The sequence below is a fragment of the Rhizophagus irregularis genome, chromosome 12, assembly GCF_026210795.1.
Source record: "Rhizophagus irregularis chromosome 12, complete sequence".
NCBI lineage: Eukaryota > Fungi > Glomeromycota > Glomeromycetes > Glomerales > Glomeraceae > Rhizophagus > Rhizophagus irregularis.
Genome location: NC_089440.1, coordinates 3,449,990 through 3,504,811, shown reverse-complemented (window position 1 = coordinate 3,504,811; position 54,822 = coordinate 3,449,990). Strand labels below are relative to the sequence as shown.

The following is a 54,822-nucleotide window of genomic DNA, read 5'->3' as shown; positions in this document are numbered from 1 at the left end:
TTATTATGGAATTACTGATCACTGATGAGACATCGTGCCTATTATGCGAGTTAGGTTATGATGATGATGAAAGTATAGAAGGTAGATATAAAGCTAGATCCTATTTTATTAAGTGTGAATAGCGCGAAATTGAGATAGTTGCATAGTCAGGTCACTTTATGACTACATTTGCTAACTTGATACTTTATTATTTATTATGTGATATTTTTTTAACACGTCAACTATTACCTAATTAAATTGATTTGCAATTATAAAAAAAAGGCAACATGACCAAGTCTGATAAAATATTAACTTTTGAATATCTGGATTGGCATGCCAAATTAAGTGGGTTACCAAGTATTTTGACAGATAAGATTCATTCTAAATTATACAAAAAATATAAAAAAGAAACTTGACATAAGCCATGGCAATTATCAGAAGGTCACCTTCTCATAAATTCAAAGCCAGAAAACAAAATATCCTATTTATTTTCTGAGCAATGTGAAAAAAAAGTGCCTATCATTTTTGAAGCCAGATCCAATTCAGAATTAATTATTAAATCCGTCTTAGAGCATTTCACATACTTGAAATTCTGAAATAGTTTCAAAAGGATTGATAATTATGATTTTACATTGTCTCAACCATAGAGCTCACCATGTCCCATTTGTGATGGAAAACATGGGAATTATGGATTACATGACTCATGGTACTGCAAAAATGGGAATCAGTTTTCTTATGATCCTGAGTTAGCAAAGTTGCTATCCCAAGATAAGTTGGAATATTGTCTTACCTGCAACACTTCAAACAATAAACTTAAGTTTGCAATTGTAGCATAGAAACTTGAATTTATTTTTGCATGTATTAATAAAGTACCATTCTTGCTTATCACCTGATATGTAAAAACTATGAAATCCTGAGACTGTGACACACATCATGATTTCAAAGATTAGTACTTTTTTTATATGAAGTATTATAAAGTATAATTTTTGTAATCTGGTGTGACAGATATCTGTATTTAGTCATTGCGTAACTGATCAACTGATAAGTCAGATCAATCTGTGCAACAATCAATTTTTTATATATATATCAATCACCCAAAATCTTTCTTTTTCAAACCACTTGTAAAACTCGCAAAAATCATAGATAAAAATAATGTCACTTATTAATATTCTTAATATTGTTCAAAGTCTCGATTAGAGCTTTTCACCAAATTACCCTATAGATAATATAGGATAACCCGTTTGGAAATTTTGAAATTCGGATATCCCATTAAATAGGATAATGGATAATCCAAATAAATAATCCTAGAATAATTCGAATTATCTTAGGATAATGGATATTCATATGATTATTGTGTAATGTTAAATAATAAAAGTTTTTTTAGGAGGTTCATGCGTGTGAAAGAATTTGTAGTAAAAGTAATGTAGAAGTAGGAAATTGTATTTGAAGAATTCTACTGAGTTTTCATAGTTTCGTAATGAAGTACATTAAAGATTTCATATTTTAATGGGCAAAAAAGGTCAGTTGAACGAGAATATTTTTTTTTTTTCATAATTTAATCATTTATAAAATTTTCTTTTTTCACACTTTGTTTAATTTCAAGGGTTAAGGAATAAATATATAACGTTGGATAAAATTCGAGTGTAATATTTCGAAATACAAGTTGAATATATTCATGAATTAATATTTAATAATATTAACGTTAAAGATTTACGATTCTGATCAATAACCAAGGTATAAATCAATAATAAAAATTTTTTACGATATTATTATTTGATTTATTTATTTATTTTTTTTTTATTTTTTTTAATTTAGCAATAGAAATTCAGAAAGGAAAAACATTACTATAAATACATATCTTTAGTAATTATGTTGCGTGGTGAAATCAGATTTTATTAATTTTATTTCTAAATTAGATTTTAGTTATAAAATAGGACGAAAACACTTGTGTATAGGTTTATTTTTATAGTGAAGAAGGTAGAGATTCCTTTTCAAAATTTTCTATCAACTCATTATTTTTTATTAATTATTTTGGTTAATTATATTCCACTTTCGTTGTATCCACGTAAAAAAAAATAAAAAGCAGCATATAGTATATAGATGGAAATTTTTTATTGCCTTCGCGTAAAATTTTACCGTTATCTATTATATTACCATGTACTATGTATTATTATTAAATATCCCTCCTATTAAATCACCATTCCTTTTCAAAAAAATTAAAGCTTCAAACAAATCCTCCTTTATACTTGTCCTTTTAGCAGACATTATTAGCCCAGCATCACTAAAAACTCTTTCACTCGCTCCTGACGTTGCTTGAATAGATAAATATTTACGTCCTAGTTGAGCCAAAATAGGAAATTGGCCTTTATTGACATCCCACCACTTCAAAGGATCCTGATCATTTTGTGCTTGTACCATCACTAAATATCTTTCAACTTCATTATCTTCAACTTGATTATCATTAAACTCATCATCAGAAAATAAGGTTTTTTTATAAACATGTGCTTTAGATACTTTCCTTTTTTTTGGTTTTGGTCCATGTGATTCTTGTTGAAAATTAATATTATTTTTTGCCAATTCATATACTTCAATAAGGCTAGTCTTTGCTAACTCCTTTTGATCATTTGTTGCAAATTTCATCTTTTTCTTACGTGGGTTTAATAATGCTACGATTAATGCTTCCTTCTCAATCACTTCATAGTAATTTTCAAGTGCTTTATAAAGATTGGCTTTAATCTTATCCAAAAGGTTGAAGGTATTAACAGGAGTATTTATTTGAATTTTTCGCCTAGCTCCAGGTTCATCATCTTCATCAACTTCTTCAAATTGATGTTCTTCAAATGCATCATCATTTGTTTCTAAATTCATATCACTATTACAAAATTCTCTTGCTGGATGAAAGAGCTTTTTGAGTTTAGTAATACCTGGATATATATAGCTCATTGTTGCATACTTCGTACTCTCTAGCCTTTCCGTCAATTCAGCAAAAGGTCCTAAAATTTCAAGTAAATCTCTTATAGCATCCTATTCATTACTAGTAAGATTAATTTTCTTTAATCTTTTTGCATCGTCTTTAGCATTACGATCCTTGCTTGCATCTAATGAAGTAATAACGATATCAATATAAGGTTTTAGAATTATTAACCTTTCCCATGCTATAAATGTGCTTGACCAACGTGTTTCAATATCTGTAATTGCCCTATAAAAAACTGCATGCAAATCATTTTCCTCTTCTGGATTTTCTTCAGAATTTTTTATTTGTGCATCCAAAAGGCGTTTATTTTGTTTAGGCGAAGTGAAAAAATTAATTAATCTTTTTGCACAGGCAATCAAAACTTCAGCAATAAGCAATCCTTTCCCAACAACTAGTTGAATTGTATGGGCAGTACATGATAATCGCCGTAACAAAGTAATTTGGTTGAAACATTTTTTCATATTGGCAGCATTGCCCGTCATACAAAAAAAAACTTTGTCTTGTAATTCCCATTCATAGATAACTTTTTCTAATGTCTTTTGAATAGCATCTCCAGTATGTGGATATGGCATATATTGAATAGCCAAAGTTATCTCTCTCATCTCAAAATCTGGTGTAATAAAATGGCATGTAATACCTAGGAATCCTTGCTTACTGCGAGAAGTCCAAAGGTCACAGGTCAGAGAAACTGAATTTGAATTTTCATGGATATATTGCTTTAATTGTTTTTTTGAAAATTCAGATGCTTCAAAAATTCTTTTTCGAAATTCTTTATCAGTTGGAAGTTCAAAATTTTTATTTAATGCATTAATAAATCGACGAAAAGAAGGAGATTTTAAAAGATAAAGTGGTTAAAAATCTAAAACAAGCCATTCAAAAAGAAGTGTTTCCAAATATTTTTGTCGATCTTGTGTCATTTGTGGAGATGAATCTAATGAAATGGTATAACGATCAATTTTTTCTTGTTTTAGAGATGATGTAGCCGTTAAAGGTGTAGAATGTTCATAAATTTTATGCTTTCGTCCAAGATGACTAATAATATTACCAGTTGAACCTGTTGTTTCAATTTTTGTAGCACAGAGTTCACCGTTATCTAACATTTGATTACATTCAAATATAAATTTTTTTGGATCTGTTGGATGATTTTTTCTTTCACCCCAATTATATATCCAACTGCGAAGTTTTGAACCTCCTTTGTTTTTGACTTGAACCTTTAATGAATCAGATTTTTCTTCTAATTTTTCAAATATATTTGCCTTTTTTTCTAAAATATTATCGTTTGTATTATTCAAATTAGGAATAAACTTTTCTACATCAATATAATCAATATTATGATTATCTTCAGACCGTGAATGCTTCTTTGAAGTTCTATTAGTTAACATATTTGGAAATGATATACTTTGGCTTTGTTAACAAGTTCTTTGTTTCTTTAATCTAGTTTTTATTGAAATGAAAAAAAAATGTGTCGTTTATGCAAAAAAGATAAAGTTTTATGCAATATGCATGTTGATCAATATATTTAGTCTAGAATAATTCAGATAATCCTAGGATTTATCCATTTTTAAATTTGTAGATCTGGTTAACCGGATAACAATTATCCGAATATAATATGGATAATAGGATAATCCGAATTAATCCTAGGATATTATCCGTTCAAGGAAAGCTTTAGTCTCGATCAAGAACCTGATCAATTAAGTGAGGATGAAAAAGCTAATTTATTCATATATCTCACTGGCAATGATACTATATTAGTTGAGGTGAAAAACTTATGTAATCTCTGGCAAACAAATAGTGCTAAACTTAAATACTTAAAAGGTCTATCAAAGAAGTTCGCTCTGGGTATGTTCCTATGATTTGTCTGTATTGTTATATTCATCAACAATACCGAATACTTACTTATTCTTGTGCTTTTCTTTCTTGCTTCTTATCGTCAAACCTGTCTAAAAAACACATTCAGTTATTGTAGAGCAACCCGATACTGGTAAGTAAGTCGTAATAAATTTAATTAACACATGACCTAGCTTTATTTTTTTGAGAGTCTCATGTTCTGATATTGCACTTTCTATTTATAACCTTGTTTATTCCTTATAAATAGTTAAGCGGACTTATGACCAAGCAGATTTAGCTGATAATAGTGCTAAAATCTGCGGAGAGCTTATTCAAAGATTTGAAACAATCCCAACCAAGGCAGAAGAACTTCAATCTCTTATTAATCGACAGCTTCTACAAAAATGGCCTGTGACTTCTGATGAGGAGCAAATTTATCCTGAAATGAAAGATTATGTCTGTATGACAGAGAATGAACGTTGAAGTATAATAGCGAAAAATATCAGTAATGCTTTTACAATTGATATGAAATTCTCTGAAAACAAATCTGAGAGCATGTTATATTATCCAATAGATGCTATGATTAGAGTTCCACTCGAAACTTTTAATAAATATATTTGTGGAGCTTTGCCCATCGAAATTGATCAAGATAAAGCTGATTCAGAAACTACTATGATAGGTTCAAAACAGCCTGATTTTCTATGCTGGATAAAAAAACTACTTCTATTTAAGGGTGAGGAGAAGGCAAGTTCCAGTGAATTTAACACAGCTGTAGAAGAATTAAAAGAGAAATTTAATGTACTTGATCCCATATGCTTTAGTAAAATTCAGTTTATGATCGGCTATGCTGTCGCAGGGTCAACTGTGTAATTCTATGCAATTGATGATTCAATAAAAGCTAAGAAAAAACCAAGTATATTATCCCCACTTACCAGCGAACTTAATGCTAGCAACCTTGTGGATAGAATTACTATTCTCTGCACAGTTGTAAACATTGCTCGTATCATCTTAATTATAAGTGACAACATCCCTAATACTCTTATACCTCTTGGAAAATGACAGAAATTAGGTCATTCTTTTATTACGTTTTTAAGCGATGTAGTTGAAAAGATTATTTTAAAGGTAGATCTTCTATATGCAACTAATGTGAATAATCGGGTAAATTTTTTAAAAAAAATGTACAATTATGCTAAAGGTCACCAAGGGCTTGTTCAAGTCAAAAAAGGGTTTCTCTTTGACAAAAGTAAAGGGATATATAGGGTTGTAGTGAAAACTCGAGGTATTCCTTGCGTATCTAAACTGAAAAATAAAAATAATATACGGGAAATGATGAAATGTATTCTCACTGGGTTAGCCAGATTGCATCAAGGAAACTTCATTCATCGCAATATCCAGTTATCAAATGTTGTTTATGTTCCTAAATCTCCTGATAAATTTAACTATGTTCTCATCGATTTTGAGCATGGATTTTACAATAGACATGCTTGTGAAAAATTAAGTGGCTATGATGATAATACGCTTACAACTGCTGGCTATTATATAACCACATCAGAAATGTATCAGTTGGAAAAGATGCTAAAAGCGCTTAGTAGTCGGATATTATCAAATCAAGGGAAGGGTTTTGTGGAAGAATTAAAATCAAAAAAGTTAACAGTGGGTTTGACACTTAAACACAGTTGGATCAATCATTCATCATGATAATTTGCTAGTATTTTATTTTACAATATGCTTTTAGATATTTAGAGTCAAATGTAGAAATCTGCATTTTTTTCAATCGTAACAAATAATTAGATTATAATATAATAACAATATATGTAAAAATTAACTGTATTTGTTGTATAAATTTAATTGCATAGCAATAAAGCTTTATTACTGAATTTTATATAATTCTAAATCAGCCTGACCATTTGGAGTTACGCTTTAACAAAAGCATAGATGTTTAACTGATTTGTTAGATGAAACCGATCACCTAAAATGTGCAGAATATATCAGTAAAATTCTAGCTGAAGAATAGGAGCTGTGTGATATAAGATCCACATATATATTCACATTATTTTTTTCTCTGACTTAGATTTGCATTTATTTTTGTCATATTTTAGCACCTCTAGCTGTCTCTTCCTGATTCACACTAATATCATACTAACAAAATAATATTCAAATATAGGTATTTTCTGTTAATCATTATTTTTACGTACACATGAAATTAGAAATATTTATGCAGGTCTTACTGAGACCATTTGCAGGATTCCGCTTACTTATAATAAAGGTCACTGTAGAAAATTGGCCCTTTACTAATAGTTTTTACCTTACTTTTTTCTTAATTCTATTGGTTAATTAGCTAAAAAGGAAAAAAATTATAACAATGTAACATAAAATTTTCTTTTATAGTAGAATCTGCAAAGAATTTTATATATGATTTTTACCTTAGACCTGGGGCAGTGTTGTACATGGGACATGTCCCGCCAAAATTTTAATGTCCCGGACATTGTCCCGTCCATGTCCCGTCCACGTCCCGTCCAAAAATTGTCCAAGTTTACAATTTGTCTTATCAAGACAGCACCTAATGGGCTATAATTTATAATTAAGATCACGTGATTTTAATGTCCAAATGTCCCGGACATTGCTAAAATCTTTGGACGTGTCCTGGACTGTCCCATCCCGTCCCGTCCATGGACATGTCCCGTCCCTATGACAACACTGACCTTGACCTATCTTATAAGTAAGCGGAATCCTCCATCTGCTTATCCTTCGTAGAGCTTAGACTCGCACTCATGTAACTTGAGTTGATTCAAGTTGAACTCGCATTCGAGTTAGAAATTTCTTGACTCAAGTTAACCGGGATCACATAGTTGATAGTGCCAGCTGTACCCTATTTGTAATTCCTGCTGGCACTATGACTATAATGGTCTGTGTAGAATTATGGATAAGTTTTTTGGTCTGCACTTTAACTTATGACTCAAATTAATTCGAGTTAACTCAAGTCCACTAGTTGAAATAAGAAAAATCGGCAATCAACCATGACGGCTAAATTTCGGTAATGTAGGCTGAAGTTTCAGTAAAGTTTCGGCCTGCATTAAAAACTGGGTGAAAATCGACCAAAATTAGGTTTGCCGATTTATCACCTATTTCCAGTCTTAAGAACCGTTTAAAATTCACCAATCACCTAATTGTTAAAAAAAAATTGCTGAACACTGGTCATTATTAAAAATCGGCCATTATATCAGGAAATTTTTTTAAGGGATAAATATCGACATCATACCAAATATAAAATTATGTATTACACGTATCAGCCGTATCACGCGTCAGTCGCATCACGTATTCATGTATTTTAACTTTTTTAAACTTGTTTTTAATGAAACTTCCCTTTTCTCTTTCATTTTTCCCTTTTCCCATTTTTTCGTTCTTTCCCTTTCTCTCCCTCTCTTTCGTTTTCCTCTTTTCCTCTCTCTTTCGTTTCCTCCTCTTTTTAAATCTTCCCTTCACTTAAATTAAACGTTTTCTAGAAGTGAAAAAACTATAAATTTATCTTTTAGGTTACATTTTCATTTCAGCGGATCTCTTGTGAAAATGTAATTCATTTCGGCCGTCGGACGCTTGGAAATTCGGGTTTCTTTTTAGATGGCCAAAAACAATGTTGAAATTCAGTTTTCTCTGAATATTTCTTTGACGAAACGTATATTAACGTTTCATTTTCTATCTTTTTTTCAGACAATTTCTTCGAATATCTCAAGGGATTTATCCGCACACGCACTATCCTTTAACAAACCAACGATTATGCCCAAAACCTTCCTCACATCCTTATCATAATAATAAAAGATTCTTTAATTTATTCAGTTAAGTTCTTTTAATAATAATTATTTCCAAGAAAGCTTTAAAAATGTAGATTGATTTTTATTATTTATTAATTGATTATAGATCGTTTATCAGATCAAATAACTAGATCGGATCTTTTCATAAATAACGAATCATAGGAGCAGCCACAAAGTATGATACTCCTCCATCCCCTTTCAAAGCATTATCGGTTAAATCGATTGCGTGAGGCAACTTACTGCATCTTGATATGACTCTGAGAGTGTACAGTAAGAAGTGCCAGTCCTGGCCAGCCATAGATTTAATCAAAAGCATCCTCACTTCTCTTTCTTTCTCTTGTTCATCTTATGCGCGCGCTTTCGAGCTGGTTGATATTCTGTGCAAAACCTAAAAAAGAAATCACAGGTATTAATTCAATGTACAACACTATCGCTATTATTTCAGCAAGAATATCTTTCTGCACATTTCAGGTGATCGATACACCATACAATATGTCACTTCACAGGTAAAAAACGGGCGAAGGTTTAACTTGGGATAGTGTTTATGATAGAATATCGCCACAAGGCAGAATGTGGTTGAGATTTTTTAGCTTGAAAACATCATATGCAGACTTTCTTGAACTGCAGATGTCATCCGTGTGGTTATGCTGTAGCCAAGCTTGAGTGAGAGGCCAGTGGATCTGGTCGACCTTGAAATTATCGAATAGTGACCGTAAAGTATGATTATTTAAAAAATCACTGAAGGTACAACAATCAGTGATGTCTTAGAGAATTGGCATATGTCACGATCAATAGGACCTAACGAGGACCATAAAGGTGACATCAGACTATTAGGTAAATACGTCGGATTGAGCTCTATTGGAGCGAGAAAGAATTTATTACCTAAATTTCGAAAAAGAAATGTGAACTTCATTTCTTTGTTTTTTTTAATAATGAATTACTTTGTTATGCGTTTTCACTTTAGGCGCGTGGAATTCTGATGGTAATATTAGAAGGTTTGTTTTTTGTAATTTTATTTTTTATTAATTTAACGAACTTTACTAACAGTTCATTTTTTTTATTTTGTAAGCGAGTCAGTTCTTTGGATTTTGAAAGGTGAATATTGTTTTTTTAGAAGAAAAACATCTTTTTTAACGAAATGATTTTAACATTTCGTTAATTTTCTTTTTTTTCAGACGGTCAGCACTTTGGATCTTCGGAGATGGATTTCGGTAAGGATGGAGGAGTGTTGTTAATGAGCTATTGTTTCTATCGAAACGTTTTCTAACGTTTTATTTTTTTATTCCTTTTTGTAGGTTTGGATTTTTGTGAATGAGCGATACTACTGGAAATAAAGATGGTAAGTTTCGCAACGCTTAATTCTTACTTTTTTTTAAATAGAAACGTCTAACATTCTTTTGTTACTTTTTTAGGTTTCGGCTTCGAATTTAGGCGTTAGATATGGTAAGTTTCGAATTTGCAACTTCGAAACTTAATTTTTTTTAACAAAACGTAACTAACGTTTTGTGTTCTTTTTTTTGTAGGTTTTTCCAGTATCCAGTATTTTGGAAATTAAGTTTCGAAGTTGTAACTTCGAAACATTTTCTAATTTTTTTTCTTAGAAACGTTTTTTAACGTTTCTTTTTTTGTAGATTTCGGTTTCAGAATATCGAACATGCCGAAATGGTAAGTTTCGCAACAAAACGTTGCGAAACATAATTTAATTTAATTTATTTTATTTGTTAATAGAAACGTTTTCTAACGTTTCTTTTCTTTTCTTGTAGGGTTCTTGAGGACAGGGCCGATGATTTTTTGCGGCGCTAAAAGGTAAATTTTGTGTGTGATAAAAAATTTTTTTGTGATTTGCGGTGATACCAAATTTTTATAAATTATGTGTAATTTTGTGGCGCATTTTAATAAAATATGTGAATTTATGTGTGAAAAAAAATTTATTTCATTTATTTCTTTATCTATTTGTAATTGATCAATTAAAATACAACATATTAAGTTGTTTTAATGACTCTTCAGATAAACTTTGACGATTAGAATCTAAAAGTGTATTATATAAAGAAAAACTATGTTCCACTGCACAGCTTGAAATTGGTAACCAAATATAGTCTAATGCAATGCTAGAAAGAATTGGCAAACGAACTGATAAACTTTTCCAATAATCACCTAAATTAGTTTCATCCAAATTTTCATTAAATTCCAACCCACAATATACTGCCCATTCACATAATAGACTGTTAGAAGGATTATCAAGTTCCATAATTGCTGAATAATAACGAATATCCTTTCTTTGAATATTTCCTAAATGAATATATTGTGGGTTAAAAACCTGACATGCATTAAAAAGTGAACGTGCAGGATGATTAGGAATGTGAGCTGAAAATTTGTCATGTGCTACTTGAAAAGCTTGACGAAATATTGGGTAAAAATCATCAGGGTTAAATAAATGTTGTTGAATTATGTTTTCAATTTCAGAACCAAAATAAGGTGCAGTAATATTTGATTCAATAAATGCTGTAAGTTGCTGTAATCGGCCTTCAACAAAAGGAAAAACTGGTTTGTTTTGTTGTTGAAAAAAATCCAAATCCCGTACAAACTCTTTGGCAAAAATTGAAATAAAGTAAATATAAATTGTAATGATGCCAGTATCTCGTAAATTTTGTAATGTTGTGTAAATAGTTTTTACTGTTTCATTTCGTGATTCTTCTTCATATTCGCGTCTAAAAAAATCAGCCCAATACTGGATGTGATTTTTTGCATAAAAAACCATTCGAAACCAACTATTCCACCACGTTTGATTTGGAAGTGAAATTTTGCGAGGAGAATTAATGCCATTCATTTTAAGATGAGTTATATAACGGTTCCTTTGTGCAGGTGATTTGACAAATGATTCCTTGATTTTAGCTAAAAAAGTCTTTAATGGTAAAAATTGTGAGAAATCTCTCCAGGTTTCTCTAATTACATTAAAAATATTCATTATAAAGTTCGCTAATATGTAACTCACTTTTAATTAAAAAAATTATGCAATTCCTTACCCAATGAGATTTAAAATATGTGCTGGGCATGGCACATGAATTAATTGAGCATAACTGGCTTTAAAACTTCGCGATAACATTTTTTCATATACGCGGCTGAATCAGATAAAAATAAACGTGGAATATTAAGAGATATATTGTAAGAATGTAAAATGGGTAGAAGTGTTTGTCCAATAGTTGTGTTGTTAACCCGTTGTAAAAAATTAACAGAAACCAGTTTTGTATCTTATCGATAAGCAAAAAGTGTATTAACAACACTACGTGCACAAATTATCATCACTAAGCTCATCCATTATAATACAAACAGGTTTTGAATTAAAAATTGAAAGGAGAGTTTTTGTATGATTTTCAAAAACAGAAGGCAAATACAATTGACGTAATGTTGGAGCTTGAGGAATTGCTCCTCCTTCTTTAAGATATTTTTTAAAAAAAGGGAGGAAATAATTAATTTTTTCTAGTGGAATATTTGCATTTGCAAATGCTTGAATTAAACTTTCTACAACTTCTCTTTTGGATTCAGCTGCAAGTAAAGTTGTTTCTAAACTTTGCTGATTTTTTTTGTTTTTATTAGCTTCATAGATTTTTTTTTGCGCTAAGTGCTTTTTTCCTAAACAATGAGAATCTACTGTTGACTTATGTCTCCATTCCACAGAAAGGTCGCAATAATTACAAAACAAAAGACTATTTTCAACACGAAAAACATCTGGATGTTTTTAATTCTTGTATAAATTGTTACAGCATTAGCTTTATTAGTTTTAGCGCGTTTTCTAAATGACATTTTTAAAGTGAAAAAGAGATTTTGATTATTGAAAAATATTTTTTTGTGATTTTATATATAACCCCTGAGAATTTTGTGATATTATGCGGTGATCAGGAGTAATAAATGTGTTTATCACATAATTTTGTGAGTTATGTGAATTTCTGTGAAATGCCAAATATCATCGGCCCTGCTTGAGGATTTGCTGGATCGGGTACCATTGGAATGTGGAAATGGTAAGTTTCATTACGAAACTTATCGTTTTTTTTATGGTTTCAAAGGGGAACTAAGATTTGTTACGAATCTTTAACGAATTTTAGATTTTTTTTAATATTATAGAACGGTTTACTAACCGTTCTAATTCTTTTTTTTTATAGGTTTCGGATAGTTTCCAAAGAACGAAAAGAACTAAGATTCGTAAATATTATATTATGAATCTTAGATTTTTTTTTAATTTATGGAACGGGTTACTAACTGTTCTTGTTTTTTTTATAGTTTTGGGTGGGTTTCTGAAGAACAGGAAAGAACAAAAGGTTCATAAGTATTACGGATCTTAGTTTTTTGTTTTTTTTTAATCTTATGGGATGGTATACTAACCGTTCTTATTATTTTTATAGGTTTCAGGTAGTTTTCGAAGAATATCTTTGTTTACAATTTCGAAATATTACTTTCTTTTATTTCTTTTAAATATGTATATTTATATTTTTTAAATAAAATTAATAAGTCTAAATAAATTAAATAAATGATAAATTAATTAATTAAATATAAAATGCTAAATTAAATAGGAATCGATAAATAAAAAAATTGATAAATTTCGTCAAAAAATAAAAAATTGATTGTTTGCTGTTTTTTTTAGAAACTGTCAACGATTTTTTTGGTAATGATCAGAATTTAGACCAACTTTTATCTCTGTCCACGGTAAAAGTGCAGCCACCCTAAAAGTCGAATAATGCCAGGGTTTTTTAATAAAAAATTTTTCATTTATATTAAACTTTATAGTGAAAAACCCTAATTTGAAGTGTTTATTTGCTCAATTGTTAGTAAAATTTCGCAGAAATATTTAATTTTCATGGTGGTAAAAAATTTGACTTTTTAACCAGGACAGATACAACAAAACTGACGCCAGAACTTGATTCTTTGACATAAAAATAGCTTATGGGCCAAAAATCAGGACGATTGGATCAGCAGTTGTTAAGAAATCCACATCTGAAAATCATCAAAAATCGGTAAAAATGATGATTTACATATGAAATTCGTAAAAATTCATGGGTTTTAGAGGTGGATTTCTCAACAACTGCTGATCCAATCGTCCTGATTTTTGGCCCATAAGCTATTTTTATGTCAAAGAATCAAGTTCTGGCGTCAGTTTTGTTGTATCTGTCCTGGTTAAAAAGTCAAATTTTTTACCACCATGAAAATTAAATATTTCTGCGAAATTTTACTAACAATTGAGCAAATAAACACTTCAAATTAGGGTTTTTCACTATAAAGTTTAATATAAATGAAAAATTTTTTATTAAAAAACCCTGGCATTATTGATTTTAAGTGGTCGTACTTTTTACCAGGAGCGTACGTTCAATCAATTTGAAATTTGGATGAAATGGAATATTCTGACTAGTAAAAGTTTAACGAATAGTTCTATTTCTGATGTTTTAATGAATTTTTGCCAATTTGTGATTGCCAAGTGGCAGGCGAACTGTGCAAATCGCCTATTATCATTTTAACGATTTTTTTGGTAATGATCGGCCAAATTTAGACCAACTTTCGTCCAACATTCGTCAATTTAAAATTTGGACGAAATGGAATATTCTGACCAGTGGTCCTGACTCAAGTCCTGGACTCAAGTACTTTTTGAATCAAAAAAATTTTTGATTCATTTTACTCGAATTGACTTATCCTAACTTGATTTCAAGCTCTAATTCTTTATCATTTTTATCAATTTGCAGAGGGATTAACAGAATGATGAAATGCAATGCATAATTGCTGGTGAAAATTCGGAAGAATGTTTTCTCCTGCGAAATTTACAAGTGATATAAAAACCCATCTTTAGCCTTAGCCAGCAAGCTGACTACGAGAGTGATAAGTGGGCAGGTATGGAGAACCAAGAAAGCTTAGTTAATACAGAAGCGACCACTCTTGATGAAATCAATATTAGCTCAATTGGCAACACACAAAGTAGAAAGAAAAGAGCAGTATTTCAGAATCTGAGAGACCCTCTTTTGTTAATCTTAAAAACCTTGAATATAATATTCTTAAAAGTCTTGATGACGAAACTGTTGGAGATATTGATTTCCCAGAACTAGATTCATGCTCTGAATGTGACAATGATATTTTAATGTCTCCTCTTAAGGCTTTCTCATACCTCATATGCGGGCATATTTTTTACAGACTCTGTATTGAAAAAAAACTTTTTCTTGGCATTTCAAGTGCATGTCCAGCCTTCGGCTGTGGAAAGAATGTGGATATCTTAGATCAAGCTGATGTTCTTAGTATCATTTCCAATTTGCCAATACCTGATTCTAGAGTGACCTCTCAATCAAGTGGAATTTTACCTTTATCCAACTTAATGGAAACGTTTACCCTATCTTCACCACCTATACAAATGGAAGGGATCAAGAGTACAGCAACTCAACAAATCAAAAGTACTTTAAGATGCACTAAATGTTCTGAAGACCTTTCTTTGTTCCTTCCTCCTCTAGGTTTTCTAATCTCCCCCAACCTCAAGGTTCTCTGAAACCACTCGTATATTTAATCTGTAAGCATATTGTCTATTATAACTGTATTGACAATTCACGAAAGTTGTGTTCTATATGTCCATCAACTGATATGGAAATTAATGATTTGGAAACTCCAACAGAGCAGAGTTCAAGTACTGCACAGAAAAAATGTTCTAGCAAGTTTGCTATTTTGCCTTAATACTTATTAATAAAGATCTTTATGGTTTATTCAATCCTGAAATATTTATGTAAAGATCTTTTATTTAATTTGTAATATTTCAATTCATAATATTTTCAGTAAATAATATTTAAAAAAAAAGACATTTATTTGTATTTATTGAACAAAAAATTGAACAAAAAAAAAAATCTTAATACTATGTAAACACCAAATATAAATTATGTACATAATAAGAAATCGAAATAAGTAAATATATTAAACATAAAAATTAAGAAAAAATTCTCATCGATTGAATTCTCATCGATTGATTTTAGCCTCGTGTCCGATTTCAGTTAATAATTGGAGATTTTATTATAATGGTCGTGAGCATCATTGCGCATCATTGTCTGATTTTAGAAGCCGTTATCAATGATCGGTCCCATTATCATTGTTTGATTTACAAAACAATTGCTTTAATTGATCATTGAGCATTTTTTTCATTTGAACCGTATGTTCTTTAAAATGGCTTTTCACTTCCATTGATTGTTTACTCCAAATATAACTAGCAATCTTTGAGTGTTCCTGCATATTGAGGTTATATCCTAATGATCTTAAATGTTCATTAAGTTGTTTTCTAAAAATAATAAAGGCATTACCTCCATTCCTTGTAGTCATATCCTTAATTTTTTTACTGCTCATCTCTCCATAATCATCTTCTGATGAACGTTTACGATTTATATAGTTCTCTACTCGATTATTATGTAATTTTTTTATTTCTTCTGAAAGACTTTTGTAGTGATCTTTTACATTTTCTGGTTCACTATTCCTGCTAAGGGAGAAAGTTGCTGCATAGAAATACGTTCTCCTAATGTTTCCAGATGTTTATTGAGATTTTTTCGGTATACCATAAAACCATTCCCCTTGTTCATTTTACTCATATCTTTGATTTTTTTAAATTTTTCATTTTCATTGACATATTCCTCCACGTTTATGATTGGCGGAAAATTTGGTCTTAAGAACTCAAGAATTAAATGGTCAAAGTAATCATTATACAAGGCTTGCGAGTACGAGGGATCATTATAAAGTTTATTGTCATCATAAGGCACATTATTGTATGTCAAATAATATAAAAAAAAATTATTTTCTAAAGGGTTTTCAAATTGAGTCTCTTCCAAAATGTAGTTTTCGAATATATCAATTTTATTTTCCATCTTTACTATCTTTGCCAATAGGGCGAAGGGATCAAAGAAAAAAATGATAGCTATTGAAAAAGCAATCTCTTTAATCTCTTTTAAAGTGTACATTATATATTAATTCTGACACGTGATTTTACATTTTTACGCCATTTTCTTTTTGTAATTTACTTTTTCGTCAATGATTTTTGTTTCATTTTTCATTCTTTTTTTTCATGATTTTTATTTCCCTTATGTAGACTTTACAAAAAAAATTCGAATTTATATTCATTGGTTATCCATATTTATCATATTTATTCAAAAAAAAAAGAAACATATTAACCTTTTAAAAACATTTTACATGGATTTCGCGTTTTGTAAATAATCAATTTAGTTAATGATTCCCTATTTTTTTTTGTTATTTAGAGTAAACATAACATGAGAACTTATATAACGGTAAAAAATAAAAGCAGAGAAATCTCGTACAACATTAAAACTTTGGCTGAAAAGCCCTGAAACGCTTATTTTCATGTATGATCTTGTAGTTATTTATGTATATATGTGATTTTTAACTTTTTGTTATTTTTCTAAAAAAAAAAAAATTTTTTTTTTAAAAAAAACAGAAAACGTTTTTCGAAACTCTCAGACCATTGCTCAGAAGATTATATATAAATATTACGTATATTATGAATAGAAACACAAAACTCATTCGGATTTCGGACTAAAGTATCCGTCTTGCATGTAAACAATTGATATGTTTAGAAAAGTAGAGAAACTTAAGACTTTATCATATTCACATGTTTTTATTTACTTATTTACTTTTTTTTTGTGCGAATTATAAAGAAAAATATATTCACGTTGAAGTAACCGATCACTTTTTAATTCGGGTTTTTTGTATTGCAATGATCACTTAGATAACGTACAGTATGTTTAAAAATTTTGCTTCTTAGTTTATTGTTTGTTGAACGGCATAAGGTTTAGAAGCATTACATGCATTTAGATTCCAAGTTCTTTAATCAAAACGCTACGCAAATTCCAGAGAGGTCAGGTTGTCAACAAGAAATATAAAGCCAATACGATATTAATTAAGATCACGTGAAAGAAGACCCGGAAAATTCTGGTAAGGTCTATTAATAGCTCTAAGCAAGGGTTTTTATTTAATATTTTTTTTTTTCAAAATAAATATAATATTTCAAATTAAAGTATTAAAAAAAGAAATATAAAATATTCAATATTAAAAAAAAATGTAAGATTAGATTTCAAATATTTTTATATAACTTTTAATTGAAACTTTACTAATAAAAAGAAACAAATTAAGATAAATTTAAAAAATAGTTTCTTGTGATTATTTTACCAACCAGTAGTTCAATTTAGGCAATTTTTTTTTAAAAAAAATAAAAAAAATTGTAGATTTTAATGGATTTTACAAAATAAAAAAAAGTTTATTAAAATTGAATTACTAGATGGAAAAAATAATTTATATTAATTCAATTATAAATTCTATATTTAATATTTAGAATTCTATAAATATGTAAAATTAAGCAATTGAAAACTCTTAATATTTCAAAACCATTCAAATTAATTATCTTATATAGCATAAAAAATTTTCTTAAAATTAAATAACTGAAAACTTTTTAAAATATCTTAAAAAATATCAAAAATATTGGTTGCTGTAAGTAACGATTATTATATATTGAATTACAACCCTTAGCGGTTGTAATATTATAAACGTAAACTGTAAATTGGCTGTAAATACTACACTATTGTAGTTACTGTAGTTACTTAAAAGATGGTAATTCTGATTTACAACCATTATATTTACTTCTTACAACTATTTACGGTAAATTAATAATTTTATATAGTATAAATTTTCTTAAAATTAAGTATTTATTATAATATTATAAAATTGTTTATATTGGTTAAACATCTTAATATTTTATATATATAAGAATTTAATTGAAAATTATATATTTTATTATTTGATTATATACAGTAGATTTATATTAATTATTTAATACAAATATACAATTCATAATATTATAATATACTTCTCTTATTTCATTATATTATTTAATTGTAATATGTAACACAAAAAAATATTTTCTACATTTTCTATATTCACAATATTTAATATGAAGCTAATCAAATTAATTATTATAATTAAATGACACGATCTATGATATAGCTAAAAGTATTGGCGGAGTTGAATGTTACATATCTAGCGCTCATTCGTATATTTTCAAACTTTCGGTCGTGGAAGAAATGAACGACATTCACACTCTCAAATTTTCCATCATTGGGTGGCCAATGGGGGTTGCTTTGTTGCATTATCTTCGCACGTAAAGTTTACTATCCATATGTCATTTGCTGATAGCATTTCCGCATAATTTAATATCCTTTCAAAGTGTTCGTTAAGTTCATTTTTTGTCGCAGATGCTAAAAGCTCGAGAACAGCTGTTTGATCTTCAGACATAATGGTTATATCACTATAATAATGTTTTCCTTTTTCGTCATTATCAACGTGATCTATTAAATGGTGCTGTCCAGTGACTACGAAGTTACATTCATTGACGATCCAATTCACCAGGATTCTATATAGTTCTGTATCGTAAACACTCTCTCGAGGAACTTTTGTATGAAGATAACCATCCACTTCTACAAGCATGATCGTTTGAAAGCATTATGAATGATCGTTTTGTCAAAACAGCGGACGGCTTCTATTAAGGTATCAATAATTTTCAGAGAGCCTTCATGAGTTTGGGGAACTGGAGCAGTTGGGCGAGAATTGTACAATTCAGAAATAACATCTCGCCGAATCAATCTATCAATTAACATAGACGACATTTTGTAACTAAACTTGTTCTCGTTATCCCTCACGAACACCCCCATGGTAGTTAAGAAATCTGCTAATCTTCTTTCTTCAGTGGCTTCAATTTGTACAAAATCGAAAAATCCTAAAAATACAGATCGGAGAAGGTCCAAAGCTTCCTTAGCCTTAGGCTTAGAGAGATCGCTAACCATCTTGTTAAATGTGATATACCTAATCATAATATCTGTCACTCGTGAAGTGGCAAGAAAGTTTGACCAGAGTGTGAAGTCAAGACGTCTACTTTCGTCAAGTTTCTTTTCTAAGTTATTTTGGATAGCCCTGCCACAAAGGCAGACGAGGCCAGCATGCCTGTTCAAATAACAGAAAACAAATTTTAGTATTGATTTCATATTACTTCCGGCCAGCTTCACATACCCGTTCGTCTGTTCATAATATCCTTAATGAACAATGGTCAATTTGTTGTCGTCCTCATATTCTTTATATAATGACTCCACTTGTGCCAGAGTGAAATTTGGGTTCCTAAATGGCTTAATAACGTTGAATGGAGGAACATTTATTTTGTCTGATTTCAGAAATAAAATGCTTAGGGGACCGATGGCTACAAAAGACAATATTGCATAGTCTCTTTTTGAATTTTTAATGTTACGGATCGTTCCAAGGAATGAGGATTTAATGTCATCATTTGCTTCAAGTAATACATCATACTCGTCAATGAAGAAAACAACATCAGATTCCCAATTACTTTTCCGAAACTTAAACATGAAATCATCGGAAGATTTGACTTCATTATATTTAAAATAGTTTGGAGCATTAATGGCAAGTTTAGTGCCCAATGACGACCAGAATATATCCGTGGTACTAATATTTACTCCTTCCAAAGTTACACTGTTTCGAAAAAAAAATGTAAGCAACTGTTATACTAAATACAATTTACTAAACAGAACTTACTAAATGCAAACATAGCCTTCGCTTTTCAACTTAAAAATAGCTTGATCCACTCGTGTAGACTTCCCGGAAGCCCGTGTACCATATAAAGCTACGAATTCTCCTTTCTGAATCATGTCACGAAGTGGTCCACTCGTTTCCGTTGTATCAACAAAGTATACTGAATCACGCAATTCATTAGCAATGGTACTATTAATCGCCCAACTTCTTCTCTTTCTACTTGTTGCTGTAGAAAAACATTTGTAAGAATGATATAATGAAATATATAGCTACGTATAGAAACAAGAACATTTCTTACTTTCTACTTCCGTGTTCCTCCTTTTCCTCCCGAGATCTAATGGTTGTAATAACAGTCAGAAGCATATTCGATATTATTAATAAATGACGAAATATGTTCGACTGCAAATTTCTTGTTCGAGAGGTAAAACATTGGGAGACACTTACCAGTGGCTGTGGGGACTATGAAGACATGAAGGTACCCCTTTTTAGGATTTTTGTCTTCGTTATTGTTAAAATATTTATCGAGGTTCGACGTAGTAACCATCTTCTCGCTCCTTTCATGACTTTCAATATCTTCTGCAGAAAGGTTATCAGCTTCATAAGTCGTGAGTTCGACTTTCCAAAGATTCATTTTGGTTATTTTATCTTCTATAACTTCTTTTGTGCGAGAAATTTGATCTTTTAAGTTTGCAACGGTCATATCAGTAAATTTGATCTTGGTATTTTCTTCGCTGAGGAAAAAATCGCCAATAGGCACATTGATAATATAATCAGAAGTTTGTCCTGAAATCAAACAATTAAGTGAGAATACCATTTCGTTTCTGTAAAAGCGATAAGTTTTTTAGAAAGGTTTCAAGAAAATTTGAGAAAGTTTGTGAGAAGCCTAAATATATATACTTTATATACCTTACTGAATACATCGTGATATAGACTCTTGCATAAACTTTTTGTGGCTTGTAGTGACGTAATACAGCAAATAAATTACAATTATTCAATTATTAATTAAATTATTAAATTATTAAAAAAAAAGAATAAAATTCGTTGTCACGTTACCAAAAATTTTTTGGTAATGTTCTTGGAGTATTTCTTTCAGTTTGAATTTCATTAAAATTTCCTTATATTTTCATATTTAAGCACTTGAAAAAAAATGGTTAAAAGGTACTATCAAATTTTGAAAAAGACTTTTCTACATCACATAATATCAAAATTAAGCATAGCAAAAAAAGGTAATTTATCAGTACATGAAAAATGATTAATGAAGGTTTTATCATTACCCATTAGATTTGCGAGGCAATTCTCACGGTATTTATTAAAAAAGATGAATTAATATTACGTAATTTTTAGGTCGTACGATTGACCGTATTTGACTAATCTGGAATCTGCTTAAATTAATAAAGCGCAGTAACGCTGAGCCTAAAAGAAACCGTTTGAAAGAAGTGCTGGCGAAGCACTTCGAATCAAGATATGAACGAAATACATTTTTTAGGTTGTGGCTTTACAGAACAATACTTTTTTTTTTTATTAAGTAAAATTGAGTTGATTTAGATTAATGCAGTAATGCTATTTATTATATTATATTAATATATAGAAAATAAAATGGAATTATTTACTTTTGATTACTATAATTAGTATTGTACAGTAACATAACACCAGCGCATCAGCCTGCTAATGTGGTTTTTTTTTTCAGATATAAATAACCCCAACTGATAACAACCGGTATACATTAAAAGATTTGTTCGATCATAACCCACATTCCCACCGAAATTAAAACAATATTTTAACATTATCATTTTCTTCAAGAAAACCGATAATGAACAATAGAATTAAAAAAAAAGAAACTGTAGTTATTTAAGAATACTGTAAACAATACGGGATCCGCGCACAAGATTGACTAATTACATGCATCATATGTAAGAATAAAGCGCTGGTAATTGGGATGGTTTCATTTTTGGATTCATTCTTACTGTATTTGCACGTAATGATGATTCTCGAATTGGTTTATTTATTAACGTCAGTTTTTGAGTTAGCATTTTTCCAGTTGAATTGTTATTTGAAGTTTGATTTTGAATCAATCTGGTTGAGTTGGTATGCGATATTGTTGGAACTTGAATTTTTCTGATTGATCTAGTATGTGGTAATTCGTTTTGGTTATGAATTGTTATGATTGAATTGAACTCATCTGGCGGTTGATTTATTCGATTTATTGATTTGGTGGTGTTTGTAATTGGTAATTGAATTGCGACAGTTGATTGTTCATCTTCATGATCAAGTACATAATTTGTCGAAGTTGATGATCTAGCACTTTGAATATTTTGAGTAGTATCTTGAATATTTTCATTTAAATTATAAAAGACATAATCTACATCGATCCAATTTTTAGTTAACTTTGATGCTAGAGCACAAGAGAATAATACAAACATATCAAATGTTAATAAGCATATGACTAATATTGGACCGAATAGAGATTGAAGTGACTGGCCCGGAAGTTCTTCCTGATGGATAATTTCACGCTTTTCAAGTGTATATGTTAATCCTATTTAAAAATAAAAATATTTAATATTATAAAAGTGAAGAGAAGAGGAATAATTGAAAGGATAATAATGAATATTTATTTATGTTTTTACCATGTGTTGTAAAGAATGTTAAGATTAAAATTAATTGAATTCGCAATGACATTTTTTATTATTATTTTGTATTAAAAGAGAAAATCAAGATATATTTTGAACTTTGGAGATAAGTAAAAAAAAATAAAAATGATCTATTTTTATACAAACTCTCCATACGATTATTATCTTGAATATGATTTGTTCAATAAAAATTCAATAAAATTCTTAAAAAATGATAACAATGTTTTTTTTTTATTCTTATTATTTAAATGTATATTTATTTTATTTATTGATTGTATATACTTTAGGAAAATAATAATTATTTTTAATTATTTTCTTAAAGAAAAAATTAATTAGTACGAAAAAATACAAAAATATCCTTTAATATTATTGATTTTGTGTGATCTACAATGACATGGATATACATTTCCAAAAATATTAGCAATTGTCAATTTCAACTGTTTCACATTAAAAAGAATAGATTTTCTTTCAATTTACAAACAATTATGGAAATAAATTTCAATTTTTTTACAAACCGTAAATAAAATTAAGGAAATGATTAATAATTTACTGTTGAGGAATTCAATTTGAAAATTATTAAAATTGTGGACTCATTGGTAAGGAAAATTTTATTTCATAAATTATTTGGAATCAATAAACTCCAGCTAAATGAGTCTTTACATTTAATCAAGGAGACTGTGTAGGAGTGAGAATCATAAAAAGAAAAAAGACCAACACTTACAATAATCAGATCTCCATTTGAGTACTTGAAAAGAATCTTTATTCTTTAATCTTGGAGTTTATTAAAGGATTCTTTAACTTATGGGATGACAAATAGTAAACGTGAGGTTGATCATTCTTATATAATATGAAGTTTTTATTAAAAGAGAAATTACTTGTCAAAAAAATTCGTATAATATTTAAATAATATTTAAAGTTCGGATTATAGATTACGTACAATGCGCACTTATTTCCATTTTTGTTCATTTTGATTTCTTTCTATTAATGAATGATGAAACATTCTATTTAATTTTATTGTATAGTTGTATAGAAAAAATGAAATTTACATTGAATATCATTTTGGATTTTTAATTATTAAATAATTTTCATAATTTCCGTAGTTAATTCTATTGATTTTTTTGGATAATTCTTTTTTTTTTGATCATTATTACCCAATTTGGTGATTACACTTTTCACATGATAATTAAGATTTAAAAAAAATTTCGTTTTTTAATACTTTTTTTGATAAAAGAATTAAAATTCCCCCGAAATTTAATTACATTTTAAGAGTATCAATTCAATTATTATGTTAAAATGCAATACTTTGATTCCAATAAATTTTTCAAAAGAGATTAATGATTATTTTTTAAATTATTATACAATAAATCAATGGGAAGAGATTTGTTCCTCATTATCTATACCGCCATGTATGACTTATATTCGTATATTATCACAAAATGAAAATGATAGAGATAATATTTCAATTATATTACAAGAAATTATAAATGAGGTAAATAATGTAAAATTTAATAATTTGATATAATAAAAATATCCTTTATTTACTTCCAATTCTTCTTATTTTCTTTATATTTTTAGCAATGTAAAAGTAAAGAATGGGATGATATTAAAATTATAAAACATGAAATTTTACCAGATGTATTATATATACCAATTTATGGTCCTTTTAATGATATTATACCATGTAATAAAGAAATTATAGTGGATAAATCTACTGGAACTTCAATTCTTCGTGGTGCTGATATATTTGCGGTAATGATATTTAAATAATTAAAAATAATATATGAAATAAAGAAAACATTTTATACATTTTATATATATATATTTAATTCCATTTGTATATACAAATTTATTTTTTTTCTCTTTCATCTTTCCCTTATCCTAAATTACCCTAAATTACCAAAATATATAGCCAGGTGTATTGGCTGCTCGTCCAGGTAAATCTTAATTAATTGTTATTTTCTTTTTTTTTTTTATAAGAGATCTTATTTAAATTTAATTCCGTTCAGTTGAAGTAGGAGAAAATGTTGCTGTTATGGTAGATATTGATGGAAATTGTCGTAGAGGTTATTTAAAAAATTACACTGGAAAGAAATTGTTCGTCGGTAATGGAAAAATGCTTATGGTAAAATTAATTATATAAATTAATAAATTATAAACAAATTTCAACTTACTTAAAAAACTTTCTTTTGTATATAGAGTAGACATGAAATATTTTCATCAAATCCATCAGAATTATCAGGAATAGGTGTATTAATGACTCAACCATTATATAGAACTCCATCGATATCAACTTCATTATCATCACATCTTTCATCTCTTATATTTCTTCAAAATAAACCAAGTATTTTAGTTGGTCACTTATTAAATCCTCAACCAGGAGATAATATTATAGATATGTGTGCTTCACCTGGTGGTAAAACAACTCATATCGCTTCTCTTTTACTACGAAATTCTTCATGTAATTCAGATAAATCTAGTGATGGGATTATAATTGCAACCGATAGATCTAAACAAAAAGTTGATAAAATTAATCAAAATGCTGTTAGATGTGGTGTAAAACGATTGGTAAAATCTTTTGTGTTAGATGCTACAAAATCTATATTATCAGACAATGAGGTAATTAATTTTAATCTTAAAGATTTGAAGTGTGGTGATCAAATTAAAGGATTTCCAAAGGAATTTTTTGATCGTATATTATTAGATCCTCCCTGTAGTAATCTTGGTAAGATCGAACTTAAACTTTTTTTTTGATAAAAATAATGAATAAATAACTTATTGTTTTTTTTTTAAAAAAAAAAAAGGTCAACGCCCAAATTTTTCAATTAATGTAAAATTATCAGATATAACCATTACTATACCGGATTATCAAAAGAAACTATTCACTTCTGCCTATAAATTATTAAAACCTAATGGAGTTCTAGTATATTCAACTTGTACAGTTAAGTATTTAAAAACCTTAACTAATATAATAAAAAAAAAAAGATTATTAACGAGTGATGTTTTTACATTTAGTTTAATCCAGCAGAAAATGAACAAGTTATTTCTTGGGCTTTAAAAAATTTTCCTGGTTTATCTCTCATCGAACCTGAAATAAAACTTGGTGATCCAGGTCTTGTAGGTACCGGATTAAATGAAACTCAAAGATTTATGGTTCAAAGGTTTGATCCTGGTATTAATAGCGGTTATGATACTATTGGTTTCTTTATTGCAAAATTAAAAAAAATACATTAACGTTACAAATAAACTGCTATATACATTTATTAATTCTAACGACTCTAACGATAATAATTTTTTTTTAAAAAAAAAATTCTTATATTTGAAGGTTAAAACATTAAAGTAGTACAGGAGTAAATAAAAATAATACATGATTTATGAATAATACATATCATTTATTTAACTTGATAAAATTTTTGGGCTATGGCAACCACTTCTCATCGTTGCCACTTGCCAAAAAATTGAGTAAAGCTATAATATATATAGGGAGAGAAAGATAAAATCAATAAAAAGAACAATGAGCAACACAAAAAGCAACAACACAGCAAAATAAAAAACGCAAAGCACTAAGCCGATAAACAGCAGTGCAAAGTATGGTTTTTTTTTAAGAAAAAGGGGGAAAAAGGGCAGCTTGTCACAGATAGTTACGTGCACATCTATCACATGCGGGGCCCCCTTACTTCGCCAGGAACTAAACACAACGCTTAGCCCATAACTACTAAAGACCCTCTCTGTGGACAAGACCACCTGAGATAAAATAATATTGCTGTGTTGCTGGATGGTATGGCGTGTTGACTCATAGATAGGTGTATAAGCTTGCTATTTCCATAACCGTTACTGGTACAAACGAGGCCTCAAGAATGCTGGTCTTCATTTCCTTCTTTTCTTGAAAATAAAACAATACATATACCTGTCCCAGCAGATGGCCAAGGATAGACCGACTAACTTACCACTAGTCGGTAAACCCACAGAGCACACCCTACCGTGACAAGCGGTTTCTTTATTATATAAGAAAGTGGGGAAAAACCTATATTGATAAGAACGATAAGGACGATAAGGACGAGGAGAAAAAAAAAAGTGATGATTTTGGAAACTTACTAGAAAGCAAATAAATCGTTGATCGTAAGTCATTTGTGACCAATAAAATAATAGTCACATGAATATCACGAGATAATCATCTTTTTTTCTTACCAGTGATTTTGATGAAGTGAGATCCTCCTCTGACACATCGAAAGCGATTCGATATCAAATTAATAAACGTATATATAAAAGTACGGCATACAATCGTAAAAGATGGCTCACGATCAAGTTTGGTTCTCTCGTCCTCGTCGTTATGGAAAGGGCTCTCGCGAATGGTAAAGTTTTTTAGGAGTTTTTTTTTTGTTTTACAATTGATACTCATTTTTTACTTGATACGATAAAAGTCGGGTGTGCGCTCATCGCGCTGGCTTGATCCGTAAATACAATCTAAATGTTTGCCGTCAATGCTTTCGTGAATACTCCAAGGATATTGGTTTTATCAAGGTAAATATTTAATATTACGTGTATTATTTGACAAATTTTATTCTGATCATTAATTAATATTTTTTATTCATTCAACAAATTCCTTCAAATTCCTACTAAAAGTACCGATAAACCAATCTAGAGATATAAAATTTTCTTTTTTATTTTTCATCATTTAATAACTTCAAAGAAATCAAATTATGCTTTGTGCTATCTTAAAAAGTATACTATTAAGCGCTTCTATTAATATTTGTATTTGCTTACTTTGTTTAATTAATTATCTAAAATTTAATTAAATATTTAGTAATATTGAAAATCCAAAATTTTTATGCTTTTGATTATGTGAAAAAGAAATAGTTTGGCCTTTTTATAATCTTTATAATTAATTTGGTAAGCTTATTACCATGCTTTTACGTGTGTTTCTGTATTTTAGAGAATTGGTAAAGTGCCTTGGACTAAAAAAAAAAGAAAAGATTTTAAAAAATTTAAAATCTCTCACAGTCATAATAGAAGATTAAGAAGGAATTTCTTAATAATCCAAAATACATACTGTGCGTTTGAACATGTTGGTCCCCGCGTACAAAATCCTGTCAAGTAAAGATCACATAAAACACGACGTGTATGCTTATATTTGCAAGTTGATCCTTTACAATACAAAAGTAATTTAACGCAAATTAATAAATTAATGAAAAATATTATTATTATTAATTACCGTATTTACAAAATCCACGTTTATAAGATCGACATTCTTTTCGAGATTTATTACTGTTAATACTCTGACTATGAGAAAATACACAAACTTCTCTGTTACATGATCCAAATTTCTTCAAAGTAGGACATAATGGCATATGATCGAATTCGTAAGAGTGCAAATAAGGACAATTAATACGAAAACATGATCCAATTAACCAATGTTTACACACGATATCATTAGCGCTTCGTCGTTTTTTTATTGCATCTAATAATAATGATATTTTTTTAAAAAAGTTGAAGGGATAAGATATATTTTTTGTATTTAGTAATACAAACCATGTGATTGTTCAACTTTTTTCTGAGGTATGATCTTATCATGAATAAATTGTTCAAAATCTAGCTTGAAATTGTAAAGATTAGGCCTGAAAATGTCAATCTTTGACATGATTAAAAGAAAAGATGGTAAAGATTTTTAAAAATTAAGTATGTTTGGGAAAAATACTACAAGAAATCTTTTGAAATAATATATAAGCACGAAAAAAAAAAAATATGCACACATAATTAAGAAATTACTATATCAACACGCTAATGTGCTTAATGTGCTGACAGTTTCTGAGGCGTATGAAAATAGAAAAGAGGAAGTAATAAATACATCATATTACATTAAATTCAAATATTATGAAATAATTCAATTAATTGTAAAATGTAAACATACAATAAAATATAGTATCAATATAGATGGATAAGTAAATCAGAACACGTCTTTCTATGTAACCCGTAAAATATGTTAATAAAATTTGTCCACTTATCCGTTTTTTAATGGATCGAAAAACAGTTTAGCAAATTTATACTTGTATTAATCCAAGAAGAAAGTCTCCCGGCCGTTGTCGTTTTAACATCACCTCCAAGACTCTTTTCAAAACGTGATAAACTCTCGCAACATGTGACAAATACGTCTCCCGCCATTTTTCATATATCGTATAACCATTTTTGAAACAAGAACTTCGTCTCTAAAATCTCTATAATTTGATGCCGCTCAATTATGATTTGGAATTGTTCATTTATTTAAAACTTTTAAAACTTAAAAACTGGGTTATTAAATTTTCTACTTATATAACTTATATAGCAAAAATGAAATATATAAACGTAATCTTTACAATTAATAACTAATTTAAAATTCTGAATTACTTTTTCCAAATCCAACTATTATTTTAACAAGTTTTATCTTTTTGGTTTTGGCTACCTTGCTAAAAACCCTTAAATAAAATGTGTGCTAAAAAGTAGGTACTGATCTAAGTTTCTTATTACCATAAATGCTAAATTCCAATTTTTCTAAATTTGACTTTATTCCTTTAGACAATTAGAATGAACAATAATGAAAAAGTTGTAAAATATATTAAATAAAAAGTTGTCAACCAAATTACTTTTTTTAGTATAATTATTTAAGTGGCCAATTTAATTAATGTACAAGAAACGAGAGAAACTCTGCTCTAATTCAATGATCTTTGAAAATATAATTTATATACTGTACTTTGGGCATTAAAAATAATTAATTTGTACAACCGTAATTTTGGTGAAATTACGTTTTTCACTAATGTAGCAATCCGACAACATACAAATTTTTCTATGGCGACCAGAAGCCGAACACTCCTGTTTTTAAAATATCGTAATACTTTCGCAAGAAACCATTCTCGACCTTTAGCTACATCGAGTGGTTATGATGCATATAATACATCAGAACAAGCTGGTTTAATAGAAAGTTCAGATCATGTCATAGAACTTACTGTTTTACCGCCAAAATGGTGACTACAATTTTCTTTGATCTATTAGATCTATGGCCATAAAACTTTAGATCATTGAACAAATTATATTTCCTAAACTATTGTATCATCACTCATTATAGGATAGATATAGTTGACGAGGTGGACGATGATATTGACCAAATAAAAAATCTTCGTAAGTCTTTAAGTTAGCCTTTTAATGTCAAATCTATATTTAATAAAGTTTTTCTCTAATTTTTAATTAATATTTTAATTTAATTTTATAGTTCCAACGCTAGAATCCCTTCATAAGAAACATATTCTTCCGGGATTTGATGATCGAACCAAAGAAGAAAAAGAAATTGAACGATTAACAGACGAAATAACACATGTAATTAATATTCTTTTTTTTGATTATAATTATAATCGACATTATTAATTTTTTTTTTTAGTTATTTCAACAATGCCAATCGAAAATTAAACGAATTGCAAATGAGAGTTTATCATCAATAGCACCAAATCAAGAGCGAGCAATGAGCAAAAACATTCAAACTTCATTAGCTTCAAAATTACAAGAATTATCATCAAGTTTTCGAAAACAGCAAGCATCTTATTTGAAGAGTAATTTTCATAATATTGTTTTGGGAATTGATTTTTTAAATAGAGAAGAAACTAATTAAAGCTATTAATCTATAGAACTTAAAGGAAGAGAGTCTAAGGGTTCGAAATTTTTTTTAATAGAAAGTAATGATTCGAATGAGGATGATTTGGAATTGGTATGGGAACCCTTAATTTAATGGGAACGTTAAGTCGAATAAGTGATTAATTTAATTTATATAATATAGGGATTTACGTCAAGTCAACTTGCACGTGTGGAATCTTCGGAAGCAGTGATTTCGCAGCGAGAACGAGAAATAATTGAAATCGCAAAATCTATACATACGATAGCGGAAATTTTTAGAGAGCTTCAATCGCTTGTTATTGATCAAGGAACATTATTAGATCGAATTGATTATAATGTTGAACAAATGAGTGTTAATGTTAAATCCGCTGTCAGAGAGTTAGATAAGGTAAGAAGATTCTTTTAATAAAAAAAACTATGGATAAATCTAACCCTAACCTTTCATTTTTCTTTTATTGTTTTTTAGGGTGCACAATACCAAAAGAAAACTAGAAATCGAAAAATAATCCTACTTTTACTGTTACTAATTTTTGGACTTATTATTATTCTTATATTTAAACCTCGTTAAAATGGTTGACATAATTAATATTTTTATTCTTATTTATTTATTTTCATTCAGATTTCCAACAGTCATCTAAACCTAATTTTTTATGTTTCTAAATATTTTACTAATTGGTAAAAGCTTTAATATTGTAATATATAATTTACAAAAGTAAGAAGATTGTAAAAATCTTTTTTTTTTAAAAAAAAATTTTAATATTGTCTGCTATAATTAGATAATTAGAATAATAAAAAAAAGTTTTCAAAACTTTATTCAAAATATAAAATTCACAAATATATAAAATTTTTATCAAATCATATTGTTGATATCCGAATATTATGGTCTTGCTATTATTTACTCTTGGAAAATTCTTGGTCTAATAGTTTCATTTTACTATTATAAAGTGTAGGGATGTTAAAAAAACTATAAAGATTTTCTTAAATTTGTTTATTATTAAATATATATATATATTACTATATTACTTTTTTGTAATTATGAATTATATCTTTCCAAAGTTAAGTTATTGTTATATTCTAAATTTACCTGTTAATACAAAAGGAATAATATTAATAATATATTAACTATTATTTAATAATATGAATAAAATATTAACAGATTTTTAAAATTAGTATTCCAATACTTCTTTTAATTTAATAAAAAAGATTTTTATTAAGAATTTATCAATAAAAAGATTTTAGATATCTAAATTAATTAAATAATTTAAATACCATATTCCTCTGAAAATAAGTAACATATTTTTATTAAAACATTGCTTATTTTTGAATAGTTTAACTTTTTAAAATGTATACCTAAAAGTTTAAATTTTATATTAATTTTTTTTTTAAAAAAAAATTATTCTTAAACAGAACATCCTTTAAAATAGACTCTACATAGCTATATATACCTTATTAATTAATCAAATTTTCCTATACAAGTAAAATACATATAAAATAATTCATTTTAAACTATTAGATATAACAATTCTTGCAATTATTAAAGAATTTACAATAGAATAATTAGTAAAAAAAATTTATAAACAATTAGTAATTATTTTTATATAAATTATATTATTTTAATTAATATTTTTAATTAAAAATAATTAAAATGTTACTTCTCTAACCTAGAATTCCAACTGACAGTATACACATAGTTATTCTGTTATAAATAAACAGGTGGTTTGGTACTTAATTAATTAGATTAATTGTTTAATTTTTATATAAATGTATAATAAATTATATGTTTTTCTTATCTAATAAAATATCTAAATATGCAGCCAAAAAAAAAAACAATTAATTAAAATAATTAATTATAGATTATTTAATTAAAAATTATTAAATTTTGAATAGATTATTTAATTAAAATTGCTAAATTTTATATAATTTTATATACCATATATTGCAAATCACAGTACCTTAAGTATCTTGCAAATTTCAGAAGTTTAACTCTGTATCCCTCCTATTATATGAATTTTTACTATTAATAGAGAATGTTTAAATTTATAAAATAATTAAAATATTATTATATATCATACTTAAAATATTTGCTGGATTATTGTGACTTTTTTTTGAGATATATTATATATAGCCTATGATATACAGTAGTTAATTAATTTTTTTTATAATTATATACTTAGAATAGTTTATATTAAATAATTACAATTATAATAAAAAATCTAAAATTTTATTGGTGATGGTAGGGCACAGGAGCAATCTATAGGATGGGGAACTGGTTCAGAGTTTTAATAGATTAGTTATACATTTAGCAGACATTCCTGTACTTTCATATAACTAATAAACTCATGAATTACACTACTTTGCAAAAAAAAAAAAAAAAAATCTAAAATTTAAATAAAATTTAATTTTATAATTAGATTTTAATTTAAAAAAAAATAGGATCCTATCTACTTCTAAGATAGATCATCTTTAAACTTAAAGTAAAGTTTATATATAAAATTTATTGAAAATCAAAATCCTACTATAAAAGAAAATTTTATATTATTATTGTAATTTTTTTTCTTTTAACTAATTAACCAATAGAATTTAAGCAAATTCTAAGGTAAGGTTTTATATAAAAGTTTAAATTTTCTACAATGATATTTATTAATAATAGGCAAGATCTCTAAAAAATATTACATTAAAAAAGAATTAATTTATAAAATAAAGAAAAAGGCTTAAATTCAGTTTATATAAAATAGGATAAACTAATCAAATTTAAAATACTTGTTTTTACTGTTTTTTACTTCTTTTATAATTATACTTTTCTTAATTATATAATTTATTACATAATTTATAATTTATTTTATTATTATATTTTATTCTTTATTTAAATAAGATTTAATATTTTTCATTTAAATTATAAACTATCAAAAATATTAAAAATAATATTTGAATTTATTAATTTAGATTTAACAATTGCAATTTGATATTAATTCAAATTATAATATCAATATAATCTGAATAATTTGTTAATTTAAAATTAATTTTAGTAAAATAGTAAAAATATTGCAGTTTTAATATTATACTCAATAAAAATTTATATATCAAAAGTAACATAACATTTTGATTATTAATCATTAATTATATATAATATTGAATTAAATTTAATATGTAAATTATTTATTATATAATTTATAAAAATGTAAATTCTAACATATATTAATTAAATAGTTTTCTTATAAAATAGCATTCTATCAAAAAAAAAGGTGTTGCATTTCTTTTAACTTTTAATAAATTAAGCATTTTATAAAAATTATTAGAATATAAGTAAAGGAATTATTAAAGAATAGAAAAATGGATGCTTTTCTAAATAAGATGTATAAGAAAAAGGTTAATGATGATATTAGGCAGAAAAAGCAGAAAAAAAAACTTTAAGATGAATTAATTATCCAGGAATTATTTCCAGTAATTAATACTAGTTGTATAACAAATTTCTTTATGACTAATACTGAACTGTAATTTTTTCAGAATAGATAGTCAAAGTATTGATTTTAAAGAAATTATTTGCAGAGTCAGTAATATTCTATAAGTTGAAATTATCTTCTAAAAATATATAAGCAAAACATTCCATCCAAAAAAATTATTATAATCAAAAAGTGAAACAAGATTTAATATATATTTTTACCAAATTTTATGACTAGCAAATAAATTCTGGAAAATGCTGGGAAATTGTGGAAAATGCTAGGTTCTATACCTTATTTAGTTTAGTATTATTATAGTAAAAAATATGAAAAAGGGTTATAACTATTAGTTTTGAAAAATAATATTAGTAATTAGATAGCAAAAACACAGATTTACAATAAAATAATATGGTTTTAAGAGAGAATATTTGCATAAAATGACTTAAAAAACTCAAACTCAAAATATCTATACATTATTTAAAGGAATAGGGTTAGATAAAATTGGGATAATTTCAGAATATAATAAACCTTTATACTAATAAACTAACCAAATCTCAAAAAGTAATCAGTATGAATAATTGTTCATATGTATATGATATATCAAAAGTTTCCAATGAGTCTACTTCAAAAAAATTTGATATTAAAAGTGGAGGTAGTATTTACTGTACCCCTATGAATATAAAGTTCAATTTATAAAAATAGGATTCTTTAAAGTTTTTTCTTTAGAGAACTTTAAAGAATTCAATAATTTGCAAAATCAGATCCTTAAAATTTATTAAAAGATTTTTAAGAAATTCATAAAATTGGAGATCCTTAAAGGTTTTATAGCAATTTATAGAATCCTTGTGAATTTAAAACTCTAAGAAATTACTCAATAATTAAGTTAATATTACTATTAAGTATTAATATTTGGAAGCAATAATTATAATATTTGAGTAGTAGTATAAAAAAGTTTTTTTTCTAATATTATCAAATATAGCTAGAAGTCAAGGTCAAAAGAATATAAAATATTTGTTTATACAGTTACATAAAAAGCAAATCTAATAATTAATTAAAAGAAAAAAAAAAAGTAGTATGCATTATAAGTCAATGATTTGAATAAGAATTGTTTATATGTGATGGAGTATTGTCTAAATTATCTATAATTATGTTGAGAAATGTTGGAGAGTGATGGGTGTAAATTAATAAAACTGACATAATTTAGATTAATCAAACAACAAAATTATTCAATATGACTCACAAATTCTTACCTACCACCATCTTCTATTATAAGTTGCATTGATTGAAAAATTTGAAGGGAGACTTAGTCTCATCTTGTTATCAATTTCATAATTAAGTATATCAATTTTACTATTAATATTGGACATTTCTTTATTTATTACAGCATTTCTCTCTATCGATAAGATCGAATCTATTATCGATCCTTTCGAACCCTGAATTAATGTCTTTTCTTAAATTTGCGTTCATGATATTGATTTCCTAAAAAATCAAGATGTTATTATATGAACAGGTGGCATCATTTAAGGTAGTTACTGTACATACGTAATTTATTCGGATTGAGTAAATTACTAATGATATCATCGATACAAGAAATCCAATGATTCCACCGACTTTCATAAAAAAACTAACGAAATCTAAAGATATAATATACAGATTTATTGATATGTTGACTAGAAAAAAAACGGTACAGAAACACTTTTTTACCAGTTATTGTTTTGAACTACCATTTTAAAGTTACGAACCACTGTTGCTGTTGTAAAGTTACGATTTGTTGTTGACCTTGTTGACATTCCATTGGTAATCTTTTGACGAGAAAAAAAATGTTTGGGTGAGAAAACAATGTTTGGATGAGAAAAATGGTTGGATGAGAAAAAAATGGTTGGATGAGAAAAATGTTTGGATAGACATTTATTGATTTAAAATTATGTCATATTACATATTTAAATGATTAGATGAACCGCAGTATACAGTACTTTGGAAAAATTATTGTTGATACTAGTTGGGCCTGATGCTGTGCAAAAGGTAGCGCAGACCGGACTTCAAACTTATTGCATACGTGAATAACGAAAGAGTAAATATTCTGAACATGGAAACGGGTCGCCCAAATTCTCATAAACGAAAACAAGAACAAGACCGTTTAAAGTTGGCACGTCTTAGTAAAAATTCAATGGATTACGCGAGAGCATGTCTTATATTAAGTAATCTATTGTCAATATTTTCTATCATTGTCGCAGGTATGTGTAATGTAAATTAATTCGTTATTATATATATTCTTATGAGAAATATTTTTTAGGAGATGATTTAAGGATTTACAGCATGAATATGGAACACGGTATCCTCTGTTAACTCGAGCAACTATACCATTACATATGGTATCAACTAGTGATGCAGTTCCCAATGAATTGGCAAAACCGTGTGAACCAAATGTGCCGTTAATGTTATTATTATTAATGCCGTAACTTTTACTGTGGCCAATGACGCCGTAGAGTATAAATAGTCTAAGTAGATAGCATAAAATAGTTTAATAGTATATATGGCTTAACAGTATAATTTTTTAAATCTCTCCGAATTTGTTATAAAAATTTAAAGTTTCCATACTGATTTTAAATAACTTCTTTGATTATAAATTTCATGGAACAATAATTTTAATAATAATGAAGGAGAAAAAGAATGAATAATTAGAATGATATGATATATTATAAAGTATAAAATAAAGTATGTAAATAAATATGTTTAAGAAAATTAAATATTACACACAAGTTATAGTGACTATTTACGGCACATATACCAGTTGCGGCAACATATACCAATTACGGCACATACACCAGCAGCTACGGCGCATTTACCAGCTCCAATTTGCCTAAAGTAAAGAGTTATAACTAGTTATAACTCAGTTGTGATACGGCCCATCCCAATGTGATTGAGTTCCAACTGCATCTGTAGTATCAACCGAGACAATTTATCCATCAATCTATTCGTTGTTAACTTTAAGGTATTTTTAAGAATGTGTGTTTTAAGAATCTAGTAACTTATTGTCAATTTTTTTATAACAGACTGCGATTATATTTACATTACAAAAACTTATAGCTTATCTTGAGAAAAATAAAGTGGAAAATAGTGATCTTTCCGATGAAAAGACAGTTAAAACGAGAAAATTACGTCTAAATTTGACGCAGATCATTTACTAATTTGTCGTAATACACTGATTTTGGCAAAACATATTTACATATTTTACTAAAATAGCAACAAACAATAAAGTAAACGTCATACTTTTATTTTTCAAAGCCACCAAAGCGTAAAAATTTTTTTTTTTATATTTCACCAAACTTTTGTGCATATTTACTTTATTTTAAGTTGTAACAACTTCTATTCTGATAAACTCAATACTTTTTCACACACATTAGTCAATCGTGCTCAGTAGCTCTTTCTTTAAAAACGCGGGCATATGTATTTATCCAATTTTGTATGGTATTGGCTTTTGGGATGTCCTCTTCTTCAAGTTCACCAGCTTCAACGTATTTTAATAGCTCATCATGCATACTTTGAGCAATCATCCTATCTTACATTACCAGCGTCCTTTTCTATTAGATCTAGAATATTTGAAAAATAATCATCAATTTTATCAATTTAGATATATATATGCCAATCAGCTTGCCTGATTCTACTGCAATTGACATAGTCCAATGGGTTTCCGGAGTAGTATATTGAGATATTGATGGTTGAGGTTGGCGAAGAGACGTGTTCCAAAGTTTGACTACATGTGATGACGAAAAATTGTTCCATTCTCCAAAATGAGTTAATGGTCGAGCACGTATATATCCATCATATTCACCCTGGCAAGGCCATTCTAATTTTGAGATTCCTTTGATCGAGGTATAGATTTTCATAAAAGGTAAAAATAAAAAGGATCTACGTTATTATGATTTACTGTATGTAGTCGCTTTGCAGTTATTGTGATTACATGAGTCTATGACTACGTGACATCCATGACTATGTGGAAGTACGTGATATCATGTACTCGTAGTCACACCTGCATTGTAGTTGTAGTAATTAAATATATAATTTAAAGTCTACTGAGACATGTAATTTAGGACCCTTGAACACCATCATTTTTTTATTCATTTTTATAATAAAGAGTTATAATTTGCAAATATAAATTTTGTTTTATTTGTTGGATAAAAATGCAGAAAGAATAAGCTTACATGTACAGAAATAAATAAGTAAAAAAAGATATAGCTTGTTTATGATGTATCTAATCTATGTTGATGTGTGAATCAGATATACATCACGAATGCAAATATTGTGCTTCTACAGTGTGAAATTATTATATTGAGTGATAAGTAATGTTTAAAAAGTTTTTCTCCTTATTCATCCCAGACATTGAGAGCGTCAAACCCTTTTGTAAAGGTTCCTTTAAAACCATCATGTCTTTAGGAAAAGATTCTTTAAGTTGAAGTTCCGCCTGTTTTCGAGTTTGCCGTTTATCTTTATGGAATTCGCGGTTGCTTTTATCTTTCATCCATATTAACAGTTCGTATTCATAAATTGACATGTTGACACCCTTTAAAACGTTTTCCAGTTGTGAAATAGGTTCTTTTTCCCTTTCAGCGCAATTCTCCTTTTCATCCGTAACTTTCCTATATACGGCAAACTTTACTGTTGACCATATCTTTGGTTCTAACTTCGTTTCTAATGCAAGATTAAAATACGTGATCCAATCGCGATAGTCACTTAAGGCGTTTTTGTTTTCTAATATTTTTAATAATTCACCCATTAAAATAAAAACACTTTTATTGATAGAATTTGTTCTTTCATTATTTTAATTAATCGTTCCGCATGACTCTTTAGGACAACTATAGAATTTGCAAGATCATCTGGTGCTTTTTCATAAATGTTCTACCATTTCCCCCAGTACACTTTCATTCTCTTCGCTTATTTCCAATAATAATTCGTGTAGCCCATAATTTCTAGAGTTTAAAGTGTTAATTCGGACCTTGCGGTTTCAATATCCATTTTAGTCAGTTTTAGAAAAAAAGGTGAAAATTATTGTATACACGCGAGGATTATATATTATTTGGTATTTCACGATTACGTAATACTGCAGATTACTATATAAAGTAAATGGTGTATCAGTCATGATAACTGCGCAAAAATGTGGCTTTTTTTTGTCGAGGGCTCCACTAAAATTAATTTTAATTTATTTCCGACACTGCATTTCTCATAAATATATATCGTAACCGACGACCAAGTTATTTTATCCAAAAGAAACCGGATTATGAATAATATGTTAGTATAGATAATTTAGAATTAATGTAGAAAGTAGAAACATCGTTTCGCTTGTAATTTATTTACTACATCAATAAAGAATTTATACATTGTATCAAATATATTTTTCGTGGGATATGGAGACGTATTGTGATAAAAAAGTGAAACCTAAAGTCCCACTTGGATAAAATGCATTTTAAATAAATCGCGTTCTATATGAAGGGTGTTATCGAATATGCAATCCGAACTTGATTCATTGAAACAACGCGTCATCGAGCTCCTGGCCGAGAATGCCGAGGTTAAAGCTGAAAATGCTAAGCTAAGGCAGGCTATGGAGGAGAATGAGGCCAGACTCGCAAAATTAGAGCAGAGTGATAAAGTAAAGGCTAAACTCATGCAGAACTCAATTGTGATGTCGGGAAAATCAAGCAGGAACGAGTTGTTGTTGACGTTGCAACACAGCCTAGTTATTGGAATTCACTTTTTTATATTAACTAGTAGTACCTGTTGACTACATTAACATTCTATGCTTTATTTTATATAAAATAATAATTGTAATGTAAAATAAATCTATATATAAAAAATAATAAACTAACTACATAAATAAATTTACATTTATTTCTATAATTTCTAGCTATTGAAAAACTTCTGGAATATTATAAGTACAATTTATTATCATCTTTAGTGGTAATGATCTTTAAAAATTTTTTTGTTGTTACCCTTGAACAGGCAACATAGAATTGTCCATGGGCAAACATAGGAGTTGGAAGATACAATCCAACCCAATTTAATGTCTGACCCTGTGATTTATTACAAAAGTTGGTTGTATTGGAAATTGACAATGCTTAAAAGTGAAAGGTAAAGTAGCATTTGTAGGAGACAGAATAACATGTGGAAGAAAAGCATGTTTTCCAGCATGTCTTCCAGTAATAATTTCTGCCTCAATAACATTTTTCTGAAAAGAACAACAAACCAACCTTGTCCCATTATACAGGCCATCTGATGAATTAATATTTCATAATAATAGTATTCAGTTGGAAATCCTTTTTTTAATACTAATTTATGAGGTAGAAGTTCACCAATTGTTATGGAATTTAAATATTCAATAGGATACTGATACTCTAAATTTAATTCAGTTGTTCTTCTATTGCAACTGCTTTACCAGGAAATTGATTCATAATGGTTGGTTAACAGAATATACATCCACATTTATTGGTGCAAGTATGGTTCATTTAACCAAATATTTATAATTTGAATTAATAAATAGTAGATTTAGATAAATTAATTGAATAAAATTATTGATGTCTTGTAATTATAAAACAATATTATTTGGAAGTTAAATAATCTTACTTGCTGATCTATCAATAGTAGGAATTTGATCATCTTCAACTTTTAATAACCAATTGGCAAATTCTTTTTGTTCAATAATATCTGGTTCATTTATAGTACAAAAAAGACACATATTAGTTTTTAATGTCATTAATTTTACATGTTTTCACAATGCTGATCATTATAAGCAAAATCCTACAATCTCTTTACAATTTTTCTTTATTACTACTGGAAGTATTTAGCAAAAATTACCTTCAAATATCACTACTTTACTTTCAAATGGTTTATTTTCTAAAGATAAATCTACAGTTTTTATAATATCTCTTAACATTTTATTTACAACTTCAAACACATGTTAATGAACCATTAGAACTTCATCCCAAATGATAAGTTGTGTAATTTGCAAAAGTGAAGCTAAATCAAAATCATGTTTTACAATTAGAGTTCTAAACAGGTTAACCAAATTCAGGTAATCTGATAGGTTGACCTGAATTTATCAGTTCAGGTTTAGCAATTGCATCAGTTCAGGTTGTAATATTAATATAACCTGAATGATCTGTTAATTTAAACCCAATATTTTATTATTTATAATAATATATTAAAAAAAACATTTTGTGAGTCCTATGATTACCTGATATAGAAGATAGGGCCTTAAAGCTAAGATGATACATTACAAATGTAATCTACTTACAGAGTCTAATGATCACTTGACAGTGCACATGTGGGGTACTTTACATATGACGAGTGGTTTGTAGTTTAATTATATTAGAGTAGTTTTTAGAATAATACTTTGTATTTATATTTTTTATTTTATTTATCTACTTTAATAAAATTGTAAATGCGCTGCGATAGAACCCAAAAATATATATAAAAGGGTCAGGTTTGAGTTTGCGTATTTTGAACTAAAAAAATCATAAAAATCTTTCCTTTTTTAGATAATTTCTATAATTTCTGATAATGCTGGTCAGAATTTTATTTCCTATTATAGTATTTGACTGACATTATCATAATTCTGGCTCTGAAAAAATGCGTACAGCTCATAGTAAAAAATTTTTTTTATCACCTGACCCATATATATATATTTCTGGGTCCTGCTACAATTAAAAAAAAAAAACATTTTGCAATATTTTTTGATATTTTATTGAAAAATGCTGTGAATGTTTTTTTATAAGATTATATAAGAAAAAATATTTTGTAACAACTTTTTTAATATTTTATTAAAAAATGTTGCAAAAACATTTTTCTATAAGATTATATTAGAAAAATAGTTCACAATAGTTTTTTTGATATTTTATTAAAAAATGGTGCAAAAATGTTTTTTTATAAGATTATATTAAAAAAACATTTCACAATATATTTTGATATTTTACTGTTCTATAAATTTATATTAGAAAAAAGTGGTTTGCATCATTTTTTTTTGATATTTTATTAAAAACATTGTGAAAACGTTTTTTCTATAACATTATATTAGAAAAAATGTTTTATACCATTTTTTTGATATTTTATTAAAAACATTATAAAAATATTTTTCTATAATATTATATTATATACATGCTGTCCAAATTATTTTGGGATGGCATAATTATAATTTGAGATGCCATAATTCATTCAATTTATATATAATTTACTATGTAAAGTGCTAAAATAATTTGGGATGTTATAATTAAATTTGGGATTTTACTTATAATTACGACAAATTTAAAATAATTTGAATGGCATGTATATTATATTAAAAAAATGGTTTGTAACATTTTTTTTGATATTTTATTTAAAAATGTTGTAAAAACATTTTTTTATAATGTAATATTAAAAAAAACATTTCACACCATTTTTTTCAATAATTTAATAAAAATTGTTTAGATTAATCCAAAATTTTTCAGATTTCAGATTAAGTCAGATTAAACAAATAATCTGATATAACCTAACCTGACCTGATCCAAAAAAATTTCAGATCAGATTTATTAATAAATCTAACCTGACTTAATTTATTTAGAACTTTATTTATAGCATACATAGATAGAATCTTTATATATTTCAATTTTTAAGAGGTATTTAAAATAGGAATATACTATTCAGCTATCTGGTAAAAGAAAAGCAGCAATACTTGAAGATGCTACAGCAAGAGCAATATATTTATTCAAACAGACTTTTGCAAATAAATTGCTATATATATATATATATATAATTAAATTAAAATTAATATATAATATATATATCAGATATAATTATTAACTAATATAAGACAAAATAATTTTTACCTATATAAAAAAGTTTTTTCAGCTTCTTCTGAACTATTTACAAAAAAAATAGTATGAGTTTTAGTTTTTACTGTCTTAATATTAATATTATATATTATTTTGCAAGTACAAGATATAAAATGTTATTGTAACCAAAAATTCTTTAAATTTAAAAAGTTTTGAAAAGAATGTATATAATTATTTTAATTGTAAAAATATAAAAAGAGCAATAGTTTAAGACTAATTTAATAAAAGATAATGTAATAAATAAAGATTAGAATATGGTTTGTATTTATAAATAAAAACTAAATTTTATACACACATATATATATATTAGAAAAAATAAATCACAAATTTTTAATTTGATTAAAGTATTAGATTTGTGTATTTTGAATTATTTTTTAAATTAAAATTGTAGATTGTATAGAATTTCTAATTAAAAACAATTGCATAAAATTATAATAAATTTATGCTAATTATCTATAAGTTATATTAATAAAAATGTTTAAGATCCTATTAAAGTTACTTTAATTGTCGTACTTTGATACAATTTAGTTTATTATTGTAAATCTAATGCATTACTTATTTTTAAGCATTGTGAGATAAATAATTATCAGATTGTTAGTATATAAAAATTTTTGACTTTTATTACTTATATCAGAAAAAATGAATTGGTATAAATACATAAAATATAATATATGATAGATTATTAAAGTCAGTTATCTCTTTTACTATTCTATATAATAAGAATGGTAATTATATATCTCATAATACATTATTACAACACATATAATATAAAGTGTTAAATTAAAAATTACAATAACAAATTGATAACTTACTAGATTTAAAATAAGCAATAAATATTAATTTTAGCATAAATCAGTATATTAAATATCCATTAATTATAGTATTTTAGTATTAAAAGTGATATATATATACTATAATAAATTTGCAATTTTATTAATTTATTAATGTATTAATTAAAATTTAATATGTTTATTTTCTAATATTTATACTGTATTTTATTATTTTTATTATTATTATACTTAAAGAAAGTAGTATTTTTTATTTAAAGAAAAAGTTATATGAATTAAACTTATATTAAATAATTTATACAATTATATCCTACCCACCTGCAAATATATCTTATGAATTTTATTAAATAAAAAATTTTTATTTAAATAAATTTATTTTATATATATCAAATAGTAATAATAATATAATATATAACTTATAATTGATTTGCATTAAAATTAATTACTCTTAGTTTTTTATAATTATCTTAGTATTTACAGTAACACCTTTTCAAGTGCATTCCTCTTGGAATCATAATAAAAAAAATAGTAGAATGTGCACTTAAAGAGGGTGTGCATTTATAGAGAGTAAAATATTAAGAGCTTTTATAAGTTAGGATTAGATACATTGTGCATTTAAAAGAATTTATATAGTATGTGCATTTATAGAGGGTGCACTTATAGAAATGTCACTGTAGTACTAATTAGATTTGAATAAATATTTTTTTGTTTGTAAAGTTTATTATAAATACAATTTTTAAAAAAATAATTAGATTTTTGAATTTTTTAAATTTGCTTGTTTTCAGTTTATTAGTAAAGTCAAATCAGAATCCTTTTACCAGTATAGTGAAATTCTAGTAAAAGTCTTTTTTTTTTCTTTTTATTAATCCTGTTATTTTAATATAATTTTTTTAATTTAAGTTTGATCAGTTTAGTTATATTTATCATTTTTTTTCTTCATGTATTATATCTTTATTGCACTTTAAAAATGGATTCCTATGTTTTATAAATAATTGAAGATAAAATATTAAAACAAAAAAAAAATATATTTATAACTACTTACTAATGTATAAGAAAACAATGTTGCTGCATCAATAATATTTTTTATAGTTTAAACTTAAGTCTACTACAAACTATTTAAGATAACTATATGAAACAAAATACCCCTTTACTACTAAGGAACGAGACCTGACCAGTCACCGTACAGATAGATCATCTTAAAAGGAGTAATATTCGAATCCATTCAAGCTAACCATAGATCAAGAGAACTACCACATTTAATTGCATAATCAAAAATCAGTCCATATTATCACATTTATTTTCTATAACCGATTTATATAACGATCTGTAACCAACCTTTTTGGTACTTTTTTTTTTTATCTTTGCTACTTATTTTGTTAAGTTTTTCCCATTTTAATTTGCATTTTGTACATTATGTTAAATAAATGAGTAATATACTGTAGATGATCAAATTACGAACCTATATGGCTAATTGATAATCATAATAAAATAATATATAAGAGCTATTTACATGATTTTTTTGGATATTTTCACGTGATCTTGAATTAATTTACCTGTTAAATGTATATACATTACATCAAACGCATTTTATTATTGGACCTCCAAAGATGCGCTTCATATTAATTGTTTGACCTCTCTGAGATGCATTTGGAATTTGCGTAGTTGTTTTGACTTTAAAAAGAATTCGAAATCTAAATGCATGTAAATTCTTCTAGACTTTTATGTGGTTCAACAAACAATAAACTAAAAAGAGTTTTAAACATACTGTACGTTATCAAAGTGATCATTGCAGTACAAAAAAAACCCGAATTAAAAAGTGATCGGTTACATCTCTATAAAATCAAACGTGAATATATGTTTCTTTATAATTCGTACAAAAAAAAAAAATAAAATAAATAAGAACATGTGAATATGATAAAATCTAAGTTTTCTTTTATTTTTCAATTGTTTACATGCAAAGACGGATACTTTAGTCCGGGTAAGTTTTGTGTTTCTATTTATATTATACGTAATGTTTATATTATAATTTCCGAGCAATGGTCTGTGTTTTTTTTTGCTGTTTTTTTTTTATCTTTTTTTTTTTTAACCGAATAAACCGAATATTTGGGGAGAAAAAAATATTTTTTTTTTAAATAACAAATTGAAAATTATTTTATTGTAAATTGAAAAATATTTTATTGTGAATTAAAAATATCTTATTGGGAGTTTTAAAAAAAATTCAAAATAATTTTATTGGTAAATTTTTTAAAAAAAAACTAACATATAATATACATAATTATAGTATATTACAGTACATATAGTACATTTAATAATTACAAAATCATACATGAAAAGAAAAAAAACGGTTCATGCTTTTCAGCCAATGTTTTAATGTTGTACGAAAATTCTCGGACTGCTTTGCTTTTTTTATTCTTTACCGGTAAATAAAAAGTTCTTATGTTAATGTTTAATGTTTACTTTATAAAAAAAAAAAATTAGGGAATCATTACTAAATTGATTACGCGATATCCATGCTAATTTAAAAGTTTAAAACGTTTTTTGAATAAATATAATAAATATGGATAATCAATGAATATAATTCGGATTTTTCTTTGTCAAGTCCACATAAGGAAAAAATAAAAATTATGAAAAAAAAAGAATGAAAAAGAATGAAAAGTAAAAAAAAAGTAAAATCATTGATGAATAAAAAAAAAAAGGAAATTACAAAAAGAAGCATACGAATATGGCGTAAAAATGTAAAAAGAACCAGAAAAACCCCTTAAATTTTGTAGGGGTATAAAATCTGAAACTGCGGGATTTTTTTTATCCCCAAAATCATTGAGATACTTACTACCCAATTAGATGACATTTTAATAAACACATTAATCCTTTAAAGAAAACAAGAATTTATAATTTAGTATGTTGATATGGTATCTTTCTAGAAAAAGAAAAAATATTCCCCAACCTTTTTTATATATTCCCTTTTATATTTATTAAAAAAACGTTTTTCATTTAACAAATTTGGATAATTAATAATTACGTAAAAAAAATGAATTTTAATAGTTTTTAAATAAGTGATTCTTTTTTTCTTTTTTTTCGATGATCTTTGGAGACGAAGATGATCTAATAAAATAAAATACAATTTTTTGAATAAAAAAATCGCGTTAAAATTTATAAACCAATGAAGGGAATAATAGGAATTAATGATAAACAAAACGTATAATAAGTTATTATCTATTATTATCTGTTATCATTATGAAATAATGATTGTAATAACCAATGTTTGTTACATAGGGAATCCACCTTTTTTTTTAAAAAAAAAACGTCAGATTGTTAAAAAAAAACGTTTTCTTTTTTTAGGAGGGGAATAACCGTTTCCCGTTTTTTTTTATTTTTGGGAAAATCTTTTATTTATTCTTTTCAAATATTAGAAATATTAAGGCACTTTTTTTGGATAGGAAAAATCGATTCCCGCTTCTTTTCTTCTTTTCATTGAAATTAGAATAATTATAATATACATTATATGGATATATATATACATTTTATATATACATTTTATATATACATTTACATTTTAAATACATTTATATACACATTTATATACACATTTATATACACATTTTTTTTTTCACATTATGCTTTTTTTGTTTACTTTATTCGGAGAGGAAAATCCATTCCCCCGCTTTTTTTTAAAAAAAGACTAGATACAAGAAAAATAACTTTTTTACTAAAACAAAATAATAATAATAATTTGATCGCATCAAAAATGACGGTTTTAATTAAACGGTTAAAATTAACTTACTTGTTTTCTTTTTTTGAATTCTTTTGATCAAGATCAAATAATAAATAATAAATAATAAATAATAAATAAATCTTTTTTTTTCATCTTTTTTTTTAAAATTTTATTTTTTTCTGGTTTTGTAATATTTGTAATATTTGGGAATAATAATAATAATAATGTAAAAAATTTTCCGAAAAAAAAAAAAATTTTTTTTATTATCCTTTTTTGTAAAATTAATAAACATGATATGATGAAATACGCGCCAAAATCATGAGCCTACGACCACGTTTTCTTTTTTAACAATTATTAACAAATTTTATGAAATACAACATTATTAATTTAATTAAAATATTATATATTATGTACATTATTGTATTGTAAATACCATTGTAAATATTGATCAATCGTCGCTCATGATCATTCGATTTTGTGTTTTTTTTTTCATTTTAAAAGTTGATCAATAAAAAAAAAATCATTTAAATTTTTTTTATTGAAAAAAAAAGAATTATAAATATGGACCAAATTTTAATCAAAATTTTTTTTAATGGCGCGTTTCCTTTGTCCCTTTCTTTTTTTTAAAAAAATATTTTTATCTTTCGATGATAATTTTATTAACGACTTCGCAAAAAAATAAATCAAAAATTCACCTCCCGTTACCCCCTTTTTTTTAACTAAAATAACTTGTTTTAGTTTAAACCTAGTTTTTTTTTACCATTTAAAAAAAAAAAACTAAACTAAGAATAATAATAATAATATATGTATATGTAAACGTGTATAATATATATATAATATATTTTTTTTTATACATATATATATATATTTTACCAAATCTTTACTAGTAAAATATATATATTTTTTAAAATGTAATTTTTATTTTATTTTATTTGATTTATTTTTTTTTTTTGTTTCTTCTAAAATGGTAATTCTTTAAAGATCTTGGTCCGTGCGCAAAAAAAAAAAATAATCCGTGTAATACAAAATCTCCGCTTTTTTTGAAAATCTTATGGATAATTTTAATTTTTTTTTTTCGCCTTCAATTACTTTAATTACTTTAATTACTTTCATTACTTTCGGTTCACGTAAATTCGTTCAATTTAGGCAAAATCATTTAATTATATGTCTCTTTTCTTTTTCCGTAAAAATTTTAGATAATCTTAATTAGTACATTTAAATTAATACACGTAATTTTCTCAATTATTCGGATTTATACGGAATTTTACTCGGATCTAAAAAAAAAATAATTTCGCGACAATCGTAATTTTTCGTAATTTTTTCTTTTCTTTTCGCTCAATTCAAAAAATTCGCAATTTTTTTACGCGAATCAATCGAATCAATCAAGAAAAAAAAAGTCTAATTGTTTAATTGTTTAAAAAATTGTCAATTTTAAGAAAAAATAATAAGAAGAATGAGATTTTTTTCTCTAATAATAAGCGTAAAAAAAGAATATATATATATATATATAATATATATTCTTTTTTTTTTTATATATAATAATAATAATAATGTATATGGTTTTACAAAAAAAAAATATAATAAATTAAAGATGATGATATATATTTAAGAATTGGATTATTTTTTTTTTTAATAATATAGCTAGCTATAATATAATATAAATAATAATTATGATTCCTTTTTTTTTTTTTTGTAAAAAATTTTTTTTTTTTTTAAGAAAAAAGATTTGGTTTTTGCTATATAGATGAAGGGAAGATGAAGGAAGTATAAAATAAATATAATAAAAAAAATATAAAAAAAATAAAAAAAAGTTTATATATATATATATATACAGTTTGACTGAGTGAAAAAAAAAAACTATTCGAAAAAAAAATAATAAATATAATAATATGTTTCTATAATTCTTTTTTTTAAAAAAACTTTTTTTTTTAAAGTATTTTTTTTTTTTTTAATTAATTTTTTTTTTTTGTACAGGGGCATAATATAAATCTTGTTTTTATATTTTTTTTTATATATATAAATATATACGACGTTGTTTTTTTTTGTTAATTTAATTTTTTTTTTTTTACCAACGGTTATTAATTTTTTTTTTTTTTTTTAATGCCCTTTCTCATTGTATGCTCTCCTATAAACTATCAACAAAAAAAAAAGAAAAAAAGAGAGAGACGGAAGAGTTAATATATATGTAAAAATTTACTAATTTACTTACAAAAAATGAAAATATACATAAGAAGAAAAAAAAAATAAATCGTCAAAAAAAAAAACGGTTTTTTTTTTACGTTAAATTTCAAATTTGACGATTCTTTTTTTTTTAAAAAAAAAAATAAATAAAAAAATAGTATTTTATATTACATAAAGGAGGACTAAAAAGCCTCTTAATAATTCAATTTGTATATATAATTTAAAAATTGATCTTAAATAAATTTTTTTCCAGTCTGTCTGAAAAAATTCTCTTAAATAAATGGGAAATTTTGGAAATGATTATTCCTTAATTTGAAAACTGAGAGAGAGAGAAAAAAAAGAAAAAGGACATAAAATCTTATTAAAACCCCCCTTGTTGGTAAAAAAATTAATTTTTCTATATTGTATTAAATTTGCCCCGTCATATATTTTTTTTGATTTTTTTTCACCCAGTATGTATAACACGATCGAAAAGTTGGAAATTCGAAAAAGAAAAAAAAACGTTAAAAGTTCATAAAAAAAAAAATTGGTTTTAAATGTGGGAGGGTTTAGGGAAAAGAAAAAATAAAATATTTTTTGAATATCGGGAGATTCTAATCCCTCTCCAAAAAGCCGATTTTTTTTTATACGGATGTCTTTCTCTTTCTAATATAAGGCTTCTTTATTCCACCAGCCTTGTTTATTCTTGCGGAACATTTTGAAACATGTCTTCTCATAATGCCGTTATCAGAGTCTTCTATAAATGAATAATAAAAGTTTTTAAAAAAAAAACGAAATAAAATACTAGACCAATGATCGATTTATATATAAATTACCAGCAGAATTATCTGATCCTTCATAGGGGAAAATGTCTAATTCATGAGTTTGAGAAACTTTATTGCCTACAAAATCAGACTCCAAGAGGTGAGGCAAATGCCGCCTCCTGGCATTTATGAACCAGTTGGAGATCTGCTGCAGCGATAAAGAAGTGGAAGAAGCCAAATGGTGCTTCTCTTCCTCGGTTGGGTATGGGTGTTTTTTGTGAGCGGCCAACCATTCTTTTAGAAGTGCTGTTGTAGCCTTTGGCAAATTTCCACGGCGTCTTTTAGGTTTCATGGTCAAATTTTCGAGCTGATCTTGTGGGTGATGGGAATAAATTGTGTTGGCGAGTTGTTGTATTGGTGGGGAAGGTGGCAATGTTTGCCTATGACAATTCATTAATTCTCGACTATAATATTCTAAAAAATAAATATATTTTATTAGAAAAGAGAACAAGGAGAGAAATAATAATAATAATAATAATAATAATTATAATTATAATTAATAATTATTTATAATAATAATAATTATTATTATTATTTATTAATTATTTTATTATATTATATAGATGAATTTGTTTACCTTTTGAATTAGATGAGATAATTAGCCAATTCTGACTGCCTTCACGGAGCATATTGTCGACTCGTTCCTTCACGGATTTGAGAAATTCCCCATGGTGTTCGTCATTTTGATTTATACGTACGCATTCTACTGAATTCGCATTGACATCCTTATATGTATGCTCATGAAAAAGAATAATCGGCGTAAAGGTCCTGAGCTATTAATTTAATTTTAAAAAAAGGGTTTAGATCAAACAAACAAACAAAAAAAAAAACGATCAACAATCATAACATACACATTAGGGGTTAAATAATACAAAAAAAAAAGGGGGAAGAAATTTACCTTATCCTGTTTTAAGGAGGGGAAAGAGGGATTAATTTTTGGTGAAATAATTCGACTCATCTTTATTTCGGAGTGATTGAGATTGAGTTTAAAATAAAGAATAGTGTTTGTACAAAATTGTTTTGCGACAACTTTACAGCTTTTTTTTTTTGTTGGCGTTTGAAGTCGTAAAAAAAAAGACGTAAAAAATTTAAAAAAATTTGCGTTTTTTGAAGGAAAAGAGGGTAAAAAGAGTTTTTGTTAAAAGGGGAGATAGAGGTAAAGAACACACAAGACAATAAAAACCGGTTGAAAAAAATGTCTTAGAAAGGCGTGTCCGTAATTTTGGTAGAGTAGTTAAAGCGGAAAGTGTGTCGCTACAATTTTGTTTTTTATTTTTGTATTCCGTTTAAAAAAAAAAAATATAATTTTGATGTTCCCTTGAGGCCATTATATATGTAAAAAAAAAAAAATTTTATGTAAATTATATTATATTATATTAACTTTAAATTTTAAACGAAATCTTCAAATATATATATATATATATATATATATATATAATATATATAAAAAAAATTTTACACATATAATGTAATTACACAAAAGAGTACATCTTTTTCAGTTGGGTCAGCCAATTATAATTATTATATAATTTTTTTTTTTGTGTTATTTTTTTTCTCTATACAATACTACAAATAAAAAAAAATTTTTTTTTATTTTAAATTAAAATGAAAAATATGAAAAGAAATAAATATATATTATATTATAATTTAATAAAATAAATATTTTATAATAATATAAATAAAAAAAAAAACATGCACCCCAAAAAAATTTTACATATTATTAAACTGAACTGTGCGGTGACAGCTGTGACAACAAAAAACAAATTCACATTGAATAGGTGATACATAATCAATTCTAGCCGGAATTAGAATCAATTTTGGTAAGAATTAGATCTTGATTCACGTGATATAAATCAACATCTTTTATTTATTTTTTTTTTCAAACAATCTTCCATTATGCTTTTTACAATGGAAGATTTTTTATTTATATTTGTTTAAACGTCAAATATGTCAAAATCCCATAAAAGGAAAAGTGTTTAAAATCTTGAATAATCACAACCCCGCACATAATGTACCATAAAAGGGTGTTTTCATCCGGATGATAATTATAATAACTGGACCGTGAATGAATTGGAGAAAATTGGTTTAGTTTGAAAAAAAAATTTTTTTTTTTTTTTTTTTTTGGTATCAAGTTCATTGTATAAATTTTAATTTTTGGTTCCTTGCTGCGCCTTCCCTTCTTTTATGTTTTTTTTTTCAAAAAATTTTTTTTTTTTACAATTTTTAGATCTTATGATTTTTTTGAGGGCTTTGGCACGTTTGAATTTTAATCGGGATGATTTTTTTTTTTTGATAATCAATTAATCAATTTTCAAATCATGATGAATAATGATGAATAACATTGATGATTAATATGATTAATATGATTAATAACAAAAAAGAATGGTTATCATCAAAATATAATTAATATTAATTTCTTTCTTTCAATAATTTTATATAATTATATTGAACGAGTTATTTTTTTTTCTAAAACATCTCATACATTTTTTATTTTCCCCATGATTTTCATATCCTTACTTAGTTTTTTTTTATTCGACTGTCACCAATCACTTTCGATTGTACGACAATAAAATTTCCTGAATTTTATTTAAAGTTAATAATAATAATAATAATAATAAAAAAAAAAATCTCCACAAAGTAAAAGATTTACATTTAGCAGGAAAAAAAAAACTTTTTTTTTTTTTTTTTTTGTTTTTTTTTAATAATAATAAATCTTTTTTAAGATCATCTATTAATCTCACATGCACATGGTAAAAAGCGGTACGATATGAATTTGAATAGAGCAAAGCGGTAAAACCGTAAACCGTAAAACATTCAATTTTAAAGAAAATACGGGTAAATCACTTTTTTTTTTAATAAACAATAAATAAAAATATAAATAAATATATAAATATATAAATATATGTAAATATACGTAAATATATATATATATATATAAAGGGTATAATTATATATATATAAAGGGGGGTAAAATATTATATATATATAAAGTTAAAAAAAAAAACGCCGTTTATGCCGTTTATGCAAAAACGTTATTTGATGTGTGAGATTTATGAGATTTTGTGAGATGTGATCAGCTTTTTTTTTTTTTTTAACGATCAATAACCATTATACCACCTTTTTTTTTTTTTTTTTTTGGGATTTCCCGCAGTAAAAATAATAATAATCTCCCCATAAAGAAAAAGAGAGAGAAAAAAAAAATAATAAATAAACAAATAAATTATTAATTCGGCATTTTTTTTTCTCAATTCTCTCCATTTTCTCCACAATCCACAATCCACAATCCACAATCAATAATTAAACAATATTACAATTTTTAATTCTAATATAAAGTAAATAATGCGGTATGCATAGTAAGGTATGTAATAGTTAAGCCCTTTTATCAAAAAGTAATAAATTATTTTTTTTGATATCGTAATTTACCTTTAACAGAATTAGAGTTCATTTAAAAAATGTGTGAACGCATTGAACATTTGAAACGCCCTATTTTTTATTATAAAAAAAAAAATCATCAATCAATCAAATGGACAATCAAATCTATTATTATGCATAAATAATTAATCTGCATTCGATCCAATAATAATAAAAAAAAAAAAATTTTTTTTTTTTTCTAAAAAAAACTTGTTTGGAAATAATAAATAATTTTTTTGTAAATAACTTTTTTGGTATTTTGGTAATTTTTTTAATCAACAAAAATGATTTTACAATCAAAGAACAATATACACTATGACATAACAGAACATATAAAAGACAATTATGATATTATTAACATTATATAATTATTAAAAAAAAATAAACAAATAAACATTATCTGAACAACATTATCTGAACAACAACATTATCTGAATAATAAACATTATATTATATACATTATATTATATACACTTTACTATATACACATTATATACACATTATATACACACTTATATACACAGTATATAAACAGTATATATAAACCATATAAACCCGTATCCACAAAAAAAAATCATTATCTTTTATTATCATCATTATAGATAAGACAAGATATCTTGAGATCTACATCATAATATATATCAACATTGATTCTTTTGCATACATTACATACTATCAATACATACAGAAAAGTATCATTTACATATCATTTACATAATTTACATACAAAAAAGTAACATAATTTTTATATGTTTTCGCGTATTTATTTATTTATTATTGTTATCGTATTTGCGTATTTGCAGCGTTCTTATTTATTTCTAGATTTCGTTTTTTTTAAAAAAATTTAGTAGACATAGTAAACATAGTAAGCATGGTAAGCATGGTAAGCATATAGTAAACATAGTAGTAGTAAACATAGTAAACATACATAGTAAACATAGTAAACATACATAGTAAACATAGTAAACATACATAGTAAACATAGTAAATATACATAGTAAACATACATAGTAAACATAATATAGTAAACATAGTAACATGACATAGTAAACATATAGTAACAACCTAACAGGTAAACATAAAAACAATTACATCTAAATCTTGACCTTTTACCGACTTTACCGAATCTTACATTTTAATTTAAATGCATTCTGTCCTTATTTAGGTTTGAAGGCTTATTTAT

General features: G+C 26.3%; 16 protein-coding genes across 16 annotated transcripts; 8 read left to right on the top strand and 8 right to left on the bottom strand.

Annotated features, from left to right (window-relative positions):
- Positions 1-4,802: 4,802 nt before the first annotated feature.
- OCT59_004294 (uncharacterized protein) lies at positions 4,803-5,263 on the top strand (the record flags this gene model as incomplete). The annotated part of the gene is made up of 3 exons (XM_066148187.1): positions 4,803-4,809; positions 4,911-4,934; positions 5,049-5,263. 3 exons carry the CDS (start codon positions 4,803-4,805, stop codon positions 5,261-5,263), a joined length of 246 nt encoding a protein of 81 aa, XP_065996809.1.
- Positions 5,264-5,335: 72 nt separating this feature from the next.
- OCT59_004293 (uncharacterized protein) lies at positions 5,336-5,650 on the top strand (the record flags this gene model as incomplete). The annotated part of the gene is made up of 1 exon (XM_066148186.1): positions 5,336-5,650. The coding sequence occupies one exon, from the start codon at positions 5,336-5,338 to the stop codon at positions 5,648-5,650; it is 315 nt and encodes a 104-aa protein (XP_065996808.1).
- A 306-nt stretch (positions 5,651-5,956) lies between these two features.
- On the top strand, positions 5,957-6,478 carry OCT59_004292 (uncharacterized protein; the record flags this gene model as incomplete). The annotated part of the gene is made up of 1 exon (XM_025329728.2): positions 5,957-6,478. The coding sequence occupies one exon, from the start codon at positions 5,957-5,959 to the stop codon at positions 6,476-6,478; it is 522 nt and encodes a 173-aa protein (XP_025181960.1).
- Positions 6,479-14,508: 8,030 nt separating this feature from the next.
- Positions 14,509-15,285, top strand: OCT59_004291 (uncharacterized protein; the record flags this gene model as incomplete). The annotated part of the gene is made up of 3 exons (XM_066148185.1): positions 14,509-14,561; positions 14,629-15,094; positions 15,169-15,285. 3 exons carry the CDS (start codon positions 14,509-14,511, stop codon positions 15,283-15,285), a joined length of 636 nt encoding a protein of 211 aa, XP_065996807.1.
- A 384-nt stretch (positions 15,286-15,669) lies between these two features.
- OCT59_004290 (uncharacterized protein) lies at positions 15,670-16,454 on the bottom strand (the record flags this gene model as incomplete). The annotated part of the gene is made up of 2 exons (XM_066148183.1): positions 15,670-16,088; positions 16,157-16,454. 2 exons carry the CDS (start codon positions 16,452-16,454, stop codon positions 15,670-15,672), a joined length of 717 nt encoding a protein of 238 aa, XP_065996806.1.
- A 2,388-nt stretch (positions 16,455-18,842) lies between these two features.
- Positions 18,843-21,110, bottom strand: OCT59_004289 (uncharacterized protein; the record flags this gene model as incomplete). The annotated part of the gene is made up of 7 exons (XM_066148182.1): positions 18,843-19,593; positions 19,660-19,667; positions 19,740-20,130; positions 20,194-20,416; positions 20,489-20,524; positions 20,635-21,011; positions 21,097-21,110. 7 exons carry the CDS (start codon positions 21,108-21,110, stop codon positions 19,071-19,073), a joined length of 1,572 nt encoding a protein of 523 aa, XP_065996805.1. The 3' UTR covers positions 18,843-19,070.
- A 984-nt stretch (positions 21,111-22,094) lies between these two features.
- OCT59_004288 (uncharacterized protein) lies at positions 22,095-22,866 on the bottom strand (the record flags this gene model as incomplete). Its single annotated transcript, XM_066148181.1, has 2 exons — positions 22,095-22,723; positions 22,815-22,866. 2 exons carry the CDS (start codon positions 22,864-22,866, stop codon positions 22,095-22,097), a joined length of 681 nt encoding a protein of 226 aa, XP_065996804.1.
- A 1,236-nt stretch (positions 22,867-24,102) lies between these two features.
- Positions 24,103-26,893, top strand: OCT59_004287 (uncharacterized protein; the record flags this gene model as incomplete). The annotated part of the gene is made up of 7 exons (XM_066148180.1): positions 24,103-24,306; positions 24,393-24,566; positions 24,727-24,751; positions 24,824-24,939; positions 25,014-25,539; positions 25,619-25,755; positions 25,830-26,893. 7 exons carry the CDS (start codon positions 24,103-24,105, stop codon positions 26,046-26,048), a joined length of 1,401 nt encoding a protein of 466 aa, XP_065996803.1. The 3' UTR covers positions 26,049-26,893.
- Positions 26,894-27,007: 114 nt separating this feature from the next.
- OCT59_004286 (40S ribosomal protein uS14) lies at positions 27,008-27,659 on the top strand. The gene is made up of 3 exons (XM_025315886.2): positions 27,008-27,166; positions 27,236-27,335; positions 27,438-27,659. Exons 1-3 carry the CDS (start codon positions 27,105-27,107, stop codon positions 27,444-27,446), a joined length of 171 nt encoding a protein of 56 aa, XP_025181951.1. The 5' UTR covers positions 27,008-27,104; the 3' UTR covers positions 27,447-27,659.
- Positions 27,660-27,696: 37 nt separating this feature from the next.
- On the bottom strand, positions 27,697-28,973 carry OCT59_004285 (uncharacterized protein; the record flags this gene model as incomplete). The annotated part of the gene is made up of 6 exons (XM_025315885.2): positions 27,697-27,769; positions 27,865-27,958; positions 28,027-28,272; positions 28,344-28,403; positions 28,723-28,773; positions 28,859-28,973. 6 exons carry the CDS (start codon positions 28,971-28,973, stop codon positions 27,697-27,699), a joined length of 639 nt encoding a protein of 212 aa, XP_025181950.2.
- Positions 28,974-29,633: 660 nt separating this feature from the next.
- On the top strand, positions 29,634-31,265 carry OCT59_004284 (uncharacterized protein; the record flags this gene model as incomplete). Its single annotated transcript, XM_025315884.2, has 7 exons — positions 29,634-29,809; positions 29,911-29,963; positions 30,055-30,158; positions 30,220-30,388; positions 30,464-30,543; positions 30,613-30,837; positions 30,916-31,265. The coding sequence occupies 7 exons, from the start codon at positions 29,634-29,636 to the stop codon at positions 31,015-31,017; spliced, it is 909 nt and encodes a 302-aa protein (XP_025181949.1). The 3' UTR covers positions 31,018-31,265.
- A 3,363-nt stretch (positions 31,266-34,628) lies between these two features.
- Positions 34,629-35,733, bottom strand: OCT59_004283 (uncharacterized protein). The gene is made up of 4 exons (XM_066148179.1): positions 35,591-35,733; positions 35,429-35,520; positions 35,137-35,365; positions 34,629-35,025 (listed from the first exon to the last, which is right to left on the bottom strand). The coding sequence occupies exons 2-3, from the start codon at positions 35,501-35,503 to the stop codon at positions 35,258-35,260; spliced, it is 183 nt and encodes a 60-aa protein (XP_065996802.1). The 5' UTR covers positions 35,504-35,520; positions 35,591-35,733; the 3' UTR covers positions 34,629-35,025; positions 35,137-35,257.
- Positions 35,734-35,893: 160 nt separating this feature from the next.
- OCT59_004282 (uncharacterized protein) lies at positions 35,894-37,014 on the top strand. Its single transcript, XM_066148178.1, has 2 exons — positions 35,894-36,120; positions 36,180-37,014. The coding sequence occupies exons 1-2, from the start codon at positions 35,973-35,975 to the stop codon at positions 36,230-36,232; spliced, it is 201 nt and encodes a 66-aa protein (XP_065996801.1). The 5' UTR covers positions 35,894-35,972; the 3' UTR covers positions 36,233-37,014.
- A 276-nt stretch (positions 37,015-37,290) lies between these two features.
- OCT59_004281 (uncharacterized protein) lies at positions 37,291-37,773 on the bottom strand (the record flags this gene model as incomplete). Its single annotated transcript, XM_066148177.1, has 2 exons — positions 37,291-37,441; positions 37,562-37,773. The coding sequence occupies 2 exons, from the start codon at positions 37,771-37,773 to the stop codon at positions 37,291-37,293; spliced, it is 363 nt and encodes a 120-aa protein (XP_065996800.1).
- Positions 37,774-38,210: 437 nt separating this feature from the next.
- OCT59_004280 (uncharacterized protein) lies at positions 38,211-38,660 on the bottom strand (the record flags this gene model as incomplete). The annotated part of the gene is made up of 1 exon (XM_025315883.2): positions 38,211-38,660. One exon carries the CDS (start codon positions 38,658-38,660, stop codon positions 38,211-38,213), a length of 450 nt encoding a protein of 149 aa, XP_025181947.1.
- Positions 38,661-50,048: 11,388 nt separating this feature from the next.
- On the bottom strand, positions 50,049-51,186 carry OCT59_004279 (uncharacterized protein; the record flags this gene model as incomplete). The annotated part of the gene is made up of 4 exons (XM_025315882.2): positions 50,049-50,161; positions 50,241-50,642; positions 50,806-51,001; positions 51,127-51,186. 4 exons carry the CDS (start codon positions 51,184-51,186, stop codon positions 50,049-50,051), a joined length of 771 nt encoding a protein of 256 aa, XP_025181946.1.
- Positions 51,187-54,822: the final 3,636 nt, after the last annotated feature.

Excerpts from the sequence above, each read along its gene's own strand:
- OCT59_004286 (XM_025315886.2), top strand. The coding sequence starts at position 27,105 with ATGGCTCACGATCAAGTTTGGTTCTCTCGTCCTCGTCGTTATGGAAAG. Across the intron at positions 27,167-27,235 it reads GGAAAGGGCTCTCGCGAATG|TCGGGTGTGCGCTCATCGCG; the intron begins GTAAAGTTTTTT and ends ATACGATAAAAG.
- OCT59_004283 (XM_066148179.1), bottom strand. The coding sequence starts at position 35,503 with ATGAAAGTCGGTGGAATCATTGGATTTCTTGTATCGATGATATCATTA. Across the intron at positions 35,366-35,428 it reads ACTCAATCCGAATAAATTAC|GAAATCAATATCATGAACGC; the intron begins GTATGTACAGTA and ends TTGATTTTTTAG.
- OCT59_004282 (XM_066148178.1), top strand. The coding sequence starts at position 35,973 with ATGGAAACGGGTCGCCCAAATTCTCATAAACGAAAACAAGAACAAGAC. Across the intron at positions 36,121-36,179 it reads ATTTTCTATCATTGTCGCAG|GAGATGATTTAAGGATTTAC; the intron begins GTATGTGTAATG and ends AATATTTTTTAG.